This window comes from Arachis stenosperma, chromosome 5, assembly GCF_014773155.1.
Source record: "Arachis stenosperma cultivar V10309 chromosome 5, arast.V10309.gnm1.PFL2, whole genome shotgun sequence".
Lineage (NCBI taxonomy): Eukaryota > Viridiplantae > Streptophyta > Magnoliopsida > Fabales > Fabaceae > Arachis > Arachis stenosperma.
Window position 1 is genome coordinate 134,911,483 of NC_080381.1, and position 72,089 is coordinate 134,983,571.

The 72,089-nt window shown below is 36.4% G+C and overlaps 2 protein-coding genes and 1 non-coding gene across 3 annotated transcripts; 2 read left to right on the top strand and 1 right to left on the bottom strand.

Moving 5' to 3' along the window:
* Positions 1-14,110: 14,110 nt before the first annotated feature.
* On the top strand, positions 14,111-14,218 carry LOC130984904 (small nucleolar RNA R71). Its single transcript, XR_009088808.1, has one exon. It is a non-coding gene; the product is annotated as a small nucleolar RNA R71 (small nucleolar RNA).
* Positions 14,219-39,602: 25,384 nt separating this feature from the next.
* LOC130979498 (peroxiredoxin Q, chloroplastic-like) lies at positions 39,603-42,570 on the top strand. The gene is made up of 4 exons (XM_057902954.1): positions 39,603-39,858; positions 40,038-40,175; positions 41,876-41,965; positions 42,049-42,570. The coding sequence occupies exons 1-4, from the start codon at positions 39,652-39,654 to the stop codon at positions 42,265-42,267; spliced, it is 654 nt and encodes a 217-aa protein (XP_057758937.1). The 5' UTR covers positions 39,603-39,651; the 3' UTR covers positions 42,268-42,570.
* Positions 42,571-42,572: 2 nt separating this feature from the next.
* On the bottom strand, positions 42,573-51,589 carry LOC130979497 (probable flavin-containing monooxygenase 1). The gene is made up of 5 exons (XM_057902953.1): positions 51,081-51,589; positions 48,120-48,360; positions 44,217-44,395; positions 43,627-43,979; positions 42,573-43,320 (listed from the first exon to the last, which is right to left on the bottom strand). Exons 1-5 carry the CDS (start codon positions 51,531-51,533, stop codon positions 42,978-42,980), a joined length of 1,569 nt encoding a protein of 522 aa, XP_057758936.1. The 5' UTR covers positions 51,534-51,589; the 3' UTR covers positions 42,573-42,977.
* Positions 51,590-72,089: the final 20,500 nt, after the last annotated feature.

Here is a 72,089-nt window from a genome sequence, read left to right on the forward strand (position 1 = left end):
TATTATCAGAATATAAGAAAAATCAGTCAAAATTGTAAATTAACATTAAGTATACTGTAATAAAATTAAAGTAAAATATCAGTTAGATTATCAAAATCAAGGTCTAAGATCTGACAAGACAAATTGAAAAGGATGCAATTTTAATGTATTAGAAAGTATAGCAAATTTATTGGCAATAATTAAGTTACAATAGTAACTAGTGATCTGTGTGAGATAGTTAATTGAAAGGAGAACAAAATTATTAGCAAAAATGAAATACATATCATCTTATGATTGCCATAATATGTTGACCAATAAGATAATCATTTTAACTATAAATTTACAAGCATGAGAAGTAACAGTATATTTGACTATTCTTTTTATTATCCTAAACAAGAACAAAAACTTTGCAAACGTCAGATAAAAAAAAAGGAACACCAAAGGAGATATGAGCTTTTTAAAAATCATGTTGAGAATAGAGAAAATAATGGCTATTGTAAACTTTCTTCATATATGAGTTAGTAGTTATAATATACTAAAGATTATTTTATATAAAAAAGGAAGGAACATTCTCGTGCCAAAAACCAGTATTATTACTATAGGTTAATATAAATTAACACATCAACTTTTCTTATAGTTGGGTTCTCTATACCTTTGGCAGAACAAATTCCTTACTTTTAAAACACGAACCAACAATCTTTACAAGACAAATAACAAGGTTCATCAGGCGAAATAGTTTGCATCACAAAGTACTACAAATCAAGAAAACCAATCTCCCTAAAAACCCTAAGAATACGAACAATAGTTGAGAATAGGGGAATTTTCAGAAAAGCAAGGGTTAAAAAAACTCTCAGATCTTAGCGAAAAGCAAAATTCATCTTATAATCACCAACAAAAAAGAAATCATTCACAATCTTTCTCTCAACTTATCAAGCCAGAAATAGTTCCGTGACAAAAAGCCATGTTCAGCAACAAAAAAATCATAGCAAAATCGGATCATCAAATTAGAAAAACACAACCCAACTTGTATATCAGAAAAGACTTTCGATCCAGCTAACTGATCACCCAAATAATTTACTACACTTGAGCAACGAAAACCACCAATCGAACAAACAACAATAACACTCTATTTATATGTTTCATCACATAGTTCTTTTTCTTGAGTAACTAAATAACAATTTTTCAAAATTATTGATTTGAAAGAAAGAATCAAAATTATGTTATAATTTCAAAGATCATGAACATAAAAAGAAAAGTTCCAATATCGCTTATCAAATCCAGAACAAAGCATTTTGATCAGGAACTCAGCAAATCCATGCAATCCACAAATCCAAATACAATTCTATAAGGAAATTAGATAATAATTCCCGGCAAACACCAGTCAAATCTTCTAAGTAATGCATGAGATATTGACATGTAGAATCATAAAGAACAATACAAAGATGAAGAATATTGAAGCATACATTCACAAAAGCGAAAAAGATTAGAAGTAGCTACAAGGCAGAACTCGCAAATCGGAACTGAAACTGAAGTCATTGTAAAAACAAGTTCAAGAAAAGCTACCAAATAACGACTCAAGATTGGATACAAAGAAGAAGAAAGAGGTGGCAAGAAGCAGCAAAGAACACATGATAACAAGAACCAGAAGACAAGAACGACAAAAAGAGCCAAGAATGTCATAAAAGACAAGGGTGACATTCGTATAGGCCTTTAATAGTAACACAATTTGTACAAATAGGCACGTTTCTATTTATACAATTTTGATCCTATCATGAGCACTTGCTTCATATTGCACAGGTTAAACCTAAGCTCTGATACCATTTTGTCACGGCCCAAAATGAGCCATGATTAGCGCTCAGAAAATTGTCTCCTAGCAAGCCTAACAAATTCCAATATAAGATAAATAAGAAGGTTACAAATATTTTGAATAAATTTACAGTTTTTAGAATGAATACTTATATTTTTTTAACAAAAGATAAAATAAGTAAATATGGATGGATCCTGCTGCCTGTGACATATGGAGCAGATGACGTCTAAGAACTCAACAAAGAATAGATACCCATTGCAGATCATTACTCTTAAAAAAGAAAAGCTCGCATAATCAATCATTTATTCCTGAAAAAAAGTTTTAGAAAAACGGAGTGAGTTTTGCAACTCAATGACTAGACAATACATCTATAATTCACATAAGATCATATAAACATTATTAATAAAATAATTTTAATTGGAAAATAATAACTTATATGAATAAGTGAATCAATAAGGAAGTTCTCATACAGAAATCAAATCAAAAGTCCACATTTGGGTGGCTCTACCTCTATGGGTAGCCCTTTCCTCTTATGTGTCTCAACAGAATAACAGATCTAACGTGTAGCCTACATGTTAGGCTAACAATACCCTTCTGATGTGCGGATAATTTATACGCTTTTTGGCATTGTTTTTAGGTAGTTTTTAGTATGATCTAGTTATTTTTAGGGATGTTTTCATTAGTTTTTATGCTAAATTCACATTTCTGGATTTTACTATGAGTTTGTGTATTTTTCTGTGATTTCAGGTATTTTCTGGCTGAAATTGAGGGACCTGAGCAAAACTCTTATAAGAGGCTGACAAAGGACTGCTGATGCTGTTGGAATTTGACCTCCCTGCACTCAAAATGGATTTTCTGGAGCTATAGAACTTCAAATGGCGCGCTCTTAATGGTGTTGGAAAGTAGACATCCAGAACTTTCTAGCAATATATAATAGTTTATACTTTATTTGAGATTAGACGATGTAAACTGGCGCTCAACGCCAGTTCCATGCTGCATTCTGGAGTCAAACGCCAGAAACACGTCACAAACCAGAGTTGAACACCCAAAACACGTTACAACTTGGCGTTCAACTCCAAGATAAGCCTCAGCTCGTGTAAAGATCAAGCTCATCCCAAACATACACCAAGTGGGCCCCGAAAGTGGATTTATGCATCAATTACTTACTTCTGTAAACCCTAGTAGCTAGTTTAGTATAAATAGAACTTTTTACTAGTGTATTAGTCATCTTTTGACCACGTTACATCTTTGGTCTCAGTTTTATTTTATTATTCATCTTAGGAGACTATTGATCATGTTTTGGGGGCTGGCCATTCGGCTGATGATTAGATTTTTGATGGTTTAGAATTTCACAAATGAATTCTCGTTGCAAGTATAGTTCCAAAACCAAACAATAATCTTTTCATACAAAAAGTTGTTTGTCACTAAAACAAACCCCTAAATTTATAAACTGAAGTATTGAAACCTCGGGTCGTTCTCCCTAGGAATTACAATAAAGTGTCTTGTTATTGGTTGTGAGTTGCTTTGGGGTTTTGATATGAAGCATGAAAGATAAATGGCAAGAAAGTAAACTAAGGCCTAAAAAGGTCTTGACAAGGGTTGGTGGTCAAGGATCTCTATCCTAATCACTAACCACAATATGAGAATTAGCAAGGATTAATCTCATTAAATCATCCTCTAACTAGTAGTAAAGGAAAGTCAAATGAGCTATATCAATCCTAGTCCATAAGTCCTAACTCTCCACTAATTCAATTAGTGAGAACTAGAGTAAATGGCTCCCAATCATCAATTACTTGGACATTAGTAACTCAAGAGCTCCTAAGTTACCTTTCCAAGCCAAGAGTATAAAATTCTACTCTAAAATCCAACCAAGCATTTCATCAAACACTTGGAAGGCATAAAAGGAAAGCATAGTAAATCAACAACGAGAACAAAATCTAACAACAATTATTGCAAGAATTAACAACAACAATCAAAAGAAACACATTTATTATGAATTACCTTAATTGAATTGAAAGAGAGTAGAAGAAACAAAAGTAGATCTACAACAAAACACAAGAACAACATAAAGGAAATTACAACAAAAGAATGGAAGAAGAATGAATGTAACAACAAGGAATTGAGAAGATAGAAGTAGAAGAAGATGAATTAAAATCTAGATCTAAGAACTAAACCTAATCTTAATCCTAATCCTAGAGAGAAGTGAGAGCTTCTCTCTCTAGAAACTAACTCTAACTACTAAACTAAGCTAAACTAAACTAATGGTAACTAACTTCTAAAGTATGAAAAGTATCTCCATTCCCCCTTCAATCCTTGGCTTAAATAGCATCAGAAATGAGTTGGATTGGGCCGACAAGGCTTTAGAATTCGCTGGCAACGTATTGCTTTAAGTGGACCATATGGCAGCAACGACATGTGCACGTACAGTGCGCGTACGCGTTACCATACGTGTAGCAACTATGGCAAATCTTATATCATTTCGAAGCTCCGGATGTTAGCTTTCTAACCCAACTGGAACTGCATCATTTGGATCTTTGTAGCTCAAGTTATAGTCGATTAAGTACGAAGAGGTCGGCTTGACAGCTTTTGCGATTCCTTTATTTCTTCATGAGTTCTCCAACTTTACATGCTTTTCCTTCATTCCCTTGATCCAATCTTTGCCTCCTAAATCTGAAATCACTTAACAAACATATCAAGGCATCTAATGGAATCAAGGTGAATTAAATTAATCTATTTTAAGACCTAAAAAGCATGTTTTCACTCTTAAGCACAATTAAAGGAGAATATACAAAACCATGCTATTTCATTGAATAAATGTGGGTAAAAGGTATTAAAATCCCCTAAAATCAATACAAGATAAACCCTAAATATGGGGTTTATCATCGGCCATGCCTGGACCTTCATCACTTATGTATTTTCAACGGTGGAGTTTTTACACACCATAGATTAAGTGTGTGGAGCTCTGCTGTACCTCAAGTTTTAATACAAGTACTACTATTTTCTATTCAATTCGACTTATTCTTATTCTAAGATATTCATTGCACTTCAACATGATAAATGTGATGATCCGTGACACTCATCATCATTCTCACCTATGAACGCATGACTGACAACCACTTCCGTTCTACCTTAGACCGGGCGCATATCTCTTGGATTCCTTAATCAGAATCTTCGTGGTATAAGCTAGAATTGATGGCGGCATTCATGGGAATCCGGAAAGTCTAACCTTGTCTATGGTATTCCGAGTAGGATTCCGGGATTGAATGACTGTGATGAGCTTCAAACTCGCGATTGCTGGGCGTGATGACAAACGCAAAAGAATCAAGGGATTCTATTCCAACATGATCGAGAACCGACAGATGATTAGCCGTGCTGTGATAGAGCATTTGGACCATTTTCACTGAGAGGATGGGATGTAGCCATTGACAACGGTGATGCCCTACATACAGCTTGCCCTAGAAAGGAGTGACAAAGATTGGATAAAAGCAGTAGGAAAGCAGAGATTCAGAAGGAACACAACACCTCCATACACCTATCTAAAATTCCCACCATTGAATTACATGAGTAACTCTATCTTTATTTTCTGTTAAAATTTATTATTATTATTCGAAAATCCAATAATCTCTTAATATAGTTGAATCCGCCTGACTGGGATTTACAAGATGACCATAGCTTGCTTCATACCAACAATCTCTGTGGGATCGACCCTTACTCACGTAAGGTTTATTACTTGGACGACCCAGTACACTTGCTGGTTAGTTGTGCGGAGTTGTGACAAAGTGTGATTTATGTTTGAGAGCACCAAGTCTTTGGAGCCATTGTTGATGATCACAATTTCGTCCACCAGGTTTTTGGCGCCGTTGCCGGGGATTGTTCAAGTATGGACAACTGACGGTTCGTCTTGTTGCTCAGATTAGGTAATTTCTTTTTATTTTTCTTTTCAAAAAAGTTTTCAAAAATATTTTTCAAAATTTTTTTCTTTGTTTTCGAAAAATTATTCAAAATTTTTAAGAATGAATTCTAGTGTTTCATAAAGTATGTTGAAGCTTGGCTGGCTGTAAAGCCATGTCTAACTCAATTGGATTGAGGCTTCAAAACCATCTTCATAGAGGCAAGTTAATTGGAATATCAGTTGTTACATGCCAGATTTATATCTTCTAAAGCTGGCTGGCTATTAAGCCAAGCCCAACCCTTGGATTGGAGCTTTAGGCTAATATTGAAAGATTCCTGGAATTCTTATTAAAAATTTTGGATTTCTTATTTTCTTTTTTTGTTCTATACAAGTTTTCAAAAAAAAATTAAAAGAAAATCCAAAAAAATCATAAAATTATAAAAATTAAAAATATTTTTGTATTTCTTGTTTGAGTCTTGTATCATGTTTTAAGTTTGGTGTCAATTGCATATTCATATTGTTCTTGCATTTTTCGAAAAAATTCATGCATTCATAGTGTTCTTCATGATCTTCAAGTGGTTCTTGGTAAGTCTACTTGTTTGATCTTGATGCTTTCTTGTTTTGTGTTCTTTGTTGTTTTTCATATGCCTTCATGCATTCATATTGTCTAAGCATTAAAGATTTCTAAGTTTGGTGTCTTGCATGTTTTCTTTGCATCAAAAAATTTTTTCAAAAATATGTTCTTGATGTTCATCATGATCTTCAAAGTGTTCTTGGTGTTCATCTTGACATTCATAGTGTTCTTGCATGCATCATGTGTTTTGATTCATAATTTTCATGTTGTGAGTCATTTTTTATGTTTTTCTCTCTCATAGTTAAAAATTCAAAAATCAAAAAAATATCTTTTTCTTATTTCTCTCAAAAATTTGAAATTTTGGGTTGACTTGGTCAAAAATTTTTAAAATAAGTTGTTTTCTTGTTAGTCAAGTCAAAATTTCAATTTTAAAAATCTTATCTTTTCAAAACTTTTTCAAAAATTAAATCTTTTTCATTTTTTTTATTTATTTTCGAAAATTCTTTAGAATATTTTTCAAAAATCTTTTTCTTAATTTTATCTTTATTTTCGAAAATTATGCTAACAATTAATATGATTGATTCAAAAATTTGAAGTTTGTTACTTTCTTGTTAAGAAAGGTTCAATCTTTAAATTTTAAAATCTTATCTTTTAGTTTCTTGTTAGTTAAGTAATTAATTTTAATTTTAAAAATTAAATCTTTTCTAACAATATCTTTTTAATCATATCTTTTTATCTTATCTTTTATATCATATCTTTTTCAAAATTTTATCTTTTTTAAAAAAAAATTGATTTCAAAATATCTTATCTTATCTTCTTATCTTTTCAAATTTGATTTTCAAATCTTTTTCAACTAACTATTTGACTTTTTGTTTGTTTCTTATCTTTTTCAAAACAACTTAACTACTTCTCCCTCTCTAATTTTCGAAAATATCTCCCCCTTTTTCAAAATTATTCTTAAATTAATTAATTGTTTCAATTTTTAATTTTAATTTTATTTCTTATCTTAATTCTCGAAAATTATTAACTCCTTTTCAAAAATTATTTTCGAAATTCTTTCCCTCTCCTCTTCTTCTATTTATTTATTTATTTACTAACACTTCTCTTCACCTCTCTTCATCTCAAATCACTACCCCTATACTCACCCTTCTGTTTGGATTCTCCTTTTTTTATTCCCTTTCTTCTTCTACTAACAATAAGGAACCTCTTTACTGTGACATAGAGGATTCCTCTTCTCTTCTGTTCTTGTTCTCTTCTCTTTCATATGAGCAGGAACAAGGAAAAAGACATTCTTGTTGAAGCTGATCCAGAACCTAAAAGGACTCTGAAGAGGAAACTAAGAGAAGCTAAATTACAACAATCCAGAGACAACCTTGCTGAAATTTTCGAACAAGAGAAGGAGATGGCATCCGAACCTAACAACAATAATGCAAGGAGGATGCTTGGTGATTATACTACACCTACTTCCAAGTTTGATAGAAGAAGCATCTCAATCCCTGCCATTGGAGCAAACAATTTTGAGCTGAAACCTCAATTAGTTGCTCTAATGCAACAAAACTGCAAGTTTCATGGACTTCCATCAGAAGATCCCTACCAATTCTTAACTGAGTTCTTGCAGATATGTGAGACTGTTAAGACTAATGGAGTAGATCCTGAAGTCTACAGGCTCATGCTTTTCCCTTTTGCTGTAAGAGACAGAGCTAGAGCATGGTTGGACTCTCAACCTAAAGATAGCCTGGACTCCTAGGATAAGCTGGTCACGGCCTTCTTGGCTAAGTTCTTTCCTCCTCAAAAGCTGAGCAAGCTTAGAGTGGATGTTCAGACCTTCAAACAAAAAGATGGTGAATCCCTCTATGAAGCTTGAGAAAGATACAAACAGATGACCAAAAGATGTCCTTCTGACATGTTTTCAGAATGGACCATGATAGATATATTCTACTATGGTCTATCTGAGTTCTCTAAGATGTCATTGGACCATTCTGCAGGCGGATCCATTCACCTAAAGAAAACACCTGCAGAAGCCCAAGAACTTATTGACATAGTTGCAAATAACCAGTTTATGTACACTTCTGAGAGGAATTCCGTGAATAATGGGACACCTCAAAGGAAGGGAGTTCTTGAAATTGATGCTTTGAATGCCATATTGGCTCAGAACAAAATGTTGACTCATCAAGTTGGTGCGCGAAATTGTGATCACTACACAACTTTGCACAACTAACCAGCAAGTGCACTGGGTCGTCCAAGTAATAAACCTTACGCGAGTAAGGGTCGATCCCACGGAGATTGTTGGTATGAAGCAAGCTATGGTCACCTTGTAAATCTTAGTCAGGCAGACTCAAATGGGTATAGTGATATACGAATAAAGCATAAAGATAAAGATAGAGGTACTTATGTAATTCATTGGTAGGAACTTCAGATAAGCGTATGAAGATGCCTTCCCTTCCGTCTCTCTGCTTTCCTACTGTCTTCATCCAATCCTTCTTACTCCTTTCCATGGCAAGCTTATGCAAGGGTTTCACCGTTGTCAGTGGCTACCTCCCATCCTCTCAGTGAAAATGTTCCTATGCTCTGTCACAGCATATGGCTAATCAGCTGTCGGTTCTCGGTCAGGCCGGAATAGAATCCAGTGATTCTTTTGCGTCTGTCACTAACGCCCCGCCTGCTAGGAGTTTGAAGCACGTCACAGTCATTCAATCATTGAATCCTACTCAGAATACCACAGACAAGGTTAGACCTTCCGGATTCTCTTGAATGCCGCCATCAGTTCTTGCCTATACCACGAAGACTCTGATCTCACGGAATGGCTGGCTCGTTTGTCAGGCGATCAACCATGCATCGTGTATCAGGAATCCAAGAGATATTCACTGGAGCCTTGATTGCTTGTAGAACAAAAGTGGTTGTCAGTCACCTTGTTCATAGGTGAGAATGATGATGAGTGTCACGGATCATCACATTCATCAAGTTGAAGAACAAGTGATATCTTGGACAAAGAACAAGCGGAATTGAATAGAAGAACAATAGTAATTGCATTAATACTCGAGGTACAGCAGAGCTCCACACCTTAATCTATGGTGTGTAGAAACTCCACCATTGAAATACATAAGAACAAGGTCTAGGCATGGCCGAATGGCCAGCCTCCCAATGATCTAAGAACTAGATGTCCAAAGATGAAAATACAATAGTAATAAGAGGTCCTATTTATAAGAAACTAGTAGCCTAGGGTGTACGGAGATGAGTAAATGACATAAAAATCCACTTCCGGGCCCACTTGGTGTGTGCTTGGGCTGAGCAATGAAGCAATTTCGTGTAGAGACTCTTCTTGGAGTTAAACGCCAGCTTTTATGCCAGTTTGGGCGTTTAACTCCCATTTAGGTGCCAGTTCCGGCGTTTAACGCTGGGATTTCTGAGGGTGACTTTGAACACCGGTTTGGGCCATCAAATCTTGGGCAAAGTATGGACTACCATATATTGCTGGAAAGCCCAGGATGTCTACTTTCCAACGCCGTTGAGAGCGCGCCAATTGGGCTTCTGTAGCTCCAGAAAATCCACTTCGAGTGCAGGGAGGTCAGAATCCAACAGCATCTGCAGTCCTTTTCAGTCTCTGAATCAGATTTTTGCTCAGGTCCCTCAATTTCAGCCAGAAAATACCTGAAATCACAGAAAAATACACAAACTCATAGTAAAGTCCAGACAAGTGAATTTTAACTAAAAACTAATAAAAATATACTAAAAACTAACTAGATCATACTAAAAACATACTAAAAACAATGCCAAAAAGCGTACAAATTATCCGCTCATCACAACACCAAACTTAAATTGTTGCTTGTCCCCAAGCAACTAAAAATCAAATAAGATAAAAAGAAGAGAATATACTATAGACTCCAAATTATCAATGAAACTTAGCTCCAAATTAGATGAGCGGGACTAGTAGCTTTTTGCCTCCGAACAGTTTTGGCATCTCACTTTATCCTTTGAAATTCAGAATGATTGGCTTCTTTAGGAACTCAAAATTCAGATAGTGTTATTGATTCTCCTAGTTAAGTATGATGATTCTTGAACACAGCTACTTATTGAGTCTTGGCCGTGGCCCAAAGCACTCTGTCTTCCAGTATTACCACCGGATACATACATGCCACAGACACATAATTGGGTGAACCTTTTCAGATTGTGACTCAGCTTTGCTAGAGTCCCCAATTAGAGGTGTCCAGGGTTCTTAAGCACACTCTTTTTGCCTTGGATCACAACTTTATTTCTTTCTTTTTCTTTTTCTCCCCTTTTTTTTCGCTTTTTCTTCTTTTTTTTTTTGTATTCACTGCTTTTTCTTGCTTCAAGAATCATTTTTATGATTTTTTCAGATCCTCAGTAACATGTCTCCTTTTTCATCATTCTCTCAAGAGCCAACAATTTTAACATTCATGAACAACAAATTCAAAAGACATATGCACTGTTCAAGCATACATTCAGAAAACAAAAAGTATTGTCACCACATCAAACTAATTAAGCTAGTTTTAAAGATGAATTCGAAATCCTGTACTTCTTGTTCTTTTGTAATAAAAACCGTTTTCATTTAAGAAAGGTGATGGATTCATAGGTCATTCATAACTTTAAGGCATAGACACTAAGACACTAATGATCACAAGACACATACATGGACAAACATAAGCATTAATTTTCGAAAAACAGAAAAATAAAGAACAAGGAGATTAAAGAACGGGTCCACCTTAGTGATGGCGGCTTGTTCTTCCTCTTGAAGGTCTTATGGAGTGCTTGAGCTCCTCAATGTCTCTTCCTTGTCTTTGTTGCTCCTCTCTCATGATTCTTTGATCTTCTCTAATTTCATGGAGGAGGATGGAATGTTCTTGGTGCTCCACCCTTAGTTGTCCCATGTTGGAACTCAATTCTCCTAGGGAGGTGTTCAGTTTCTCCCAATAGTTTTGTGGAGGAAAGTGCATCCCTTGGGGTATCTCAGGGATCTCATGATGAGTGGGGTCTCTTGTTTGCTCCATCCTTTTCTTAGTGATGGGCTTGAGGTCATGCCTTCTCAGTTGAACCGGCTTTCCTCTTGAATCTCTCTTCCATTGAGCGCCCTCTTCACAAATGTATGTGAGGACTTGGTCCAACTTTTGATCAAAGTTGACCCTTTTTGAGTTTGAAAAGGACCTCATGGATCACCTTCTTCAAGGCCACAACTTCATAGAAGTGGTCTTGATGCACCCTTGAGATGAATCTCTCCATCTCCCATGACTCGGAGGTGGAAGCTTTTGCCTTCCCTTTCCTCTTTCTAGAGGTTTCTCCGGCCTTGGATACCATAAATGGTTATGGAAAAACGAAAAAGCAATGCTTTTACCACACCAAACTTAAAAGGTTTGCTCGTCCTCGAGCAAAAGAAGAAAGAAGAGAGTAGAAGAAGAAGAAATGAGGAAGAAGGGAATGGCTTTGTGTTCGGCCAAAGAGGGGGAGAAGTGGTGTTTAGGTTGTGTGAAAATGAAGGGGTGAAGAAGGGTATATATAGGAGAGGGGGGGTCATGGTTCGGTCAAGTGAGGGTGGGTTTGGGTGGGAAAGTGATTTGAATTTGAATGGTGAGGTAGGTGGGGTTTTATGAAGGATGGATGTGAGTGGTGAAGAGGAAGAAGGGATTGATAGGTGAAGGGTTTTTGGGGAAGAGGAGTTGAGGTGATTGGTGAATGGGTGAAGAAGAGAGAGAGAGTGGTGGGGTTGGTGGGGATCCTGTGGGGTCCACAGATCCTGTGGTGTCAAGGAAAAGTCATCCCTTCACCAAATGGCATTCAAAATCATGTTTTGAGCCATTTCTGGCGTTAAACGCCGGGCTGGTGCCCATTCCTGGCGTTTAACGCCAGGTTCTTGCCCTTTTCTGGCGTTTAACGCCAGTCTGGTGCCCCTTTCTGGCGTTAAACGCCCAGAATGGTGCCAGACTGGGCGTTAAACGCCCACCTGCTAGCCTTACTAGCGTTTAAACGCCAGTAAGTTCTTCCTCCAGGGTGTGCTATTTTTCTTCCTGTTTTTCATTCTGTTTTTGCTTTTTCAATTGATTTTGTGACTTCTCATGATCATCAACCTACAAAAAACATAAAATAACAAAAGAAAATAAATAAAATATAACATTGGGTTGCCTCCCAACAAGCGCTTCTTTAATGTCAGTAGCTTGACAGATGGCTCTCATGGAGCCTCACATTTTCTCAGAGCAATGTTGGAACCTCCCAACACCAAACTTAGAGTTTGAATGTGGGGGTTCAACACCAAACTTAGAGTTTGGTTGTGGCCTCCCAACACCAAACTTAGAGTTTGACTGTGGGGGCTCTGTTTGACTCTGATTTGAGAGAAGCTCTTCATGCTTCCTCTCCATGATGACAGAGGGATATCCTTGAGCCTTAAACACCAAGGATTCTTCATTCACTTGAATAATCAACTCTCCTCTATCAACATCAATCACAGCCTTTGCTGTGGCCAGGAAGGGTCTGCCAAGGATGATGGTTTCATCCATGCACTTCCCAGTCTCTAGGATTATGAAATCCGCAGGGATGTAATGGTTTTCAATCTTCACCAAAACATCCCCTACAAGTCCATGAGCTTGTTTTCTTGAGTTGTCTGCCATCTCTAATGAGATTCTTGCAGCTTGCACCTCAAAGATCCCTAGCTTCTCCATTACAGAGAGAGGCATGAGGTTTACACTTGACCTTAAGTCACACAGAGCCTTCTTGAAGGTCATGTTGCCTATGGTACAAGGTATTGAAAACTTCCCAGGATCTTGTCTCTTTTGAGGTAATTTCTGCCTAGACAAGTCATCCAGTTCTTTGGTGAGCAAAGGAGGTTCATTCTCCCAAGTCTCATTTCCAAATAACTTGTCATTTAGCTTCATGATTGCTCCAAGGTATTTAGCAACTTGCTCTTCAGTGACATACTCATCCTCTTCAGAGGAAGAATACTCATCAGAGCTCATGAAAGGCAGAAGTAAGTCCAATGGAATCTCTATGGTCTCATTTTGAGCCTCAGATTCCCATGGTTCCTCATTGGGGAACTCAATGGAGGTCAGTGCACGCCCACTGAGGTCTTCCTCAGTGGCGTTCACTTCCTCTCCTTCCTCTCCAAATTCGGCCATGTTGATGGCCTTGCACTCTCCTTTTGGATTTTCTTCTGTGTTGCTTGGGAGAGTAACTTTCTTGCTCAGCTGTCCCACTTGTGCCTCCAAATTCCTAATGGAGGACCTTGTTTCAGTCATGAAACTTTGAGTGGTTTTGATTAGATCAGAGACCATAGTTGCTAAGTCAGAGGGGTTCTGCTTAGAATTCTCTGTCTGTTGCTGAGAAGATGATGGAAAAGGCTTGCCATTGCTAAACCTGTTTCTTCCACCATTATTGTTGTTAAAACCTTGTTGAGGTCTTTCTTGATTCTTCCATGAGAAATTTGGGTGATTTTTCCATGAAGAATTATAGGTGTTTCCATAGGGTTCTCCTAGGTAATTCACCTCTTCCATTGAAGGGTTCTCAGGATCATAGGCTTCTTCTTTAGATGAAGCATCCTTAGTACTGCTTGGTGCACTTTGCATTCCAGACAGACTTTGAGAATCAAATTGACTTGTTGAGTCAATATCTTGTTCTGAGCCAAAATGGCATTCAGAGTATCAATCTCAAGAACTCCTTTCTTCTGATTGGTCCCATTGTTCACAGGATTCCTTTCAGAAGTGTACATGAATTGGTTATTTGCAACCATTTCGATTAGCTCTTGAGCTTCTGTAGGCGTCTTCTTCAAATGAAGAGATCCTCCAGCAGAGCTATCCAAAGACATCTTGGATAGTTCAGAGAGACCATCATAGAAAATACCTATGATGCTCCATTCAGAAAGCATGTCAGAAGGACATTTTCTGATCAATTGTTTGTATCTTTCCCAAGCTTCATAGAGGGATTCTCCATCCTTCTGTCTGAAGGTTTGGACTTCCACTCTAAGCTTACTCAATTTTTGAGGTGGAAAGAACTTTGCCAAAAAGGCATTGACTAGCTTTTCCCATGAGTCCAGGCTTTCTTTAGGTTGTGAGTCCAACCATGTCCTAGCTCTGTCTCTTACAGCAAAAGGGAATAGCATAAGTCTGTAGACCTCAGGGTCTACCCCATTAGTCTTGACAGTGTCACAGATTTGCAAGAATTCAGCTAAAAACTGATGAAGATCTTCCAATGGAAGTCCATGAAACTTGCAATTCTGTTGCATTAGAGAAACTAATTGAGGCTTAAGCTCAAAGTTGTTTGCTCCAATGGCAGGGATAGAGATGCTTCTCCCATAGAAGTCGGGAGTAGGTGCAGTAAAGTCACCCAGCACCTTCCTTGCATTGTTTGCATTGTTGTTGTTTTTGGCTGCCATGGGTTCTTCTTCTTTGAAGATTTCTGTTAGGTCCTCTATAGAGAATTGTGCCTTAGCTTCTCTTAGCTTTCGCTTCAAGGTCCTTTCAGGTTCAGGGTCAGCTTCAACAAGAATGCCTTTGTCTCTGCTCCTGCTCATATGAAAGAGAAGAAAACAAGAAAATGTGGAATCCTCTATGTCACAGTATAGAGATTCCTTGAGGTGTCAGAGGAAAAGAAAAATAGAAGACAGAGGTAGAAAATTCGAACTTATCAAAGAAGATGGAGTTCAAATTTTGCATTAAGGAATAGTGTTAGTCCATAAATAGAAGGATGTGAGAAGAAGGGAAGTAATATTCGAAAATCAAGTGAAATATTTTGAAAAACACTAATTAGTTTTCGAAAATAAGAGTGGGAAAGAAATCAAGTGATTTTTGAAAAAGATTTTAAAATTAGAAGTCAAAAAGATTTGATTAAAAACTATTTTGAAAAAGATGAGGTTAAGAAGATATGATTGGTTTTAAAAAGATGTGATTGAGAAAATATGATTTGAAAACAATTTTAAAAAAAATTTAAAAAAAAATTAATGACTTGCCTAACAAGAAAAGATATGATTCAAACATTAAACCTTTCTCAACAGAAAAGGCAACATACTTGAAATGTTCAATCAAATCATTAATTGTTAGCAAGTATCTTTGAAAAAGGAAAGAAATTGATTTTGAAAACATTTGATTGAAAAGATATGATTTGAAAAAGATTTGATTTTGAAAAACTTTGAAAACTTGAAAAAAAATTGATTTGAAAACAAAATCCTCCCCCTTGTGCCATCCTGGCGTTAAACGCCCAGAATGGTGCACATTCTGGCGTTTAACGCCCAAAACTATACCCTTTTGGGCGTTAAATGCCCAACCAGGTACCCTGGCTGGCGTTTAAACGCCAGTCTGTCCTTCTTCACTGGGCGTTTTGAACGCCCAGCTTTTTCTGTGTAATTCCTCTGCTGCATGTTCTGAATCTTCAATTCTCTGTATTATTGACTTGAAAAGACACAAATTAAAAATATTTTTGGATTTTTTTATAATCAAAATGCAACTAAAATCAAATAACAATGCATGCAAGACACCAAACTTAGCAGTTTGTATACTACTGACACTAATGAGAATGCATATGAGACACACAAAACACTCAAGTCCAGAGAATTCAAAGATCAGAGTAAGAAATAATCAAGAATTACTTGAAGATCCTTAAGACACATGAATGAATGCATGCAATTGACACCAAACTTAAGATGAGACACTAGACTCAAACAAGAAACATAAAATATTTTTGGTTTTTATGATTTTGTAAATTTTTTTGTGCTTTTTTTTTCGAAAATTATATGGAAAAGAAAATAAAGGTATCAAAATTCTTAATGAGAATTCCAGGAATCATGCAATGTTAGTCTAAAGCTTTAGTCTAAAGGAATTAGACATGGCTAGCCAAGCTTCAGCAGGACATTGCATTCAAGAGCTAAATTGATGAAGATCAATCAGCTTTGGTGATGATAAGAACATCACCTTGAAACACTAGAATTCATTCTTAAGAACTCTGAAGAAAAATACCTAATCTAAGCAACAAGATGAACCGTCAGTTGTCCATACATAAAACAATCCCCGGCAACGGCGCCAAAAACTTGGTGCGCGAAATTGTGATCACTACACAACTTTGCACAACTAACCAGCAAGTGCACTGGGTCGTCCAAGTAATAAACCTTACGCGAGTAAGGGTCGATCCCACGGAGATTGTTGGTATGAAGCAAGCTATGGTCACCTTGTAAATCTTAGTCAGGCAGACTCAAATGGGTATAGTGATATACGAATAAAGCATAAAGATAAAGATAGAGGTACTTATGTAATTCATTGGTAGGAACTTCAGATAAGCGTATGAAGATGCCTTCCCTTCCGTCTCTCTGCTTTCCTACTGTCTTCATCCAATCCTTCTTACTCCTTTCCATGGCAAGCTTATGCAAGGGTTTCACCGTTGTCAGTGGCTACCTCCCATCCTCTCAGTGAAAATGTTCCTATGCTCTGTCACAGCATATGGCTAATCAGCTGTCGGTTCTCGGTCAGGCCGGAATAGAATCCAGTGATTCTTTTGCGTCTGTCACTAACGCCCCGCCTGCTAGGAGTTTGAAGCACGTCACAGTCATTCAATCATTGAATCCTACTCAGAATACCACAGACAAGGTTAGACCTTCCGGATTCTCTTGAATGCCGCCATCAGTTCTTGCCTATACCACGAAGACTCTGATCTCACGGAATGGCTGGCTCGTTTGTCAGGCGATCAACCATGCATCGTGTATCAGGAATCCAAGAGATATTCACTGGAGCCTTGATTGCTTGTAGAACAAAAGTGGTTGTCAGTCACCTTGTTCATAGGTGAGAATGATGATGAGTGTCACGGATCATCACATTCATCAAGTTGAAGAACAAGTGATATCTTGGACAAAGAACAAGCGGAATTGAATAGAAGAACAATAGTAATTGCATTAATACTCGAGGTACAGCAGAGCTCCACACCTTAATCTATGGTGTGTAGAAACTCCACCATTGAAAATACATAAGAACAAGGTCTAGGCATGGCCGAATGGCCAGCCTCCCAATGATCTAAGAACTAGATGTCCAAAGATGAAAATACAATAGTAATAAGAGGTCCTATTTATAAGAAACTAGTAGCCTAGGGTGTACGGAGATGAGTAAATGACATAAAAATCCACTTCCGGGCCCACTTGGTGTGTGCTTGGGCTGAGCAATGAAGCAATTTCGTGTAGAGACTCTTCTTGGAGTTAAACGCCAGCTTTTATGCCAGTTTGGGCGTTTAACTCCCATTTAGGTGCCAGTTCCGGCGTTTAACGCTGGGATTTCTGAGGGTGACTTTGAACACCGGTTTGGGCCATCAAATCTTGGGAAAAGTATGGACTACCATATATTGCTGGAAAGCCCAGGATGTCTACTTTCCAACGCCGTTGAGAGCGCGCCAATTGGGCTTCTGTAGCTCCAGAAAATCCACTTCGAGTGCAGGGAGGTCAGAATCCAACAGCATCTGCAATCCTTTTCAGTCTCTGAATCAGATTTTTGCTCAGGTCCCTCAATTTCAGCCAGAAAATACCTGAAATCACAGAAAAATACACAAACTCATAGTAAAGTCCAGACAAGTGAATTTTAACTAAAAACTAATAAAAATATACTAAAAACTAACTAGATCATACTAAAAACATACTAAAAACAATGCCAAAAAGCGTACAAATTATCCGCTCATCACAAGTCAACATGATTTCTCAAAGTCTGAATGGATGGCAAAATGCATCCAACAGCACTAAAGAGGCATCTTCTGAAGAAGAAGCTTATGATCCTGAGAACCCTGTAATAGCAGAGGTAAATTATATGGGTGAACCTTATGGAAACACCTATAATTCATCATGGAGAAATTATCCAAATTTCTCATGGAAGCATCAACAAAAGCCTCAACAAGGCTTTAATAATGGTGGAAGAAATAGGCTCAGCAATATTAAGCCTTATCCATCATTTTCTCAGCAACAGACAGAGAATTATGAACAGAGTACCTCTAACTTAGCAAATTTAGTCTCTGATCTGTCTAAGGCCACTTTAAGTTTCATGAGTGAAACAAGGTCCTCCATCAGAAATCTAGAGGCATAAGTGGGCCAGCTGAGTAAGAAAGTCACTGAAACTCCTTCTAGTACTCTCCCAAGAAATACAGAAGAGAATCCAAAAAGAGAGTGCAAGGCCATTGACATAGTCAACATGGCCGAACCTAGAGAGGAAGGAGAGGACATAAATCCCAAGGAGGAAGACCTCATGGGACGTCTCTCAAGCAAAAAGGAGTTCCCTATTGAGGACCTAAAGGAATCTAAGGCTCATATAAAGACCATAGAGATTCCATTGAACCTCCTTTTACCATTCATGAGCTCTGAGAACTATTCTTCCTCTGAAGAGGATGAAGACGTAACTGAAGAGCAAGTTTCTCAATATCTAGGAGCCATCATGAAGCTAAATGCCAAGTTATTTGGTAATGAGAGGAAGCATGAAAAGCTTCTCTCAGTACAGAGTCAAACAAAGCCCCCACAATCAACCTCTAAGTTTGGTGTTGGGAGGCCACAGCCAAACTCTAAGTTTGGTGTTGAATCCCCATATCTAAACTCTAAGTTTGGTGTTGGGAGTCTACAACATTGACCTGATCACCTGTGTGGCTCCATGAGAGCCCACTGTCAAGCTATTGACATTAAAGAAGCGCTTATTGGGAGGCAACCCAATTTTTATTTATCTAATTTTATTTTTCTTTTTATTGTTTTTTATGTTTTATTAGGTTCATGATCATGTGGAGTCACAAAAAATACTAAAATTAAAAACAGAATCAAAAACAGCAGAAGAAAAATCACACCTTGGAGGAAGGACTTACTGGCGTTTAAACGCCAGTAAGGAGCATCTGGCTGGCGTTCAACGCCAGAACAGAGCATGGATCTGGCGTTGAACGCTAGAAACATGCAGCAATCTGGCGTTTAAATGCCAGGATTGCACACTGAGGAAAGCTGGCGTTCAACGCCAGAAACATGCTGCAGATGGGCGTTGAACGCCCATAACAAGCTTAGAGCTGGCGTTTAACACCAGAAACAAGCATCAATCTGGCGTTAAACGCCAGGATTGCACTCAGATGGCGTTTTACATGCCTCATTGGTGCAGGGATGTTAAATCCTTGACACCTCAGGATCTGTGGACCCCATAGGATACCCACCTACCTCAACTTACCTTCTCTCTTCTCCACCAATCACCTCAATCTTCTTCCCCATTACCTCTTCACCACTCACATCCATCATCTCTTTCCCATCCAAACCCACTCTACATAGTCAAATACACACCTCTCCCCCTCTCCTCCATATCTTCTTCTTCTCCTTCTTTTTCTTCTTCTATTCTTTCTTCTTTTGCTCGAGGGCGAGCAACATTCTAAGTTTGGTGTGGTAAAAGCATAGTTTTTTTGCTTTTCCATAACTATTGATGGCACCTAAGGCCAGAGAAACCTCAAAAAAAAAAAGAGAATAGAAAAGGGAAGACAATTGCTTCCACCTCTGAGTCATGGGAAATGGAGAGATTCATCTCAAGGGTCCATAGCTCAGTAATAGAGCATTTGACTGCACATCAAGAGAGCATGAGGAATTCCCTCATCAAGAAATCCCTGAGATACCTCAGGGGATACATTTTCCTCCACACAACTATTAGGAGCAACTAAGGATAAGAGCACCAAAATCACTAAGGATCAAGCAACAGAGGCAAGGAAGAGACATAAAGGAGCTCAAAAAGCACCATTAGTCCTTCAAAAAGGCACCACCCTCACTAAGGTGGACTCATTCCTTAACTTCCTTGTTCTTATCTCTGTTTTTTATTTTTATGCTATATGTGTGTTTATGTTTTGTGTCTCTACCTCATGATCATTAGTATTGAGTAACTATGTCTTAAGGCTATAAATAATTCTATAAATCCTCCACCTCTCTTAAATGAAAAATGCTTCTAATTCAAAAGAACAAGAAGTACATGAATTTTGAAAATTATCCTTGAATTTAGTTTAATTATATTGATGTGGTGACAATACTCTTTGTTTTCTGAATGAATGCTTGAACAGTGCATATTTTTTATCTTGTTGTTTATGAATGTTAAAATTGTTGGCTCTTGAAAGAATGATGAAAAAGAGAAATGTTATTGATTATCTGAAAAACCATGAAATTGATTCTTGAAGCAAGAAAAAGCACTGAAAAACAAAAGCTTGGGAAAAAAGTGGCGAAAAAAAAAAGAAATTTAGAAAGAAAAAGAAAAAGCAAGCAGAAAAAGCCAATAGCCCTTAAAACCAAAAGGCAAGGGTAAAAAGGATCCAAGGCTTTGAGCATCAATGGATAGGAGGGCCTAAGGAAATAAAATCCAGACCTAAGCGGCTAAATCAAGTTGTCCCTAACCATGTGCTTGTGGCTAGGGGTGTTCAAAACCGATCCAATCCGAACAAAACCGACCAACCGAACCAAAAAAATCGATAACCGAACAAACCGAAAACCGAATAAATCGAAAATTTTGAATTTTTGCAGTTTTTTACGGTTCGGTTTGGTTTTCGATTTTGATAAAGAAAACCCTAACCAAACCGAACCGAACCGGTTTTATAAAAAAAAACCTAATATAAAAACAACCTCCCTTCACAATTCTCCCAAGCTAGCTGCAGCCACCCCTACCAGGAACCCTAACTCCCTCAAGCCCTCTCTGAGCCTCTAGCGCCGAATCTCAGAACCCGAACCTCCTCCTTCATCTCCGCCATCCACGCCGCCGAACAACACCATCACTGCGGCGTGGCCCTTTCCTCTCCCTCTCCCTTCCTCGTAGGCTCGCATCGCTTCTCTCTCTCCCTCATCCTCGACGGCTCCGCGCACCACGTCTCCAACAGCCATCTCCTCCACGAACCAGCAGACGTCGTCGTCCTCGACAAATCGCAACAGCACGCACCAGACACACCGCCGTCTCACCATCCTGCACCTCTATTGTCCTCTGTAATGGAGCCTAAGTCTCAGGTTGATTTTTTTGTTCTGTTTTAATTTTCTAATTGATTCTAATTTATAATGAACAAGGCTTGTTTTTGCTTCTATGGTTGAGTTGTTGATTCTGATTTTGTTTCTTAATTCTGAACTTTTTGTTCTGTTTGATTTAAGGTAATTCTGGTTTACAGTTGATTCTGAACTTTTTGTTTATTCAATGTTAATGCAGGAAAGGGAAAGGTGAAAGAGGAAGAATCTGTGAAATTGGTGCACAACATGAAAATTTTTGGAATTAATTTGGTTGTATTACTGATTCCATATGGTTCTATTTTTTGATTCAGTTTGCAATTGGTGAACCATTTTTGCAAAAATTTTTGAATTAGTTTGGTTGTATTTCTTGATTCCTCTTGATTCAATTCAGGTTGATTATTGTTCCCTCTGTTTCTGCTATTTTTGCTACAAAATTCAATTCAGATTGATTATTGTTCCATCTATTTTATTTGATTATTTTTCAATATACTTGATTATTATTTAATCTGTTATGACTGTGAAATAGTTATTGGCTTATTGATTATTGAATATATTGGTTGAATGGATTTGTTGAATATATTTGTTGAATGTATTTTCCCTCCTAAAATGTATTTTGCTCTTATAATTTAGATGATGGAAAACACTGCAACTTGGAAGACTATGAGATATATGAATAGTAAGTTAGTAACTACTCATAAATCATAAGGTGTCGTTTTCTAGAGAATTGATGGGGTTATAGACATATGTACAATAGTAGTACAATGATTTGGTGCTTGAAATTTTCTAGGCTTTGCAATTGCAAGCATTATTAGTATTTAGTAATTTGGTATGAGGTATATGACTGATGTTTGTTAGTGAAGGCCGCAAGGCTAACAGTTACTGCCCTGTTAGGCATCACATGTGCTTATGTTAGAGTATGGATATATTATCTGGAGTTGATTAAGTGCTTCTCAGTGTCGTTTTTCATCTTTAAATGAATTGCTGTGGTTTTCTTTGAATATGAATATCTTGATAAGATTGGGATAGCTGGGATACAAACACTTTTGTTGACGAGTAACACAGTCAGGGTTAGCAAGTTGTGTTGTACAGTAGCAATCAAAGATGGAAACACTTTTATTATTACTATTGTTCTTATTATGTAACTGCATTTTGATTTCAGGTTGGTTTACGTAGAGAAGTTTAGCTATTTTATTGGAGAAGACACCATAACTTGGCTATCTTTTGATGAAAATTTATATTTATTTTCAATTGTGTTGACTATTGAACTTTTAAACTTCTTTAATTGTCATATTTAAATTTCTTTTGTCGTTAAATTTCATTTGATCAAGACTTTGTTAGCTATTGTGTATTTGTGTTAGTCGATTTCAATGTTATGACTTTGTGAAATAGTATGTTAGTATTTTTTTTCTAATTGATTGAAAAAACCGAACAAACCGAACCAAACCAAACCGATTTTAATTGGTTTGGTTTGGTTTGGTTCGGATGATTTCGATAAAAAACCGAACCAAACCGAACCGCAGTTCAATTAAAAGATTGGATCGGATGACTTTTCTCTCAAAAACCGAACCAAACCCCACCGCGAACACCCCTACTTGTGGCATGCAGGTCCAAGTAAAAAACTTGAGACTGAGTGGTTAAAGTCGTGATCCAAAGCAAAAAAAGTGTGCTTAACAACTGATAAACCACTATTTTATAGTTTATATTGTGTTTAATTGTGTGGTTTTGTCATGATCCGTACCCACTTATTCATCAATTTAGCATGCATTTAGATTTCCTTCCAAAATTTATTACATGTTTGAAAATTGCTTCCTAGAGACTTTAATTATTTAATTTTAATTCTCCTTTATTCCATTCGATGCCGTAATCTGTGTGTCAAGTGTTTGAGGCTTTATAAGGCATGAATGAGACGGAGATTGGAGAGGAAGCTAGCAAAAATGGAAGGAACACAAGAATTTGAGGAGATAACCAGCGAAAAGTGACGCGGTCGCATGGCTCACACGACCGCGCGAAGGAACGCAAATCGCAAGTGACGCGACCGCATGGCTTGCACGGCCGCGCGGATTGGAAAGCACAAGCAACGCGGTAGCGTGGACGACGCGAACGCGTGAAGAGGAAAAGCGCAAGCGACGCGTCCGCATGGACGACGCGATCGCGTGACATGCGCGATCTGCATAATCTGCAGAATCCGAAACCAGCGATTTTGGACCCTATTTCGGCCCAGTTTTCGGCTCGGAACAGCAGACTAGAGTCAGAGAATATGCAGAAACAACAGAGACACATTCATTGAGTAGTTAGATCTAGTTTTTTCACTCTCTGAGGTTTTTCTCTTTAGTTTTTAGAATTTTAATTTTCAATTGGTCTTAGCATTGGAACATTGAGAAAAGTTATTTCCTCATCAAGACTTCATCATTCTAGTTTGTTCTCTTAACTTGGTTTTATTCTTCCATGTTCTTTGTTATGTTCAATTTTGTCATTCAGATACTTTTATGATTAATTAATGCAAGGATTATTTCTTTTTAATTTAATTTCAATTCCAATAATCATGTCTTCTTTTAATTCCCTTTTATGTGCCATAGATTCTTTATTTACAATGCGTGAGTAGTTTCATTACTTGATGGGGAGTTGATTAAAAGGAACTCTTGAGTTGGAAGGATTGAAGGAAAAATTTGTAATTGGGTTAAATGTTGGATTGCTATCCTGTCACCGACGCCAATCCCTTTGAACTAAGTGGGTTGCAACTTGTGAACAGATCTGGCATTCCCACTTGTTTGACTTTCCCTTACCTAGTAAGGGATAACCAAACAGAACAACTATTAATTATAAATTAATCTTACAATCACACCATCAATGATAGAGATTCTAACCAATCAATTCCCACTCAAGGCTTTTATTTATATTATTTAAGATTCCTCAATTTAAATTCCATTTATTTAGCTCAACTTTTTGGAATATCTGATTAATAAAACAGAACACTTTTCTGCAACTCGTTGGGAGACGACTTGGGACTTAAAACTCCCAGTAATTTTAATTCAAACTTTCTGTGACATATTTCTAAATTGATAGGCAGATTTTCGGTGAGTTAAGAACTATACTTGCAACGTAACCATTTTAATAAATTTTTAATTCACCAGCTTCTGCACACCATCAATTTTTGGCGCCGTTGCCGGGGAGTTGCAATAGAGTGCTAATTTTATTAATTAGAATTTATTTACTTGCATTTTATTTAATTTTGCTACTATGAGCTGCATGTTTCTTCCATCAAATGACACGTTCACTTCCTGATCCGCGCTTGCTAATATTCGATTCTGAAATTGAAAGAACAATTTCACGAATAAGGCGAGAATAGCGTAGGTTAGTCCGCTCTAAGGGTGGATCTGAAAGTGAATCTGAGGAAGAAACCATCCCCCGTTCTACTGATTCGGTTGTTTTACGTGCAGAAAATATGGCAGCTAGAAGAGTTACCATTCAGGAGGAAGGAGCTCCTGATTTTACAATGCAACCGTTTCAAGCGCATCATCCAGCGGTAGCTACGGATTTTGAAATAAAGACCGCACTGCTAAATTTGATGCCCAAGTTTCATGGCCTACCTGCTCAAGAGCCTATCAAGCACTTGAGAGATTTCCAGGCAGCCTGTTCTACTGTCAGGCGTGATGGCACTGATGAAACTTCAATTCTGCTTAAAGCTTTTCCGTTCTCTCTTGAGGGAAAAGCAAGAGAGTGGTACTACACTCAACCTCTAGCAAATGTATCCAACTGGGATACACTCAGAAAGGAGTTTCTGGAGAAATTCTTTCCATCTGAAGTTACCGATAAACTGAGGAAGGATATCTCTACAATTGTTCAGGATGACAATAAGACTCTCTTTGAATACTGGGAGCGCTTCAATAATCTTCTGGAAGCATGCCCCCACCACATGATTGACAAGATCGTGCTACTCAGCTATGTCACACAAGGTATGAGGCCCCAAGATAAGACCACATTGGAAAGTGCCAGCAATGGGTCTATGAAAAAGTACAAGACCACCGATGAAGCTTGGCAATTGATCAGTGATTTAGCTGAATCTACTCGGAACCACAGACAGAAGCAAGGCCGTTCAAGGGCCGTTGCAGAAGTATCTTCTGGCATAGAGACTGCTGCTCTAAATCGAAGCATCTGTGAAATGACCAACCTGCTGAAGCAAATGCAGTTAAATCAACAAGCTCAGCAAACTCAACCGCAGCAAAACCAACAACTAGTTCCACAAAGAATTTGCGGAATTTGTGCTGATTACAGCCATTACACTGATGAATGCCCGCAGCTCCAACAAGAAGACAACATGGTAGCATCCACTCACAATTTCTATGACCGCCCCAACCAAGGGTACAATCAAAGTGGAAATAATAACCATGGATGGCAGGACAATTCAAACCAGAATTGGAGGGACAACAATAATAGGGGAGGCAGAGATAATCAGGGAAATCAGAGGTGGAATAATTACAACAACAAGCAGCAAAATCAACCTTACCGAGCACCTCACCTGAGGCAAAACCAAGGACCACCGAACAATCAGCAGCAAACCTCTCAAATTACTCATTCTTCTGTATCTTCTAATGAATATTTATTACAAGCTTTTGAGAAAAGACAACTAGCCATGGAAAATACCATCGTGAACAGTATTAACGCCAGTCTGAATGGTTTCACCTCTACTCTGCAAGCTTTATTGACACAACTTGGTTCAGCACAAAATTCCAGTAACCAACCTTCAAGCACCACTGGAATCCCCTCTCAACCATTACCCAATCCAAAGGGAGGCATTAATGCCATCACCCTGAGGTCCGGAACCACACTGCAGGAGAGGAATCAGGAGGAACCAAGCTCACCAGAATACGCCTCAGCTGAAGAGGTGGTAGAAATCGAAGATGTTGAAGAGGAAGAGGATATACAGGACATAGCTGAAGAAGAGATAGCTCAACCACAGGAAGAAGCACAAAAAGGTGCAGGCAGCACAGAAAACACTACTCTCATTCCATTCCCACAACTTGCAAGGAAGCCTAGGAAGCAGCTAGAACCTGATCCTAAAATGGTAGAAATATTCAAAAAGGTTGAGGTAACTATTCCCCTTTTTGATGTTATTCAGCAGGTACCTAAATATGCAAAGTTTCTAAAAGACTTATGTATCCATAAAGACAAAATTAATGAATTAGAAACTATTCCTTTAGGTAGTTCTATATCTGCTTTAATGGGAGGATTACCTGAAAAATGTAGTGATCCAGGTCCTTGCATAGTTAGTTGTACTATTGGTGGTGTAGTAATTTATGATTGCATGTGTGATTTAGGAGCATATGTCAGTATAATGCATTTGTCTATATATGATGTTTTAAGGCTCCCTCCCTTAAAAAGGTCGGCAACTCGTTTTATGTTAGCAGATAAAAGCATTATTACAGTGGCTGGAGTTGCTAAAGATGTTTTGGTGAACATTAAAGGGCTCACATTTCCCACTGATTTTTATATCTTGGAGATGCCCCATAATGATTCAGATAAGCCATCATCAATCCTACTTGGAAGACCATTCCTGAAGACATCAAAATTCAAATTGGATGCTTTTTCAGGGACATACTCCTTTGAAATACATGGCCGCATAGTAATCTTCAATCTGAATGGAGTCATTGACAACCCCCCAGAAGATCGTTCTATCTTCCAGTGTGATGTCATAGACGAAAGTGTGGCTGCAGTTCAAAAGGAAGAGTTTGAAGAGAGGCACACTGGACAAGGTCCAAGTGTGGGGACCCTCTTAACTGACAATGAGGACACTTCGCCATTTTCACAAGCCCCATATAACCCAGAGCCTGCCCATGATCAAAAGCTAGAATTGAAACCTCTCCCTCCACATCTCAAATATGCTTACCTTGAGGATGAGCAGAAGCTTCCAGTTATTATTGCAAGAGAACTGACTTCTCAACAAGAAGAACAGCTACTTGATGTGCTGAGGAAGCATAAGAAGGCAATTGGGTGGAGTTTGGCAGACATAGTGGGAATCAACCCTCAAATATGCGAGCACAGAATATTTTTAGAAGAGGGAGCAAGACCTGTCCGTCAACCACAAAGAAGATTGAATCCTACCATCTTGGAAGTTGTCAAAAAAGAAGTGACCAGACTATTGGAGGCCGGTATCATATATCCCATTTCAGACAGTGAATGGGTAAGCCCAGTACAAGTGGTGCCCAAGAAGTCCGGAGTCACTACCGTGAAGAATGAGCATGGAGAGCTCATAGTAACTAGAGTTCAGAATGCTTGGAGAGTCTGCATTGATTACAGGCGTCTCAACCAAGCTACTCGTAAGGATCACTACCCACTTCCATTCATTGATCAAATGCTGGATCACTTGTCAGGTAAATCACATTATTGCTTTTTAGATGGTTACACAGGTTATTTCCAGATTCATATAGCTTCTGAGGATCAGAAAAAGACTACTTTTACATGTCCTTTTAGGACCTACGCTTATAAGAGAATGTCCTTTGGCTTGTGCAATGCACCAGCTACTTTCCAAAGGTGCATGATGAGTCTTTTCTCTGATCTTATTGAGGACGGTATGGAAGTTTTTATGGACGATTTTAGCGTTTATGGTGATTCTTTTAATCTTTGCTTAGATGGATTATCTAGAGTATTAGATAGATGTATTAATACCAACCTTGTATTGAATTTCGAAAAATGCCACTTTATGGTAAAGCAAGGGATTGTATTGGGACATGTGGTATCTAATAATGGCATTTCTGTAGACCCAGCAAAGATGAATGTTATTTCTAGTTTACCTTACCCCTCTTCTGTGAGGGAAGTCCATTCGTTCCTTGGCCATGCAGGTTTCTACAGGAGATTTATTAAGGACTTTAGTAAGGTGGCACTTCCCTTATCCAGATTACTACAAAAGGATATTGAGTTCGAGTTCAGTGAGGATTGCAAACAAGCATTTGATAAGCTAAAGACTGCTCTAACTCAAGCTCCAATTGTGAGAGGACCCGACTGGAGCCAGCCATTTGAAATCATGTGCGATGCTTCCAACCATGCAGTAGGAGCAGCGCTGGCTCAGCGTGAAGGTAAGAATCCTTTTGTTATTGCCTATGCGTCTAAGACTTTAGACACTGCCCAGTCCAATTATACTACTATTGAGAAAGAGCTACTTGCTATTGTTTTTGCTCTGGATAAATTCCGGGCTTATTTACTTGGTACTAGAGTAGTAGTGTATTCGGACCATGCAGCTCTAAAGTATCTATTGGCTAAAAAGGAATCCAAATCAAGACTTATACGTTGGATACTGTTGTTACAAGAATTTGATTTAGAAATCAAGGATAGGAGTGGTAATCAAAATTTAGTAGCAGACCACTTGAGTCGCCTTGAACATATTAAGGATGATTCTACTCCTATAGATGATAATTTTCCTTTTGACAACCTGCAAGCAGTATCTGAGGTAGTCCCTTGGTATGCACCTGTTGCTAATTATTTAGTTAGCCACACATTTCCTCCACATTTTTCTAAACATCAAAGAGACAAGCTGAAAAGCGAGTCTAAATATTATATATGGGATGACCCATATTTATGGAGATGTGGCGCTGACCAGATAATTAGACATTGTGTACCTCAATTAGAATTCCAGTCCATTTTAGAGGCCTGTCACTCATCTGAGAGTGGAGAACATTTTGGCCCCCAACGAACAGCTAGAAAGATCTTAGACTATGGATTCTGGCAGCCTACTCTTTTTAGAGATGCTGCTGAGTTTTGTAAATCTTGTCACCCATGCCAGAAATTTGGTAACATATCCAAGAGGGATGAGATGCCTCAACAATATATGATTTTCTGTGAAATTTTTTATGTTTGGGGCATTGACTTCATGGGTCCATTTCCAAATTCTAGTGGATATTTTTATATATTGTTAGCTGTAGATTATGTTTCCAAATGGGTGGAAGCAATTCCTACCCACACTGATGATGCTAACACTATTGTTTCCTTTGTGAGAAACCATATTATATGCCGCTTTGGATCACCACGAGCGATCGTGAGCGATCAAGGCACCCACTTTTGTAACAGGAGACTAACAGGATTGATGAAGAAGCATGGGATAATCCATAAAGTTGCAACAGCTTACCATCCCCAAACTAATGGGCAAGCCGAGGTGTCAAACAGAGAAATTAAACGTATCTTGCAAAAGATAGTAAAGCCTCACAGAAAAGACTGGAGCACCAGACTACAAGATGCACTGTGGGCATATAGAACAGCATACAAGACACCCATTGGGATGAGTCCCTACCGCTTAGTTTATGGAAAAGCTTGTCATCTCCCAGTTGAAATCGAACACAGAGCCCTTTGGGCTGTTAAAGAGTGCAACATGGGGATTGAGAATGCTGGAGCTGAAAGAAAGTTGCAACTGCAGGAACTGGAGAACCTTCACCTAGAAGCTTATGAGAACTCCAGAATATACAAGGAAAAGATGAAAGCTGTGCATGATCAAAACATCAAGAGAGAGTTCCAACCTGGAGATTTTGTTCTCCTTTACAAATCTCGACTGAGGCTCATGCCCGGTAAGTTGAGATCAAAATGGGAAGGTCCATACAGAATAGAGAAGGCTGAACCGTACGGAGTTTATCACCTAAGCCATCCTTCAAGTTCTGAACTTATTAAGGTTAATGCACACCGCCTGAAGTTATACCATGGTGAGAAGGTGCAGAAAAGCAAGGAGCTTGAGATCTTCCGCCTGGAAGATCCTCACATCGTAGCGGATTGAGCCATTGGAGCGTCCAACTTACGAACGTTAAAGCAAAGTGCTTGGTGGGAGACAACCCACCGCGGTATGATCGTTCTTTTCTTCACTTTTAGTTTTTCTTCTTTAAATAACTCTTCTCTTTATTAGTGCTTTCGTGCTCTTTCAATTACATGTCTTTATCTTTCCTTAAAAAAAAAATTTCGCCGCGCGACGCGATCGCACTAGCGACGCGTCCGCGTGGCAGGGGGTAAAGAAAAATAAAAATGAACAGAAAGTTACGCAGGAGCAGCACTGGAGTCGTGCCAAAGGCACAAATTATTCCACGCGACCGCGTCGCATGGAAATCATGGCCTCCCACGCGCCCACGTGCTCCACGCGGCCGCGTGCCCTGCATTTTCGACGTCAAAGGGTGCAGAATGCTATATTGTGCGAGAGTAGTGCTGAATTGGTGCTGGAAGCACAATCCTTGTCACGCGACCGCGTCGCCAACGCGGCCGTGTCAATTAATTTCTGATGCACACTCACGCGATCGCATGACCCACGCAATCGCGTCACCTTAATTTGGCAATTGACTTATATTGAACAGGGAGTTGTGCTGGAGCGAGGCTGCACTCGCGCCAGCAGCACAACGTAGGTCAAGCAATCGCGTGACAGACGCGATCGCGTCCCCTTTCCTGATGCGCACTCACGCGAACGCGTGCCTTCCGCGGCCGCGTCGCATGCGCCGCACAGCTCAACTTCAATTGCCAAATTATCTTATCTTTCTTTCCTCCAAATCCTAATTTTTCTTTTCCCTCCTTCCTTCTTCTTTCCCCCTTCCCCTTCTACCTCACCTTTTACTCTCTATCTCTCTCACCACCATTAACAAGGTTTTACCTTCTTCTTCCTTCTTCTCTTTTCTATCATTCTTATTATATTATGTATATATATTATTATTTTCTCTTTCTTTTCTTTTTCTTTTCAAATCTTTATTTTTCCTTCTTCTTTTTTCCTTTTACATGGTGTTAGAAACCTTTTGAGTCATCATTCCTCATTATATGCTTGTGGATTATTGCAAATTGTTTGACAATTATTTTTCTCCTATTTAAGGGATTGCTTGCATGTTCAATTTCATACTTTTTATATCTTGTTTAACATGCATACCATGTGTTTGTGAAAAAGCCCATATAGCACTATGCACTTTTCTACATTACTTTACTCTACTCTGTAATGCTTGCTTTTCACAAATTCCCTTTCATATTTTATTAATTAAATTTAATTGTCAATACAAACGTGATAGTTAGTTTGTTACAAATGGTCACCTAAATTGGACATTGAATGTTTGAGATATGCTACTCATGCCTTTGCCTGCATGCCATTAAACCTCTTGCATTCCATTGTCCTACATGCACTTGCTATATTTCCATTGATGAGCTTTTCACATGTAATCCGGACCATGTGTTAATGCCATTTATCTTTATTGTGCATTGACTATCACTTACAATACCCTCTTCCTTGCTCTATCTCTTTGAATTTAATTCCCTTTCTCTTCCCTTCTTTCAGGATGGCCACCAAGAAAGGAAAAGAGAAAGCTACTTCCAAACCACCAGCAAGAAGAGGAACTAAAAGAGCATTAGTGGCAGAGCCTTCTTCAACCGCAGTCAAGCCCTCAACAAAAAGAGTTAAGAGGATAATAAAGGTTGACGACAAGGAGAAAGCCTTTCCAACAAAGGACACTGCGCGATTTCCCAATCGCTACTGTGAGCAGATGCTCCCTATCCTAGCAGAAAAGAACTATAACAATGAATACCTTCTTATCCTCCCGTCCAATATTGCCACCTTTGTTGAGCTGCAAATTGAGCGAAGACAATGGGGTTTCCTACGGAGACAGCCAAGGCAGGTTAATCTTTCTTGGGTAGTTGAGTTCTACTCCAACTTCTACATACCGACCCTGCAGTCTGTTTATGTCCGGCAGAAATAAGTGCCCATCACAAAAGAGGCCATTCAGCAAGTTCTGAGTCTTCCCCCTATTCCAGCAAGAATGGACGCTTTTCAAGAAGCCACCCTTCAACGCCAGAAATACCAATTTGACTGGGACTCCGTTCTCAGAGTCATCGCTTTACTTGGCAGTCGTTGGATCTACGGATACCACCGCAACCGCCCTAAGGGAATCTTGGCTTCCGCACTTACCTTGGAGGCTCGCGTATGGGCACAAATCATGTCCCATTACGTCTTTTCGAGCACTCATGAGTCCTCCTTCACTGCGGACATGGCTATTCTACTATGGTGCATCCTTACAGACCAACCTCTGGATCTCTCAAGACACATCCGGCATGCTATGGAGCATGTACAAATCGCGGGCAACTTACCTTTCCCCGCCTTGGTCTCAAATCTTGTCTCAGCAGCTGGAGTCTCCTGCAGAGCTGGGGACACCAAAGCCATGCTTCCATGGGATGATCAATATGTCCCTAACGGGAAATACCTCAGACTTTCAGCAGCCACTACAAGCCAGCCTACTGAGCCGGTTGAAGATATTCCTTCTTTAACACCATAAGCATCTACCACTGAGAAATTGCTCCAGCAGATACTTGAAAAGTTGGATCGGCATGAACAGAAAGCAAAGATGAGAGAGCGTCGTAACGAGCGCCGATTCAAACACCTCAAGGAGCTACTCCAGGGACGCTTCAGAGACTCAGACACCCCGGACTCCACTTCTTTTACCAGCACCAGGAGCCACGATGATCCCGACTGTGGAGATACTGCCACCAGCCCACCCCTGTTCCTGACAGATGGCACCGAGGACGGTGCAAAGCCTTAAGTGTGGGGAGGTCGGTCAGTACCTGACTTCCGGAGGTAAATTCTCTTCTCTGACACCAATAATTAGGATATTTTAGTTAGAATTTTCTTTCTTTTATAGAATAGAATAAATTGCATAGGTTAGGATAGTTGCATGCATGTTCTACTTGATTGAAAAGACAATAAGTTTCTTTTAAAAATCTATCTTTGGAACAAAATTTCACTAATTTTTCAAAATTTTTATGATAAATCTGCTTGAGTTGTATTTGGAACATGATGTTTGAGCTAAAGAACACACAACCTGTGAAAGATTTGAGCCTTTATGTATGGTTACATTATTTAACCATAATTATTTTATTCTTGTGTGTTTACTTCTCTATGATTGTAATCTATATTTTGTTTTATCTTATATGTCCAACATTTATTATATTTACATGCTTGCACATGATTGAGGCCATTATTTGTTTAAACTCACTTATCCAAATCAAGCCTACCCTTTTCAATTACCCTTGTTAACCACTTTGAGCCTTTAAAACCCCATTTGTTCTATATTTTACCACATTACTAACCTTAAGCTGAAAAATAATTGCATATCCCAAATTGAATCTTTGGTTAGCTTAAGATAGAATTGTGTGTGCTAGTTAAGTATGGGAAATTGTGGGAACAAAAGTTGTTAAGGGAATGTGTCATGAAAATTTAAAGGAAATTTGGATACTCACTCATGTGAAAATATAAGAATGAAAAATCTATGTGCATTGATAAGCTTTATTTATTCAAAAAAAAATCAATAAATAAGGGGACAAAATTACCCCAATGTTAAATTCAGAATTCAAAGATCAATGCACATATGATAGAATTAAAATACAAGGTTGAAACATGAGTATGGGTTGAAAAAGGGAATTATGGGTAGCTAGGCATGAATTTAAAAGTATATAGAATATATGTATATTAGGTGAGAGCTTAGGTTAATTAAAGATTCAATTTATAAAGCTCACTTAGCCATATGTATATCCTTACCTGCACCTTGGCCCCATTACAACCCTGAAAAGGCCTCATGATGTTTGCATTGGTATATTAACTGTTGTTGATTGGTTAGGAGAAAAACAAAAGTTAGAAAGCATGACTAGAGAAGAATAGAGTGATTACCCTATACACTAGAGATTAGAGCATACATACATTATCACTGAGGGTTCAATGCTTGAATTTTCATGTTTTCGGCCTTCATAAGCTATCTTCTTGCACTTTTATCGGTTTTATTATATGATGATAGAATTAGTGGAATTTGATTTGTAATTGTTTTGAAGAGCTTATTTACTTTTGATCAAGTGGATAATAATCATATAGTTGCATTTATTTATATATGTAGGATTGCATTGCATTTCATAAGTTTCTGCATGTTCATACTTATTTCCTTGTCTCCTTCAATTTAGCATGAGGACATGCCAATGTTTAAGTGTGGGGAGGTTGATAAACCACTATTTTATAGTTTATATTGTGTTTAATTGTGTGGTTTTGTCGTGATCCGTACCCACTTATTCATCAATTTAGCATGCATTTAGATTTCCTTCATGAATTTATTACACGTTTGAAAATTGCTTCCTAGAGACTTTAATTATTTAATTTTAATTCTCCTTTATTCCATTCGATGCCGTAATCTGTGTGTCAAGTGTTTGAGGCTTTATAGGGCATGAATGAGACGGAGATTGGAGAGGAAGCTAGCAAAAATGGAAGGAACACAAGAATTTGAGGAGATAACCAGCGAAAAGTGACGCGGTCGCATGGCTCACGCGACCGCGCGAAGGAACGCAAATCGCAAGTGAGGCAGCCGCATGGCTTGCGCGGCCGCGCGGATTGGAAAGCACAAGCAACGCGGTAGCGTGGACGACGCGAACGCGTGAAGAGGAAAAGCGCAAGCGACGCGTCCGCATGGACGACGCGATCGCGTGACATGCGCAATCTGCATAATCTGCAGAATCCGAAACCAGCGATTTTGGACCCTATTTCGGCCCAGTTTTCGGCCCGGAACAGCAGACTAGAGTCAGAGAATATGCAGAAACAACAGAGACACATTCATTGAGTAGTTAGATCTAGTTTTTTCACTCTCTGAGGTTTTTCTCTCTAGTTTTTAGAATTTTAATTTTCAATTGGTCTTAGCATTGGAACATTGAGAAGAGTTATTTCCTCATCAAGACTTCATCATTATAGTTTGTTCTCTTAACTTGGTTTTATTCTTCCATGTTCTTTGTTATGTTCAATTTTGTCATTTAGATACTTTTATGATTAATTAATGCAAGGATTATTTCTTTTTAATTTAATTTCAATTCCAATAATCATGTCTTCTTTTAATTCCCTTTTATGTGCCATGGATTCTTTATTTACAATGCGTGAGTAGTTTCATTACTTGATGGGGAGTTGATTAAAAGGAACTCTTGAGTTGGAAGGATTGAAGGAAAAATTTGTAATTGGGTTAAATGTTGGATTGCTATCCTGTCACCGACGCCAATCCCTTTGAACTAAGTGGGTTGCAACTTGTGAACAGATCTGGCATTCCCACTTGTTTGACTTTCCCTTACCTAGTAAGGGATAACCAAACAGAACAACTATTAATTATAAATTAATCTTACAATCACACCATCAATGATAGAGATTCTAACCAATCAATTCCCACTCAAGGCTTTTATTTATATTATTTAAGATTCCTCAATTTAAATTCCAATTTACTTAGCTCAACTATTTGGAATATCTGATTAATAAAACAGAACACTTTTCTGCAACTCGTTGGGAGACGACCTGGGACTTAAAACTCCCAGTAATTTTAATTCAAACTTTCTGTGACATATTTCTAAATTGATAGGCAGATTTTCGGTGAGTTAAGAACTATACTTGCAACGTAACCATTTTAATAAATTTTTAATTCACCAGCTTCTGCACACCATCAACAACCCTGGACACCTCTAACTGGGGACTTTAGCAAAGCTGAGTCACAATCTGAAAAGGTTCACCCAGTCATGTGTCTGTGGCATTTATGTATTCGGTGGTAATACTGGAAAACAAAATGCTTAGGGCCACGGCCAAGACTCATAAAAGTAGCTGTGTTCAAGAATCAACAAACTTAACTAGGAGAATCAATAACACTATCTGAAATTCTAAGTTCCTATAGAATCCAATCATTCTAAACTTCAAAAGAAAAAGTGAGATGCCAAAACTGTTCAGAAGCAAAAAGCTACAAGTCCCGCTCATCTAATTATAATTAATATTCATTGATATTTTAGGATTTATAGTATATTCTCTTCTTTTTATCCTAATTGATCTTCAGTTTCTTGGGGACAAGCAACAATTTAAGTTTAGTGTTGTGATGATAGGATAATTTATACGCTTTTTGGCATTGTTTTTAGGTAGTTTTTAGTATGATCTAGTTACTTTTAGGGATGTTTTCATTAGTTTTTATGCTAAATTCACATTTATTGACTTTACTATGAGTTTGTGTATTTTTCTGTAATTTCAGATATTTTCTGGCTGAAATTGAGGGACCTGAGCAAAACTCTGATAAGAGGCTGACAAAGGACTGTTGATGCTGCTGGAATCTGACCTCCCTGCACTCAAAATGGATTTTCTGGAGCTATAGAACTTCAAATGGCACGCTCTCAATGGCTTTGGAAAGTATACATCCATAGCTTTTCAGCAATATACAATAGTCCATACTTTATTCGAGATTAGACGACGTAAACTAGCGATCAACGCCAGTTCCATGCTGTATTCTGGAGTCAAACGCCAGAAACACGTCACGAACCAGAGTTGAACGCCCAAAACACGTTACAACTTGGCGTTCAACTCCAAGATAAGCCTCAGCTCGTGTAAATATCAAGCTCATCCCAAACATACACCAAGTGGGCCCCGGAAGTGGATTTATGCATCAATTACTTACTTCTGTAAACCCTAGTAGCTAGTTTAGTATAAATAGAACTTTTTACTAGTGTATTAGTCGTGTTTTGACCACGTTACATCTTTGGTCTCAGTTTTATTTTATTATTCATCTTAGGAGACTATTGATCATGTTTTGGGGGCTGGCCATTCGGCCATGCCTGGACCTTCATCACTTATGTATTTTCAACGGTGGAGTTTCTGCACACCATAGATTAAGGGTGTGGAGCTCTGCTGTACCTCAAGTTTTAATACAAGTACTACTATTTTCTATTCAATTCGACTTATTCTTATTCTAAGATATTCGTTGTACTTCAACATGATGAATGTGATGATCCGTGACACTCATCATCATTCTCACCTATGAACGCGTGACTGACAACCACTTCCGTTCTACCTTAGACCGGGCGCATATCTCTTGGATTCCTTAATCAGAATCTTCGTGGTATAAGCTAGAATTGATGGCGGCATTCATGGGAATCCAGAAAGTCTAACCTTGTCTATGGTATTCCGAGTAGGATTCCGGGATTGAATGACTGTGACGAGCTTCAAACTCGCAATTGCTGGGCGTGATGACAAACGGAAAAGAATCAAGGGATCTACATGCATCTGTTCTTGACGAAAGCTAACCTGGCACGTTAAGTTACACCCAAGCACATAAAACAATGTTGATTTAAGTTATAGAGAGATGAGTGCATCAGAACGGTGTGTATTACTTGGTTTCTAATTCCTCACACTCTCATTTAAAAAATAAATCTCTGTTTCACCTAGTGGAAAGCATCGAGTACAAGAGCTTGGGAAGCAAGGTGGTGGTGGAGGAGATGCAGAGGTAAGTCGGTGGTGGAGGCAAAATAGAACACGACGACAATTGTAACATCCTACCACACAGAATAATAGAGTAATTAAACCTAAAAATCATTTTATAAATTTTGTATAAAAAAAATATTTTATTAAATAAATTTAGTTATGTTATATCCTAAAGATATATTTAAAAAGTATAATAATAAATTTTTTTAAGTTTTTGATAAATTTAATGTATTAGAAATATAAAAAGTTTATCTTTTTAATTATTTTTAATAAAATATTTTTTATGATATTTTTAAAATATACTTTTAGGATACATGTTAATAAAATTCTACATGTTAAATCAACTTAATAAAAAGCAGAACATTGTGATACTATTCCATTAATGATTTATTTAGTTAAAGTTTATATTTTTTATTTTTTTATTCAAATTTAATCTTTACTAATAAATTATAAATATATTTTGATGATTAATTTTCAAACATAAATTGAATAAAAAATATCTAAAAATTAGCTGAAATAATAAAACAATTTGTAATTCTATTTATCTATCTAACTTCTTTATTATTATTATTATTATTATTATTATTATTATTATTATTATTATTATTATATTTTTTTGGTGACTTATTATTATTATTATTTAAAATTAAAATTGGACTTTCTTTTATTAAATATTTAAATAATTATTAGATAATTTATAAAATATCAAACAGAAATATGAGAGATTTGGCGTATTTTTTATGTGAAATATCATTCATCACATATAATTCATATGCATGAAATGTATTTTGCTCAAATAAAAAATTTATTGGTTAGAAAATAATTAAATTAACATTTTAATTGATTTTGCATTTACTATTATTAATATATTGAATATTAATGAATATTTAATATTTTTATGTTAATTAATTATATATACTTTCATATATTTATATAAAAATTTGAGAAAATTTTACTCTCCTTTTTTGAGATGCTAAAATGACACTTCTCTCTCCTCTATTTGTAAAATATACATTTTTCTTTTTTATAACTTTTAAAAAAATCTCCTCTTTAATCCATTTTAAATTTTATGTGTTAACTAATGTTAACTTTATCCATTTTTTAAGAAAAAATAAATTATTTTTTACAAAAATACATTTTAGTAAAAATTTTATTTTTTTGTCATTAAATTTTACTTACCAAAATACCTTTTAATAAATTTTTTTCTTATTGATTAAATTATATTTTTACCAAAATATTTTTAAGAAAAATTAATAACTAAATTATTTTTTTTCTAAGATATCCTTCAATAATTTTTTAATTATTAAATTGTGATGTTACCAAAATTTTTGTTAACAATTTTTTTTTTATATTTTACTATTAATTTTCTAATATCAATATATATTATTTTAATATTAAATAAAAAAATCTTACCACTGTTAATATGTATAATAATTAATATATATTGATATCGAAAAAATAATCTTACCAAGATTTTTTATTTAATATTAAAATAATATATAGTTGATATCAAAAAATTAATAGTAAAATATAAAAAAATTGTTAACAAAAATTTTAGTAAAATTATAATTTAATAATTAAAAAATTATTAAAGAGTATCTTAAAAAAGTAATTTATTAAAGAATATTTTGGTAAGTAAAATTTAATGACAAAAAAGTAAAATTTTTTTGCTAAAAGATATTTTTATAAAAAATAATTTATTTTTTTGTTGAAAAATGAATAAAGTTAATATTAGTTAACTCAAAAAATTTAAAATAGATTAAATAGGAGGCTTTTTAAAAATTATAAGAGAAAAAAAATATATATTTTATAAATAGAAATGAAGAGAGTATTATTTTAATATCTCTCAAGATAGAAGAATAAAATTTTTTTCTAAAAATTTTTATTATTTTTATATATTATATGTTTATTCTACAACAAAAAGACTAATATGACTAATTTCAAAAACTTTTAAAATAAAATTTGATTAATAATTTTTGCAAATAACATAATCTTTTAAGATTAATTTAATTTTTTTAGTTATTCACAATATCTCTTAATTAAAAAGACAAAATTCAGACCTCTAATATTTTTTTAATCCTCCGAATAGATTGATGACTTCACCAACCTAAATTCTTGCATAATTTGACCATTTACTCAACTTTTGTAACTAAAAATTGCAGGTACAAAAAGGCCTCTTGAAAAATGTGTTCCATACTGCAACTACCAACGTTTCTGAAATCCGACGATGGCTTCACTCACTGTCCTAATCCACTCTCCTCCCACCTTGCTCCACACTGCAACTACCAAGTCCCCATATGATCGAACCCTCTCAATCCTTCAGTATGCTCCATCGAATTCTCAATTCTGTGGCCTAAAATTATCTCACTCTTCCTCTTCATCACTGCGTTCTGCTAATTATTGCTATTCGGTTAAAGGTTCCATTTTCGCCAAGGTACATGCATTTATCCAAACCTAGTTCAAGATGCATAATAATGCAACCCGATTAATAGAGTAGCTTCAACAATTAGTTGAAAATAGTATCAATGATAGTGTGCAGAGTTTTGCAAATTAGTGATTCTGTTCCTCAATTTCAATATTGGTTACTAGTTAGTGGTTTTTCTACCCTGACAGGTGAATAAAGGTTCAAAGGCACCATCATTCACGCTGAAAGATCAAGATGGGAATAGTGTAAGCCTTGACAAATTCAAAGGAAAGCCGGTGGTTGTTTATTTCTATCCTGCTGATGAGTCCCCTTCATGCACCAAAGAGGTAAACACATAACATAAGGTTGGCCCTTCAATTAGACAATTAGTATAGCTTTTCAAGTAATACCCTAAAAATTTAGTTCCACAAATTTTTATTGTCAAATCAACCCCACATATTCATCTAACGAGGGACTGATATGGTGTGTTAAGGTTCTAGGGTTTAGGATTTTCTCCCAAAGTATTATTTCTGTGTATGATGTCAATCCAAGCTAACGGTAGGAAATAATTGTTATCATAATTTATTTTAGACTTTAAATTAATGAGACAAGTAGGTCTTTGAAACATTTTGTGGCGGACTTATTCTCCTATAAGGGGAAAAAAAATACCAAATAAGTCATTGGCAAAATTTTGGATGGATTTATAGGTCTCGAGTTTGGTTTGTTTGATTGCTATCCGTGTCCATAAGATATATGGATACTGTGACACATGTGTACTATTTGTTTAGTAAAACACTAATTTTAGAAGGACATGTTGACACCCAACGATACATAAAATACATGTATTTGTTATCTCGTCAGAAAGTTAGGAAACAGATATTAGACATAAGCAGAGTTTTTTATTTCATTTTTGTACCTTCAAATTTCTTGAAACTTCACTTCTTACCTTCATCACCTTAATCACCAGCAACTTCCTCCTTATTGGAGGTAAAATTGGTTTTTAATGACAAATGTGTTTATATCTCTTTATTAGTGTCTTAACAACCTATTAGATGTATTCATGCGCATTTGTGTCTGTGTGCATGTTTGTCTTTCTGTCTATGTCTTCATAACACATATAAGTTGCAAATCTTCAAGGTAGTTATTTGAATTATTTTTTCCTCAAGGACTTGGTATTTTTTGCCCCATTTAGGGACCTATAGTTCCATCACAAAATTTTTAAAGAACCCATTTGTTCTTTCTTTACCATTAAATCGCTGATATCTAAATATCCAAAAGCAGTGATATCAAACCATTAGATTGTGTATAATTTGTATGAGTGGAGCATATGATCTGAAGGCAATGGAAGTTTCAATATTCATGGTTGATTTCAGATGCTAACATATGCTGGTGTTTTTAAGGCCTGGTTGTTTTTATTGATAGAGTTTCTGCGAGATAACATTTGGTTGGTTTAAATGTTTTTGCATTAGCATTTTAACACAATCTACAAGTAGTTAGTGGTCTGTCATGAAACCATCTTCCCCTATAAATTAAACCATTAGATAGAGGCACACAAATAATTTTATATCTAACACACCGTTTAATATAAAAGCCTCTTTTGGACTTAAAGCATGGACCATGGAAAGACCCATCTAACGTTTTCATTCTACTATTATTTAGAACAATAGTGAGAACAAGAATTTTAAGTTTTAACTCTAAAGCTCTTGGTCATAGAAGTTTTGATGTCATGTCATGAACCATCTCTTCCAAAAGCTTAAACTTTCTGGTAAATTCATACAAATGATTTTACTTTAAAATGATGGACTTGAGATAGAAAAGCTAGTGGCAACGAAAAGCTAGTAGTAATGAAAAGGGGTGCATAAATGTGTTTATTGGGGAAATGAAGAATTTTGATATACATATTAAGTATTAATTACCAGTAAAAAATCAATTTAAAATTATATCGCATTTTTGTCAAATAGAAACATCATCATATATCCATTGTTGTCTTGATATGCAAATTTTTATTTTATTTTATTTTATATTTTTATTGTTTCAATTTTTGCAGGCTTGTGCTTTTCGGGATTCATATGAGAAGTTCAAGAAAGCAGGGGCCGAGGTTGTTGGGATCAGTAGTGATGACCCTTCTTCTCACAAGGTAAGAAACTGAAAGTAAACTTTTATGGCGATTGGTTTTGCGTTTAATGTTGTTTTACATTGAATGTAATGTGTTGAATGTAGGCGTTTGCTAAGAAATACAGGCTTCCATTTACTTTGTTGAGTGATGAAGGCAACAAGGTGAGGAAAGACTGGGGAATCCCCAATGATTTGTTTGGAACATTGCCCGGTAGACAGACTTATGTTATTGACAAAAATGGTGTGGTTCAGCTCATTTACAACAACCAGTTCCAACCAGAAAAGCATATTGATGAGACTTTGAAACTACTTCAAACTCTTTGAGGTTTCAGGTTTTTCATTATCCCATTCCCCATGAAGTGTGTAAAATATTGGTAACTGCTGTTTATTGTACAACTATGATAGTTGCAGCTGATTCTAAAGCCTTATAGAGATACAACGTTTCCGGATCAAAATCATGCATTTCAATGCAGCAGCACATAGACTGATATCTCTGTATTTTCTTCAATATTGTTGTAATTTTAGCTTAAGTTGACTCAGTTGTACCTATTAATTTGCATTTTTAATAATTTTAAAATTAAAATGTATGAATATGATATGTTAGTTGAAAGGAAATAACCTTGGGCATATTATATTTGTGGCTTTTAATTTCATGCCCATTTTATCCTTGTTTAATTTCTGTTAATATGATATATGATATATGCTAGAATTTGTTATTGAAATGACAAGGTTCAACAACCTTTATGATACATGATCTGAAATAACATTGACATAAACTTAAGGGTTTATAATAGCTACTTTTCTGGAGGCTGGAACAAGCCTTAGCTAACTGAACTGCACTTATCCAACTTTCCAAAACCTAATTTTGACAACCCCCCTCCCCAAAAAAAGTTATTTATTCCGAAAGCTGCATGCAACATGATACCTCTATATTCAATCCCAGGAATGCCAGCACCAGAAAACTGGCAGTTATTTTTTCATATGATCATAGTACTGTTAATGCAATCTTAAATAGGAAGATTATAATAATGTCCTCAATCCTTTTTGGCATAGTCTTCGCTGGTATAAGCACTGAATGCCTCAGATATCCAGTTCTTCTTCCTCCAAGAACCCCAACCCATATCCTTGCATAATTCATCATCATGGTTGATGCTGTAAGTTGAAATGCAGTGCCTTTTGTAGAATCTTGTTGACCTTTTCATTACTTCAATCTCCTTGAGTGTTTCTGAGAGCATCTTCTCAACACTTGGAAGCTTAAATTTTTCATCTAGGAGTCCAGAAAGCCATATGGAGCGCATCTCCGAAGTGTGGAGATTTGAAATGCTCTCAACATAACCCATAAATGCCATGTTTGGAACCAATGGATGGATAGTTCCCCTGCCACAAACAGAATGAATAAATCAGATAATGGTCCTCACTCCTCAACTATGTTTTGAGATATGGGGACTTAACTGAAACTTAGATATAGCTGTCATTTTTATTTGTGTGAATCCTTTGGTTATTGTATTTGTACATAAATAAATTGATCTAAAGATAGACTGAATAATGATAGTGATAGTTAAAAGAAAATGGAGATAGTACATAAGCTCTTCTCTTTTTTTGCTAAAAGAAAAAGTGAATATGACTAGTCTAAAATAATGATGTAGAAGAAACCATCTTCCATAAATAAAAGTGTTTCCTTACCTGTACAAGGGCATAAGACCGGAAGGGTACTCCAACAAGCTTCTAAAAGTTTCTGGCAAAATGCTTTTGAGCTTTTTCTTGCCATCATAACCAGTTGCCATAATCACTACATCAGCCTCAACTTTAGTATTATCCTCAAATTCAATTCCTCCACTCCAGAACCACCACTTCTTTGATGATTTTTTGAAGACAATTTTGCCCTTTTCAACCTCAGAGAAGAAATTTTCCGGCATAATAGCCATTTGACATGAGGCATAATCTTCCTCAAAAGGATGTTCGGGTTTTAGCCCATATTTCTCTAAAGGAAGTTTCCATAGAATGTAGGACTCGATGAACTTTGAAATTCCACGCCTCTACCAAAATGTCATTTTTATTTACTTCTTTTAATCTCTTTTATCTGTCACTGTCATTTTTTACATATTATTGGATTGTACTGAATTATACAATCTAATAATACCGGGAATTGACAAAGACAAATAATAGAGAATAGAAGAAGTAACATAAAGAAAAGTATTAACGTCATATATATTTTGGCAATGGCAACAAGAACATCAACTCGAGGTTATATTATTTAAGAAAAGGTAAAATACCATTGGAGATAGCAAGAGGCAGAGAAGGGATCTGAGTAAAGACTGGTTTGGCCTTTGGTGGAGAAACTGAGAAGCTCTTGTTGAATAGAACAAGAAAAATGGCAATCCCCAAATCCAGTAATGGGGAACTGGCCAATGCAATGTTCTCACTACCATAGTGCATGGTTGAACTTCAGGTCCTTTACAACAAGGTAACACCAAAACTGTTAAGTACTTGATAAGTAGAATCTTTGCCAGAATTAGTTGTCAAAATAAACGAGGAAGAATGCTTTAGTCTTTTGGTATTAAAAAAAGAGAAAGCATGTCACGCCACTTCTTATCATGCAATCAGTACCATGATTTTTGACATAAATTCTAATTATATTTTGTTCAACCATATTAAGAGTGTATCAAAATCGGTTACTAAAATCACCACTAGTATAAAATATATGTTGAAATATAAAATACATATTAAAAATGAATTAAACAACATATACATTTATACACAAATACATGATAGATTATTTAAACATTTTGGTAATTTGTTAGCTATGTAGCACTCCTCCATGTTGAAATTAAAGGCATATATGAAAGAGCACTAAGATAGGTTTATTTGTAATTTTACAAGTTCCCTTGCAACTTTTGAGGAGTAACGATCCTCTACGAGAGTTTTATTTTAGAAGATCAGGGATACGATAATAAGATGTCACCCTTGGATCAATAATGAGATTAATTCTTTTTTATATTAAAAAAGCTTAATTGATCTAATGGTAAAATCACTTTACTTTACCCTCTAGCTAAAATAAAATCTTCAGTTCGGAAAATTCAAAATTTTCTTTGATGTCATGTAGTTTTTGTTCTCTTTCCACTCTTTTTAGCCTTACCTTTGATGGTTTTAGAGTTAATGCAAGCATTTAAAAAACGAAATATTAGGTGCTAATACTATGGAATATGATCACGACATAAAATCATAATCTATCGTTACCATATCATTTGACAACAATAGTTGCACATAAAATAATTTTAGGAATACTATGAGTGAGCCTTAATTATTTTTCTCTTGAAACCCTTATTTAATGGAACTCCATTTGATCTTTCAATATATTACGGGCCCTACTTACATAACAACATTATTTTTGTCGCTATCATCATTAATTTTTTTTTTTGTTAGTTTTCATCTAGTATAAAAGTATAAAAGGAAATTGTAATCTATCGTAGATCATCTAAACCTAAAACTTCCACGATAACTCACTCTATAATGGATGGATTTGAATTCTCTAAATTTTGAATTTTATTTTAGAACATAAAGTATAATTTTTTACCATTTATTTTATAAGTGGGACAAAAAAAATATGAAAGAGAAACTATTCAAAAGTAAAAGATCACATTTTATAAAATGAAAATTTAAAATTTAGAGAATTTAAATTCATAATGTATAATGCTAGGAAGTCAGTTTGTTTAGACTAATTTTTTTAAATTATTTTATTTATTTTAAGTTTTAGATTTTAAATTATAAACTTTTAACTTTAATTCTAATTATAAACGATAAATCCTAAATGCTTCAAAAAGTAAAAATTTTTAAAATGAACTAATATTAACTAACTAAAAATTAATTTTTTATATTTTTCTTTAATAATATATACGTATTGTTCGAAAAAGAAAATATGTATATTTTTCCTTGAAATGAGTCATTAATTAAGTCTATTTAATCTAATATATTTATTAAAAAATTCTAATTGTTCATGCGCAGTCCACTAAAAAAATGTGTTCAATCCCACACTTTGGACCAAAGCATTACCAAATGCAAAGTACTTTTATAAAAAGAAAATGTATTATGGTGCCCCACGACCAAGATTATGGTTGCCAACGTTCATTGTTGATACTGTACAAGACAACTAAATCGACATCATCAGCAGTGGGAAACTACAACTAATATTAGTAAGTAAACATGCATAACTTTTACCATTGACTTTTAATTGCTTTGATTTTTGTCAACGTGTGCTTTTTTGGAAGAGAATTTTAAAGAAAGACAAATAAAGGGATTTAACAGTCTCCCGTAGCCGCCACAAACTGAGGAAAATCCCAACGGATGTTAGAATTTAGAACTTATATATGTTTCCCTAATATTCCAAAAAGACAAGCTCAGACATATATCATAGATTATTTATTCTAAAAATTTAAACAATTAAATGTAGGCATTTAAATGGAGAATAAAAATTATAAAGAATTAACTTTTAATAAATTAACATTAGCTAATTTCTTTTTTTTAATTTTTAAAACTTTCATTTTTCTTTAAAAAAAATTAGAATTTATGATTTAGAATTTAAAATTTAAAATAAATAAAACAATTTTTAATAATTAATATTATTTAAAAAACATTGACTCCCTAACCTTACTCATATAGAAGCTAGACAATATCATCTTTATTTACTTCATAATAATTGTGGGATCAATAAGGTTCTTAATAACTAACATTCTTCTGGCAATATAATGGTAATTGTCTGATTGATGAGCCTGTAAAATGTCATAATGTCATAATTTTTCGCCCCCTAGCTATCATCTTTACACGAACATTGTCTAGAAATTAAATCTAAACAAATGAGTTAACTTAAACTATCATCAATAAAATTTTTATTTAATGTTGGATGACCACTCAAACTAACAATCAATATAAAAATAATCATTTTTTAATGTAACAATATATAAATAAAATATTTATGTGAAAGAGTTTTGCATCACATAGATATTTAATCCAAACTATATATATATATATATATATATATATATATATATATATATATATATATATATATATATATATATGTATAAGAGTAATATTTTAAATAAATTCCAAAAACAAGTTTAGTCTGATAATTTAATCCTTAATAAATTTTAATTACGAATGAATCCCTAATTTTTATTTTATTAAACATATCAATTTTGATATCAAATATCGATAAAAAATAATTATTTTCTAATATTATTTAATAAAAGACACGATAACTCTTAAAATTTTTAAAGACTTTTAGATTAGTGGTTTTATATAGACAAATAATTTGATGTGAAGGCTAATTTATCTAACAAAATAAAAATTTATAGACTAATTTGATAATTAAAATTTGTTGATAACTAAAGTGTTCGAATAATAATTTTTTAGGACTAATTTGAGATATTTTTCTATAGAAAAATATTAGGGTATGTATCAAAATTTATTATTTTTTGTCATTATTTAGTCATCAATTTAATTTCTTTAGTCTAGTAATCCAATAACATACTTTATCCCATATTTTAAATATTGACAACTAACTGATGATAAAAAATAATAAATTCTTATATATGGCTTTTAATTTCTCTCTCTCTATATATATATATATATATATTAAAAAACTAATTGGATAAATTTGGTTATATTTATTTTTTTTTGAAGAAATGAATTTGATTGGATACGGTTATATCCTTACTGTGTCAAACTGAACTTTATCATAAAATTGTTAAAAGAAGTTTCTCTTAAATGAAAAGAGGAATTTTGTGATCAAACTAGAAAAAAAAAAGTCAAAATTTTAATACTTTAAATAAATATAAAATTTAAAATTTTCGTCACGGGGTAAATTTAACCAATAATGCACCTAGTGACCCAGAACACTGGTTATTACTTATTAGCAAAATCCTAAGACGTTTGATTCATGATTTTTTTTATTTTGAAAATTTTAGTGTAAAACCCTAAAAAATGTACAAATATTTTTTGAACCACACGATCCCTAAAATAAGAAAAAAATAAGTCATTCTAATATATTATAGTAGCTACAGTAATTATGATATTTTAAAAAGTATCGTTTAAATTAAAATAATATTTATTATTATTAAACAACATTTTATATTAAAAAGTGTTACTTAAAAAAAAAAGTGTTACTTAAAAAGTGGTACCTTGGTTTGCCTCGGCACATTCCATGGCTAAATCAATGGCTGACTTTTTGAAACCGACGACCGTAACCTTCTTTCCCTTGAGAATTTGATTAGCAGAGTCGTGATCAAGTTTACAGTAATCAATGGTGTGCAACACCTTACCTTTGAACACTTCAGGTCCTTTATTTGCATCAAATACTGGAATATAGGGTACATCCCCATATTTTCCAATGCAAATCACCACAAACTCGAAGGAGTACCACTGAAATTAATCATGTAGCTAGGTAAACCATCATAACATAACTAGGGTTTAATACTTTAATAGATATTGAATGGATGAGAAAGTTAAAGGATATTTTTTTATTTTTTATTTTTTTTCTATGATATTTTTCGATCAAACCGATTAAGGACTAATTTATTGTGAATTGAATTGCAGCTTCGTTTAAAGGTCTGTTGCTAATCAATAGGTGATTGTATGTATAAGGAGGGTTTACGACATGCTTAAACGAACTAATAATTAGAGCAATTTAAGTTGGTTAAGTTTTTTCATGTTTAATGGGATAATCAAAGTCTCTAACATTTGATTAAGAGAAGATAAATTCCCTCGTACAACCATATTTTCTAAATTATGTATTTATTACCTAGCTAAGCTAACAAACTGTAATTAATAAGTTTTCTATCTTTAAGTCACTTTAACTAGCTAGTACTAGATATGTTTATTAAATTAGCAGGGTCCACACTCCACAGATATAATTATCTTCTTATATTTGGTCTGAAATAATTAATTGTTTACATAAATTAAGAAAATGATAAAAGTATCTTCTCTTTTCCTAAAATTATAATTTGAACAAAAGTAGTAATAATTAATATTTTCAACAAACAATTATCTGTGATAGAGATAAAGAACTGTTAGATGGGTAGTTTAATTAGCTTGCTACTTAGAGATGTTAATTAGTTATTAGAAAGTAGTTAATTAGTTATTAAAATATAATTAATTAATGAATATAACAGTTAGTGATCCAAAGCTTTAATGAATGAATATATAGTGTAGTAATGTCACTACCATGCTACATGCATGACATTAATTAATTCTCTATAGTAATTGACTAATTGTTCTCTTGCCTCGTCTCTCTTACCTAGAGTCTGATACCTCCTTTAACTTTTGAAAAAGAAAACTTGCCAATTCCATTATTTTTTTTCCATTGTAATAACCATTTTTGGGTCTGAAATGTTACATATATTACACCTGCAACGGAAGAATATAAATGACAAGGGATGGCTAGGACCCTTAATTAAGATTCTTTAGTATCATTTTATTCTATGAAACATTTATATCAAATTATCAATTAATTAGACACCAAAAAAATAAGTTAAGACAACAAAAAAAATTATCAATTAATTAAACGACATACGTATCTTTGTGTCTGACATCTGTTAGTACTTAGTACTACTCTGACACTCAAATATTTAGAGAGCACATGTGATACGAATATTCTTAGTTTATTAACTATTTCTTTTTTTTTTCTTCCTTTGAGAAAAGTGCAAGGAGCAACAATTTTTATTTATATTTATCAATAACTCTGGTTAGTATACACTCTATTAATGTATTAGACATTTAGTGTTGATAACTAATTAGTACTAACTTTAAAAAACTGAATTTTATAATATTTTTTTCTTTCGAAGTTTTTTATGACACTATTTAGATGTAATGTTAATAAAATTCAAAGATACTAATATTAATTGTTTGAATTTGGTACGAGTGAACATTAGTAATTTGGCATTCTTAATTGGTTGATCAGCCTATAAATTTTGAAAATACATATACCTATATCTTATATCTGTATCTTATCATTTCAAAAATTTAATGTATTCATGTATCTATCTTATGTTATATCGTATTATATATTCGTGTCAATATCTCTACTTTGATTTATAGATTTTACTGCACAAAAAATTACATGGCATTTAATTATATATGGACATATGATTATTTGATGTGATATGCTTATACATCTATGTTACAAAAATGAACAAGATGGTACATATTTTTTTTTGGAACTATATTGATATCACAAACTATTTACAGGACTAAGTAAATGTCAGGTATATATCTGAGAGAGGCCAAATTGCTAGTTCGTTAGATCAAATATTTTTGGCCCCTCAAGGTTTTTGTCCATCTCACTAGATTAAATAAAAGAGAAAGCACAAGGAAATAATTTTTAGTTAATTAACATTAGTTAATTTTTTATTTTAAAAATTCTTAATTTTTAGAAGATTCAAAGTTTAGAATTTATAATTTAAAATTTAAAATTAAAAATAAAAAATTTATTATCTAAGATTTAAAATTTTAGATAAATAATATATTTAAAAAAAATTGATTGATATATATTGATAAAAAAAGTTAACTCATTAACATTATTCTAAATGAAAAGATACCGATAATGCAAGTGGTCTAAGACTGAGTAGTGATACTCACTTCAAATAGCGAAACAAGCATTCATAGTGATTCAGGTAAAGGAACTGTTAGGGAAGATAGACCGAGATACTCAAGAAATTAAAGAATGACCTTTTATCATCATTTTAATTTAATTTTTAGCCATATATATATCTTATCGTAGATGTAAAATTTTGACAATACTTAAAATATTGCCAAATAATAAATAAACTGTTATATTAATTTTAGCTAAATTTTTAGTATTATCAAAATTTTAAAATAATGTATATATGTGCGTGTAAAGGCTACTTTTATTTGTGAAACCCTAATTAATTAACTAGTTAATCCCCCCTCCCCCGAAAAAAGAGTTTGTGATTAAATAAGCTAAGCTAACATTAGAATTAATATTTGTTAGGATCTGAATTTAGTTAAAGTGTTAGAATTTAATTAAATCTTTTCTAACAAATAAAACTATCTGTAGTGTCCTTAGCTTGTTGAGTGAGTGTAATGAATAGGAATAATAATAATAGTAATAATTAATTGAAGACCTGAATGGTGTTTGATGAATTGGTGTGCACAGCAAGTTGCCAAACGGGATAACCAGGAAGAAGTGGTGTTCCATGGTCATGATGACCATTCAGTAGTTGTTCTCCAACGAACCGAATTTCAACGACCTTGGAATTGAACCTTATGTTGTTGAGCACACAAAAGTGCTCAGCATAAGACTCCAAGTAATCCAAGATCTCAAAGTGGGAAGGGAAATCCGAGTTGTCCCTATTGGAAGGCCAAGGGAAATCGGAGAACTCGTAATCGCGGCGCTGCGATTGAAGCTTGGTGGAGGCGTAGGAGCAATGCCTCCAGACGCCGCCGATTGCGTCGGAGGCCTCAAAGATTACAGGCTTGTGGTGGGAAAGCTCTTTGGCTGCGGCTAGGCCGCTCACTCCGGCGCCTATGATGGCCACTTTTAAGGCCGAAATCGCCTGCTCGTTCGCCACAGACATGTTTGGTGAAAAGCTAAGCTTATCAAGGTATGGTAATGATAATGGTTTTTGAAGGAATTGTGTATTTGCTTTTGTGGGGAATCAAGGGCTCAGCCTCTCGCTTTATATACACAAGTCATGAAGTTGCATGGAATAATGTCAAAGTGAAACCACGTGGTTTTGACTTTTTGGTCGTTCTTTTTTTTTCCCTATGCTCATGAATAATACTAGCTAGTGTATTTACAAGTACTAAGATGATTATTAATTCAGTCTTTTATAAATTAAATATGAATAATAATAAATTTGCGATTAGGCGAGAAGATAAATATATTACACTAAAATTAAAATATGATGAGTTTAACTCTTGCATTTTGTTAAGTAATTTTTTTACAAAACTATAATATATAATTATTTATACCTTTAACTCATTTAGGTCGAAAATAATAAAACTCAACTTACAGATATCGTTCTGATTTACAACTAGTCAATCTCATAGAAGTTAGACACAGTGACATGAGTTTGGTCTTATACTTATTTAGATAAGTAACTAATTCCTGTTATCTTTTCTACTTTTCTAAAAAAAAAAATCTTATTAACAATTCTCCTAATAAAAGGGAAACAACTACCCACCAGCAAAAGTAGAATCACTCTAAAAAAATAGTTATATATTGACTCCATTTACATTTATAAATATCTTGACACTTTCGGGTATACTTCGAATCCAATCTATTAAAATTCTGCCTAAAATTCTTGCTAACTTAAGTATCAAAGTCCTTTGTAGGTACCACCCCTACCTCCTCACGAAAAACTCGGATGGCAGTACCTCGATACCAATAGACTTTAGATGCTGTCCTACAAGGAGTTTGGATTTCACGTTCAGGTCCAAAGCAACTCAGTTTCAGGTAATATAACCCTCGGAACATTGGCACTGTTGTCGGGGACATGGAAGTCTACACCCAACTATGACGGACTATCGTCCAGAAGATGGACATATATAGCATCCAAATTCGAGCTAGAATATCACAACGATGATCGTGCGCTCGTAGTACCTGAACCACAAGATAGAATGGATGGCCACAATGGGAGGGGACGTTGCAAAACCCTCAACCCAAAAGGATAAACTCAGAAATACACCCCCTGAGGACGTGGTGAACCAAAATTTAGTAGCACTCATGGGTTTGGTGCACGGCCATCAGGGACAGTTGGAGCAGCTCGAGATTGAATTAGAGCGACAGCGAGAGTTCGAACGATCTCTAAGAAGGGAGGTATGACAAAGAAGAGATTTGGAAGAAAAGATTGAGAAACTAGAATTCGACCTACAAGGTCGGAAAGTTCATGTTGATCAAGAAGAGATTCCTTTGTGGGAGAATACCATTCATGGATGAGATCATGCAGGCTAAAGTCCCTCGAAACTTTAAAAGTCCAGACATAGACCTCTACAATGGAACAACCAACCCGAAACACCATCTAAAAAGTAACTTAAAAATTCGAATGTACTTGGGTGATGCGTCGGACGCAATTCTTTGCATAGCTTTTCCGGCGACGTTAACCAAGGTAGCGATGAAGTGGTTTTACAGTCTACTGATGCGTGAGCATCTTTTCTATCTTTTTCTAGTGAATTTACATCTAATTTGTTGAGTTTAATAAACTTTGAGTCTTTTGCAATTTTGTTTATTTTAGGTAGCATTCGGTGGAATTTGATGGAGTTTCTGCAGCACAAGAATAAAAGGAGATGGCAGCGAGGAGCGACGCGTACGCGTGACTGACGCGTACGCGTGATTTGGAGCTTTCCACGGCGACGGGTATGCATGACTAACGCGTACGCATGATTTGAAGAAATTTACAGCGACGCGTTCGCGTGACCGACGTGTCTGCGTGACTCACGAAAAGACCATCGATGCGTACGCGTGACTGACACATATGCGTGACATGCGCCACGTGCAGAAAATGCAGAAAACGCTGGGGGTGATTTCTGGGCTGCTTTTGACCCAATTTTCAGCCCAGAAAGTACAGATCAGAGGCTGCAGAGTGAAGGAATCAAGCGGTCCCCATCCATCAACTGAAGACTTGATGATTGTTATAATTAATTCTGATTTAATTTCAAATTTGAATTTGAAAATAGAAAAAGATATTATTTTAATTTTAGAAATTATATTTTAAATTAATTAGGATTAGTTATAAAAAGGAGAGACTTCTCTTCTATAGAGATTCCACCAGAGGGAATTCCATTAGGGAATTCTATACAAATTTACATTCCACATTCCATGAGCAACTAATCCTCCATTGTTAAGGTTAGGAGCTCTGTCTATTTGTATGAATTGATTTTATTGATTTTTCTATTTTAATTTATGTATGGATTTATAATTTAAGAATTGTTTTTACTCTTTATTTTATGAATTTGGGTGGAACGGAAGTATGACCCTCTTTCTATTTGAGTTCCTGTAAAACTTGAAAAAACTCTTTACTTGAACAACAGCTTGGAAACATATTCTCCTAAAATTTAATTATCTAGATTTAACGGGATACGTGATATATAATCCTTTTATTTTTGGGTAATTAGAGTTTTTGTGGCATATAAACTGAAATTTGATCATGTAACTTCTAATTGGAATTAATTGACCAAGAAATTGGCAGTTAATGAATTTTAGAGGAAACTAGAAAGGTCTAAGGAATTAGGGTCTAGTCACATATAGTTTGCCATAAATTAAATCCTACATAATTAAAATAGTTAGTAAGAAAAGTAAATTCGGAAAAATAGATAACTCTGAAGCCTTAACTGTTTTCTCCATATTTTATCCCCAACGCATTGCTGCTTGCTTTCTGAAATTCTTAATTTACTATTTAATGCTCTTTGAATACCAAAACACTCTTTTCTACTTGCCTAACTAAGCCTATCAAACAATCATTGTTGCTTGATCCATCAATCCTCGTGGGATCGACCCTTACTCACGTAAGGTATTACTTGGTACGACCCGATGCACTTGCTGGTTAGTTTGTGGGTTGTAAAAACACCGCATCAAGTTTTTGGCGCCGTTGCCGGGGATTGATAGTGATTAACAACTATTAGTTGTTTGATTGCTTAGATTAGGCATTTTAGTTTTAATTTTATTTAATTTTTGTTTTAGTATTATTTTCAAAAAAATTTTATTTTGATTTGTTTTATTTAAATTTTTTTTCTCTTAATTTTTGAAATTAAGTTTGGCGTCCCTGTAATAATTTTTCTTAAAAAAAAAATAAATATTTTTCTAAAAAAATCCTAGTATCTTTATTTGTTTAATTTTTGAATTTATAGTTCACTTCTTTTCATTTATTTTCAAATTTTTATTTATTATTTTATTCTTTATTTTATTCCACTTCCAAAAAAAAAATTCTGTTCTGTCTTCTTTGCTTTCCTGTTTACCACATGGTGCATTTAATTCTGTTTGGTGTTTTGTGTTAAGGAAAAATAATGGAGAGAGATCACATGGGTTACTACTCACACCCGAGTAGTGATTCATATTATGGTGGATGGAGGAGCTATCCAAATTTTGGTTGGCAAGGTCAAAACCAAAGAGACTTTAATACTCCATGTTCCAACTATCAAGAGCCACCACCTCCATATTCATATCAAGAACCACCATCTCATTATTCATATCAAGAACCATCATCTTTCTATTCATATCAAGAACCATCATCATTCTACCCATACCAAGAGCTACCATCTCCCTATTCATATCAAGAACCATCATCTCCTTCTTATTCATATCAAGAGCCACAATCTCCTTATTCATCTCAAATACCATCAGATCTTGAGCTCCTCATGAAAGAATTCCTACATGATATAAAGACAGGTGTTAAAAATATAGAGAATTATGTGCAGACGATGATCAAGAACTAGGAAGGAGAACAAGAAAATTCCTTCTCAAGAGATATAATACAAGATCCTATGGAAGAAAGTGAGGAAATCAATCAAAGGAGTTTATACTCCAGTGAATTAGAGAACTTTCCACCCTCACATATGGAAGAAGAGGAAGATGCACAACCTCCCATGCCCTTGGTAAGCAATGAAGAAGAGATTGAATTAGAAGAAAGCTACCAAGAGGAAGAGGTTGAAATTAAGAAAACTTGTAAAGAGGTAGAAGAATTCAAAGAAGAACACAAGGGAGTGGAGCTTGCAAGACCTCTGCCAAAGCCGTCACCATCCAATACAACATTCAAGTGGGTAAAATTCCTATCCTTAACCTTACTTTCCCACTTGAATATGGGCTACTGGAGACGGATGGTCAACTTAGAGCTCTTTGTGGCATTAAGAGTAAAAGGAAGATGGTTAGTGGTAAGAATTATCAAGCAAGGTTCAATATGGTTGCATGCTCCAAATTGAAGTGCAATGATTGGTGTAGAGCTCAATTGAATGGGACTAGAAGGTTGTTTGGATGTCTCTGTGAGAATTCAGATTGCTTGCCACCCGGTGGGAAAAATAGTGATCCACAAGAAGACGGATGTAAAAGTAAGGTTTGGACCCTGGAATTCATTCCCATAATCAACACTCTTTGGGCCTTGTCACTTGCTTCAACTTGCTCGAAGGCATTAGGCGCCTAGTTTGGGATCTCGGTAGCAATTGGAATTACAAACAATGGTAGAAATTCCTGAATCAGTACAAGCACAAGCCACCATGACAAGAAGGTCACCACATGTCCAACTTAAGGACTTTAACTAAAAGTGCTTGGTGGGAGACAACCCACCATGGTATGATCGTTCCTTTTTATTCTTAGTTATTTTTCGTAGTAGTAGTTTTCTTACTTATTTGATTTTTATTGAGTTCTTACTAATTTTCTGATCATGCAACTATTTTAGAACAGGAACAAAAAAAAAACAGAGAAGAGGAGCACAGGACGCGCAAGTGTCGCTGACACGTACGCGTCATATGCATGTGTGTGAAAAATAAATTTGAATAGAGAGTTGCGCGGGAGTGGTGCAAGAATGATGCCTTTTGCACAAATAAGCCCACGCGTACGCGTACCCCACACGTGCGCGTCATTCGTGATTTTGGCACTCCCTGCGAACGCGTCAATGACGCGTACGCGTGACCTGGAAAAACGGCGTAAATATATGTTTCGGCAGAGAGTTGTGCGTGCACGCGGCTGGCTTCACACAAATCGCGCAAAACCCAGGGCACGCGGACGCGTGCCTGACGCTTATGCGTCATTAAGAAAATCTCGCGCCCCACGCGTACGCATTGCTTGCGCCGCACAATTACACTAGTTCGCCGCCCAGTTTTAATTTTCTTTCTCTCTCTTCCAATCCTAATTCTCTCTTGTTCCTTTACCCTTTTATTCTTCTTTTATCTTATTATTTATTTTTGTTTTCAGATTTTCTTTGCTTGAGGACAAGCAAACAATTAAGTTTGGTGTTGACGCTTCGCTTAAAGCTTTTCTGTTTATTCCTATGGCACCAAAAGGGAGGCGAATCATCTTCACGGAGGAGCACAACCTGAAGAATAAAGCGATCGCTAGGATAACTAAGGTGGTTGAGTTCCTTTAATATTTTTTATTCCTCCCCTATTTTTCTATGTTATGTTCCGGTTTTCTGCTATTTTGCTTTGTTTGTTGCATGATCCTTTATTAGTTAGAATCCTAGGACTAGTTTAGCTTTTTTCTTAATTTCTTTAATTCTGAAAAGATGTCTCATGTATTACTCACTAAGCTTGAAATCAAATAAAAAATACAGAAGTGATGTATTGCGTGAGAAATTGAGTTAATTTTTAAAGTAGTCTTATTTACTTAAATGTGGTGGTATTTTCTATAATTCTGAATGCATGTCATGAACAATTCATATTTTTGATACTGAAGTTTATGAATGTTAAAATTGTTGGCTCTTGAAAGAATGATGAAAAAAAGAGAAATGTTATTGATAATCTGAAAAATCATAAAATTATTCTTGAAGCAAGAAAAAGCAGTTAAAAACACAAAGCTTGCGAAAAAAATAAAATAAAAAATAAAGAGAAAGAAAGAAAAAAAAAGAAGAAAAAGCAAGCAGAAAAAGCCAATAACCCTTTAAACTAAAAGGCAAAGGGTAAAAAGGATCCAAGGCTTTGAGCATTAATGGATAAGAGGGTCCAAAGGAAGAAAACCCTGGCCTAAGCGGCTAGATTAAGCTGTCCTTAACCATGTGCTTGTGGCGTGAAGGTGTCAAGTGAAAAGCTTGAGACTGAGCGGTTAAAGTCGTGATCCAAAGCAAAAAGAGTGTGCTTAAGAACTCTGGGCACCTCTAACTGGGGACTCAAGCAAACCTGAGTCACAATCTGCAAAGGTTCACCTAGTTATGTGCTTGTAACATTTATGTATCCGGTGGTAATACTGGAAAACAAGATGCTTAGTGTCACGGTCAAGACTCAAAAGTAGTTATTTTCAAGAATCAACATACTAAACTAGGATAATCAATAACACTATCTGAATTCTGAGTTTCTATGGATGCCAATCATTCTGAACTTCAAAGGATAAAGTGAAATGCTAAAACTATTCAGGATTGCAGTTGTAAACCCCACTATAAGAAGAGACATGAGCTTAATCAAACTCTCATTCTCATGCAAATTCACATCCTAAGCTTATATTAGTTTTGGTTGCTTGAGGACAAGCAACAGTTTAAGTTTGGTGTTGTGATGCGTGAGCATCTTTTCTATCTTTTTCTAGTGAATTTGCATCTAATTTGTTGAGTTTAATAAAGAATTAATTATCTTTTAGCTAATATGGATGCTACTTTGTGTCTTTTGCAATTTTGTTTATTTTAGGTAGCATTCAATGGAATTTGATGGAGTTTCTACAGCAAAAGAACAAAAGGAGATGGCAGCGAGGAGCGACGCGTACGCGTGACTGACGCGTATGCGTGATTTGGAGCTTTGCACGGCGATGCGTATGTGTGAATGACGCGTACGCGTGATTTGAAGAAATTTACAACGACGCGTTCGCATGACCGACGTGTCCACATGACTCGCGAAAAGACCATCGACGCGTACGCGTGACATGCACCACGTGTAGAAAATGCAGAAAATGCTGGGGGCGATTTCTGGGCTGCTTTTGACCCAATTTTCAGCCCAGAAAGTATAGATCAGAGGCTGCAGAGTGAAGGAATCAAGAGGTCCCCACCCATCAACTGAAGACTTGATGATTGTTATAATTAATTCTGATTTAATTTCAAATTTGAATTTGAAAATAGGAAAAGATATTATTTTAATTTTAGAAATTATATTTTAAATTTATTAGGATTAGTTATAAAAAGGAGAGACTTCTCTTCTATAGAGATTCCACCAGAGGGGATTCCATTAGGGAATTCTATACAAATTTACATTCCACATTCCATGAGCAACTAATCCTCCATTGTTAAGGTTAGGAGCTCTGTCTATTTGTATGGATTGATTTTATTGCTTTTTCTATTTTAATTTATGTATGGATTTATAATTTAAGAATTGTTTTCGCTCTTTATTTTATAAATTTGGGTGGAACGGAAGTATGATCCTCTTTCTATTTGAGTTCCTGTAAAACTTGAAAAATCTCTTTACTTGAACAACAGCTTGGAAATATATTCTCCTAAATTTTAATTATCTGGATTTAACGGGATACGTGACATATAATCCTTTTATTTTTGGGTAATTAGAGTTTTTGTGGCATATAAACTGGAATTTGATCATGTAGCTTCTAATTGGAATTAATTGACCAAGGAATTGGCAGTTAATGAATTTTAGAGGAGCTTGAAAGGTCTAAGGAATTAAGGTCTAGTCCCATATAGTTTGCGATAAATTAAATCCTACATAATTAAAATAGTTAGTAAGAAAAGTAAATCCGAAAAAATAGATAACTCTGAAACCTTAACTGTTTTCTCCATATTTTATCCCCAACTCATTGCTGCTTGCTTTCTGAAATTCTTAATTTACTGTTTAATGCTCTTTGCATACCAAAAGGCTCTTTTCTGCTTGCCTAACTAAGCCTATCAAACAATCATTGTTACTTGATCCATCAATCCTCGTGGGATCGACCCTTACTCACGTAAGGTATTACTTGGTACGACCCGGTGCACTTGCAGGTTAGTTTGTGGGTTGTAAAAACACCGCATCATCTACCTCCTAGGTCCGTAGCCTGTTTCGACGACCTTGTAAAAGGTTTTCTTAATCGATTTTTCATTCAAAAGGATTAGGTCAAACATGCTCCAAGCCTTCTAAGGGTCAAAAAAGAGATCGGAGAAACCCTCCGAGCTTATATAGAAATATTCAATAAAGCCTGCATAAAAATCCAAAATTTGTTTACAGAAGCGATCATAATGGGATTAGTTAATGGCCTCAAAGAAGGCCCATTCTCCCAATCCATATAAAAAAGGTGATGAGCGGATAATTTATACGCTTTTTGGCATTGTTTTTAGTATGTTTTTAGTATCTTTTAGTTAGTTTTTTATTATATTTTTATTAGTTTTTATTTAAAATTCACTTTTCTGGACTTTACTATGAGTTTGTGTGTTTTTCTGTGATTTCAGGTATTTTCTGGCTGAAATTGAAGGTTCTGAGCAAAAATCTGATCCAGAGACTGAAAAGGACTGCAGATGCTGTTGGATTCTGACCTCCCTGCACTCAAAGTGGATTTTCTGGAGCTACAAAAGCCCAAATGGCGCGCTCTCAACGGCATTGGAAAGTAGACATCCTGGGCTTTCCAGCAATATATGATAGTTCATACTTTGCCCAAGATTTGATGGCCCAAACCGGCGTAGCAAATCAGCATCAGAAATTCCAGCGTTAAACGCCGGAACTGGCATAAAACTTGGAGTTAAACGCCCAAACTGGCATGGAAGCTGGCGTTTAACTCCAGAAAACGTCTCTACACATAAAAGTTTCAATGCTCAGCCCAAGCACACACCAAGTGGGCCCGGAAGTGGATTTTTCTGTCATTTACTCATTTCTGTAAACCTTAGGATACTAGTTTACTATTTATAGGATCTTTTGACATTGTAATCGGTACCTTATGACCTCCTAACACTTTTTACACGTTTCTTGTACCTTCCACAGCATGAGTCTCTAAACCCCATGGTTGGGGGTGAGGAGCTCTGCTGTGTCTTGATGAATTAATGCAATTACTACTGTTTCTTATTCAATCATGCTTGTTTCCATTCTAAGATATCACTTGCTCTTAACCCGGATGAATGTGATGATCTGTGACACTCATCATCATTCTCAACTATGAACATGTGCTTGACAACCACCTCTATTCTACCTTAGATTAAGTAGATGTCTCTTGGATTCTTTAATCGGAATCTTCGTGGTATAAGCTAGAACTGATGGCGGCATTCAAGAGAGTCCGGAAGGTCTAAACCTTGTCTGTGGTATTCTGAGTAGGACTCAATGATTGAATGACTGTGACGTGCTTCAAACTCCGAAAGGCGGGGCGTTAGTGACAGACGCAAAAGAATCACTGGATTCTATTCCGGCCGGACCGAGAACCGACAGATGATTAGCCTATGCTGTGACAGAGCATCAGGGACGTATTTTCACTGAGAGGATGGGAGGTAGCCACTGACAACGGTGAAACCCTACATACAGCTTGCCATGGAAGGAGCCTTGCGTGTTTGATGAAGATGACAGTAGGAAAGTAGAGATTCGGAAGATGGAGCATCTCCAAAGCCTCAGCCTATTCACCACTACTGCAGAACAAGTACCTTTTTCATGTTCTTTTGCTTTTTACAATCAATCCTGATAATTTCTGATATCCTGACTAAGATTTACAAGGTAACCATAGCTTGCTTCAAGCCGACAATCTCCGTGGGATCGACCCTTGCTCACGCAAGGTATTACTTGGACAACCCAGTGCACTTGCTGGTTAGTTGTGCGGGATTGCAAAAGTGTTATTGCGATTTCGTGCACCAAGTTTTTGGCGCCGTTGCCGGGGATTGTTCGAGTTTGGACAACTGACGGCTTATCTTGTTGCTTAGATTAGGACTGTTTTATTTTTGTTGGTTTAGAGTCTTTTAGTTAAGTCTAGTTTCATATTTTAAGTTTGGTGTCCATTGCATGCCTTTGTTTTCCTTCTAGTTTTTTTCTCGAAATTGCATGTTCTTAGTCCCTTTTTGATTCATAAAAATTCTAAGTTTGGTGTCCTCTTTGTGTTTTTCCTTTAAAATTTTCGAAAATTTAGTGTTTGATTTTCTAAAAATTTTAAGTTTGGTGTCTTTTTGTTGTTTTTCTCTTTCCTCTTTTCAAAAATCAAATCTTTTTCAAAAAAAATTTTCAATCATATCTTTTTAATTGCTATTTTCAAAATCTTTTTAATTAACTGATTGATTTAGTTCTCAATTTGCTTTGATCTTATTTTCTTTTTGATTTTCGAATTTATTTTTTATTTCCTTTTGTTTTATTATAATTTTTCGTTTAAAAATTCAAAAAAAAAAAAACAAAACAAAATTTATCTCTTTGCAATCATTCTCATTTCCCTTTTGTCCATTATGGACTCAAGTGGAATTAATCAGTCCAAGAGGACTCTGGGGTCATATGCTAACCCCATTACAGCTGCATATGGGAGTAGCATCTGTATACCTCCCATCAAAGCAAGCAGCTTTGAGCTAAACCCTCAACTCATTATCATAGTGCAGCAAAATTGCCAGTATTCCGGTCTTCCACAGGAAGAACCTACTTAGTTTCTGGCACAGTTCTTACAAATTGCTGACACAGTACATGATAAAGAGGTAGATCAGGATGTCTACAGACTATTACTGTTTCCATTTGCTGTAAAAGATCAAGCTAAAAGGTGGTTGAATAACCAACCTACAGCAAGCATAAAGACATGGAAACAGTTATCAGACAAATTCCTGAATCATTTCTACCCTCCAAAAAGGATGACACAGCTAAGGCTGGACATCCAAGGCTTTAAACAAGAGGATAATGAATCCCTTTATAATGCCTGGGAGAGGTATAGAGGTATGCTTAGAAAATGCCCCTCTGAAATGTTTTCAGAGTGGGTGCAGTTAGACATCTTCTACTATGGGCTCACAGAAAAAGCTCAGATGTCTTTAGACCACTCAGCTGGTGGATCTATACACATGAGGAAGACAATTGAAGAAGCTCAAGAGCTTATAGACACTGTTGCTAGAAACCAATACTTATATTCTAGCAGTGAGTTCGTTCCAAAAGAGGAGGTCATGGCATTAGTCACTGATCCTAATCCTCAAGAACAGATGAATGAGCTTAATCAACAATTGCTCCTGATGACAGAACAGTTAGCAGAATTTAAAGAAATGCTCCATGATACTAAAGTTGCTAACAAGAACATAGAACTGCAGTTGAATCAAGAAAAACAGCAAATATCTAAACAGATAACAGAAGGATATCAAGCAGTTCAACTAAGGAGTGGGAAGACACTGAACAACACTGCTCAAAGGAGCAAAATGCCAAACAAGGAACAATTGACAGAGGACAACCAAACCACTGTTCAAAATCCCTCTGAGGACAACAAGAGCCCAGAGAGGAATATTGGCGTTCAAACGCCAGAAAGGGAAGGAAAGCTGGCGTTAAACGCCCATTCCTTGCCCAGTTCTGGCGTTCAAACGCCAGAAAAGGGAGAGAAGTTGGCGTTTAACGCCCAAACTTCACCCATTCCTGGCGTTCAAACGCCCAAGGAGGATCAGGCACCTGAGAGTGCTGATAATTATCCCTCTAACAAGGCTTCTTCAACCACTTCTGTAAGGAATAAACCTGCAGCATCTAAGGTTGAGGAATATCAAGCCAAGATGCCTTATCCTCAGAAACTCCGCAAAGCGGAACAGGATAAGCAATTTGCCCGCTTTGCAGACTATCTAAGGACTCTTGAAATAAAGATTCCGTTTGCAGAGGCACTTGAGCAAATACCATCTTATGCTAAGTTCATGAAAGAGATCTTAAGTCATAAGAAGGATTAGAGAGAAACTGAAAAAGTGTTTCTCACTGAAGAATGCAGTGCAGTCATACTAAAAAGCTTACCAGAAAAGCTTCAAGATCCTGGAAGCTTTATAATACCATGCACATTAGAAGGCGCTTGCACCAAGACAGCCTTATGTGATCTTGGAGCAAGCATCAATCTAATACCTGCATCCACTATCAGAAAGCTTGGGTTGGCTGGAGAAGTCAAACCAACCAGGATATGCCTCCAACTTGCTGATGGCTCCATTAAACACCCATCAGGCATAATAGAGGACATGATTGTCAAAGTTGGGCCATTTGCCTTTCCCACTGACTTTGTGGTGCTGGAAATGGAAGAGCACAAAAGTGCAACTCTCATTCTAGGAAGACCATTCCTAGCAACTGGACGAACTCTCATTGATGTACAAAAAGGGGAAGTGACCCTGAGAGTCAATGAGGATGAGTTCAAGTTGAATGCTATGAAAGCAATGCAGCATCCAGACACACCAGATGACTGCATGGGCGCTGACATTATTGACTCTCTGGTAGAAGAGATCAATATGACTGAAAGCCTAGAATCAGAGCTTGAGGACATCTTCAAAGATGCTCAACCTGATCAAGAAGAACTAGAGGAAGTAAAGGAATTTTCGAAAATCCTTCAGGAGGAGGATAAACCTCCCAAACCTGAACTCAAACCTCTACCACCATCTCTGAAATATGCATTTCTGGGAGAGGGTGACACTTTTCCAGTGATTATAAGCTCTGCTTTAAATCCACAGGAAGAGGAGGCACTGATTCAAGTGCTTAGGACACACAAGACAGCTCTTGGGTGGTCCATAAGTGATCTTAAGGGCATTAGCCCAGCTAGATGCATGCACAAGATCCTGTTGGAGGATAATGCCAAACCAGTGGTTCAACCACAGAGGAGGCTAAACCCAGCCATGAAGGAGGTGGTGCAGAAAGAGGTCACTAAATTACTGGAGGCTGGGATTATTTATCCTATTTCTGATAGCCCCTGGGTGAGCCCTGTCCAAGTTGTTCCCAAAAAGGGAGGCATGACAGTGGTTCATAATGAAAAAAATGAACTGGTTCCTACAAGGACAGTCACAGGGTGGCGTATGTGTATTGACTACAGAAGGCTCAATACAGCCACCAGAAAGGATCATTTTCCTTTACCATTCATAGACCAAATGCTAGAAAGACTAGCTGGTCATGACTATTACTGCTTTTTGAATGGTTATTCAGGCTACAACCAGATTGCAGTAGATCCCCAAGACCAAGAGAAAACAACATTTACTTGCCCTTCTGGCGTGTTTGCCTATAGGAGAATGCCTTTTGGTCTGTGCAATGCACCTGCAACCTTTCAGAGGTGCATGCTCTCTATCTTCTCAGATATGGTAGAGAAATTTCTGGAAGTCTTCATGGATGACTTTTCAATATATGGAGACTCATTCAGCTCCTGTCTTAACCACCTAGCACTTGTACTGAAAAGATGCCAAGAGACTAACCTGGTTTTAAACTGGGAGAAGTGTCACTTTATGGTGACTGAAGGAATTGTCCTTGGGCACAAAATTTCAAGCAGGGGAATAGAGGTGGATAAGGCAAAGGTAGAGGTAATTGAAAAATTACCACCACCTGCCAATGTTAAGGCAATCAGAAGCTTTCTGGGGCATGCAGGATTTTACAGAAGGTTTATCAAGGATTTTTCGAAAATTGCAAAGCCTTTAAGTAACCTGTTAGCTGCTGACACACCATTTGTGTTTGACACACAGTGTCTGCAGGCATTTGAGACCCTGAAGGCCAAACTGGTCACAGCACCAGTCATCTCTGCACCAGATTGGGCATTACCATTTGAATTGATGTGTGATGCCAGTGATCATGCCATTGGTGCAGTGTTGGGACAGAGGCATAACAAACTTCTGCATGTCATTTACTATGCTAGCCGTGTTCTAAATGATGCACAGAAGAATTACACAATCACAGAAAAAGAATTACTTGCAGTGGTTTATGCCATTGACAAGTTTAGATCCTATCTAGTAGGATCCAAAGTGATTGTGTACACTGACCATGCTGCTCTTAAATACTTACTCACAAAGCAGGATTCAAAACCCAGGCTTATCAGATGGGTGTTGCTTCTGCAAGAGTTTGATATAGAAATAAGAGACAGAAAAGGGACAGAAAACCAAGTGGCTGATCATCTGTCCCGAATAGAACCAGTAGCTGGGGCGTCCCTCCCTTCTACTGAGATCTCTGAGACTTTCCCAGATGAGCAACTCTTTGCCATTCAGGAAGCTCCATGGTTTGCAGATATTGCAAATTATAAAGCTGTGAGATTCATACCCAAGGAGTACAGCAATGTGCAAAGAAAGAAATTAATTTCAGATGCAAAGTACTACCTTTGGGATGAACCATATCTCTTTAAGAGATGTGCTGACGGAGTGATCCGCAGATGTGTACCCAGAGAAGAAGCACAAAAGATCTTATGGCATTGCCATGGATCACATTATGGAGGACATTTTGGAAGTGAGCGAACAGCCACTAAAGTCCTCCAGTGTGGCTTCTACTGGCCTACTCTCTATAAAGATTCCCGAGAGTTTGTGCGTAACTGTAACAGTTGCCAAAGAGCTGGTAACCTGCCTCACGGATATGCCATGCCTCAACAAGGGATATTAGAGATAGAATTGTTTGATGTATGGGGAATTGACTTCATGGGACCATTCCCACCATCATACTCAAACACTTACATTCTGGTGGCAGTGGACTATGTATCTAAGTGGGTAGAAGCAATTGCTACACCCACTAATGATACCAAGACCGTGCTGAAATTCCTCCAGAAACACATCTTCAGCAGGTTTGGTGTTCCCAGAGTACTAATCAGTGATGGGGGCACTCATTTCTGCAATAGACTGCTACACTCTGCTATGGTTAGACATGGAATTAGCCATAAAGTGGCAACTCCGTATCATCCACAGACAAACGGGCAAGCAGAAGTCTCTAACAGAGAACTAAAAAGAATCCTAGAACGGACTGTAATGGCCCGAAGAAAGGATTGGGCAAAGAGCTTGGATGATGCTCTGTGGGCATACAGAACAGCATTCAAGACTCCTATAGGAACCTCTCCATACCAACTGGTGTATGGGAAGGCCTGTCATTTGCCTGTGGAACTGGAACATAAAGCCTATTGGGCAACCAGATTCCTAAACATGGATGCTCAGTTAGCTGGTGAGAAAAGACTGCTCCAGCTAAATGAGCTAGAGGAGTTCAGACTCAATGCCTTTGAAAATGCAAAAATTTATAAGGAAAAGGCAAAGAAGTGGCATGACAAGAGATTGTCAACCAGAGTCTTTGAGCCAGGACAAAAAGTTCTGCTCTTCAACTCCAGGCTCAAATTGTTTCCAGGAAAACTCAAATCCCGGTGGAGGGGTCCGTATGTGATTACAGGAGTGTCACCATATGGATATGTTGAGCTTCAGGATATTGATTCTAACAAGAAGTTCATTGTTAACGGACAGAGAATCAAGCACTATCTTGAAGGAAATTTTGAGCAGGAATGCTCAAAACTGAGACTTGAGTGATTCTTAGCAGAAGTCCAGCTAAAGACAGTAAAGAAGCGCTTGCTGGGAGGCAACCCAGTCATTAGGAGGGTATATGATTAGTTCTTACAGAGGCAAGTATCAAAAATGAAGGAATTCACAGAGTTACAGAAGGATTCAGCTCAAAAAGCAGAGAAAATGAGTTTACTGGCGAAAAAACGCCAGTAAGGGGCATTTTGGGCGTTAAACGCCAGAATGGGTACCATTCTGGGCGTTTAACGCCAGGAATGGTGCCATTTTGGGCGTTAAACGCCAGAATGGGCACCATTCTGGGCGTTTAACGCCAGGTGTGCAGCGTCCTGGGCGTTCTGAAAAACGCCCAGTGACAAAGGATTTCTGGCGTTTAACGCCAGCCAGGGCACCTGGCTGGGCGTTAAACGCCCAAAAGGGGTAGCAATTGGGCGTTAAACGCCAGAATGGGTGCCATTCTGGGCGTTTAACGCCAGCTTGGTGGGGGGACCACAATTTTGTTCTCAATTCAATTTTTTTCAAACTTTCCTTTTCTCACCCATACTTTTCTACAAAATCACACTTCAATCATTCATCATTCACTTTCAAATCTTCAAAAATCAAAACCACTCTTCAAATTTATTTCAAATCAATTACAAACATTGTTCAAAAATTTCACCATTTTCTCAATTTCTTTCCATATCTTCTCAAATCTCCTTTCAAATTTCTCTCTGCTTTTTCGAAAACTCCCCTCCCCACCTTATAAATACACGTTTGGCTCCCTCATTCCATCACACCATTCGAATTTCCTCTTCCTCCCCCTCTCTCTTCTCTCTTTTCTTTTGCTTGAGGACAAGCAAACTTCTAAGTTTGGTGTGCTTTTCCGTGATCACTAAGCCAAGATTCATCAAGATCATGGCTCCTAAGGGAAAACAAACCAATTTAAGAGGAAAGAAAGAGACTAATCCAAAGAATCTTTGGAATCAAGAGAAGTTCTTAACCAAAGAACATGAAGACCATTATCACAAAATAATGGGTCTGAGGTCAGTGATCCCGGAAGTGAAATTTGATCTGAAAGAAGATGAATATCCGGGGATCCAAGAGCAAATTCGAAACAGAGGTTGGGAAGTTCTAACCAATCCTGAGACAAAGGTTGGAAGGAACATGGTTCAGGAATTCTACTCAAATCTGTAGCTGACAGATAAGCAGAGAATGACTGGAACCGCTTACCATACCTATAGAACCATGGTCAGAGGGAAAGTTATATACTTCCATCTGGACAAAATAAGAGAAATCTTCAAGTTGCCTCAACTGCAAGATGATCCTGACTCCTTTAATAGGAGGATGGTGAGAGTAGATAAAGGGTTGGATCAAGTTCCAGAGGACATATGCCTCCCTGGAACTAAGTGGATAACCAATTCTAAAGGTTTCCCAAACCAACTCAAGAGAGGAGACCTCAAACCAATTGCAAGAGGGTGGCTAGACTTCATTGGGCGTTCCATATTGCCCACTAGCAACCGTTCTGAGGTTACCATCAAGAGAGCAGTGATGATTCACTGCATTATGCTTGGAAAAGCAGTGGAGGTGCATCATGTGATTGCTTGTGAGATCTACACAATTGCAAATAAGAATTCCACTGAAGCCAAATTGGCCTACCCAAGCTTGATCTCCTTGCTCTGTAAAGAGGCTGGGGTAAAGATGGGAGTAGATGAGTTCATACCCATTGAACATTCAATCACCAAGAAGTCAATGGAAGGACAAGTGCAAGACAACTCTATCAAGAGGAGGGCGCATGAGTTCCTCCCTGAATTCCCTGAAATTGGCTACTGGGCCAGCCTAGAAGCATCCATTAACAAGTTGCAAGAGACTATGGAGCAACTAAAGGAAGAACAGCAGAATCAGAACTGCATGATCTGCAAATTGCTGAAGGAGCAAGAGAAGCAGGGGCGTGAAATCCAAGAATTGAAACGCCAAAAGCTCTCTTCTCAAGCTGAGGGAGCATCCACTTCTCAAACACAAGGTTGTTGAGTCCTAACTCTGTGAAAACCTCTATCATTAGTAGCCTATGTTTTTGCGTTTTTTTTATTTTGTTCTCTATTTTTATTTTTTTTTCTAGTTTAATCTTATATTTAGTTTTGAGTCTTGTTCTTAGTTCATAATTAATAAAATTTAAAGTATTCTGCCTTAAAGTTATGAATGTCCTATGAATCCATCACCTCTCTTAAAAGAAAAATGCTTTAATCACAAAAGAACAAGAAGTACAGGATTTCAAAATTTATCTCTGAAACTAGTTGAATTAGTTTGATGTGGTGACAATACTTTTTGTTTTCTGAATGAATGCTTGAACAGTGCATATGTCTCTTGAATTTGCTGTTTTAAGAATGTTAAAAATTGTTGGCTCTTGAAAGAATGAGGAGAAAGAGAACTGTTGTTGAGGATCTGAAAGATCATCAAAATTGATTCTTGAAGCAAGAAAAAGCAGTGAAAAAAAAAATTTTTCGAAAAAAAAGGGAGAAGAAAGAAAAAGAAAAAAAAAGAAATAAAGATGTGATCCAAAGCAATAAGAGTGTGCTTAAGAACCCTGGACACCTCTAATTGGGGACTTTAGCAAAGCTGAGTCACAATCTAAAAAGGTTCACCCAATTATGTGTCTGTGGCATGTATGTATCCGGTGGTAATACTGGAAGACAGAGTGCTTTGGGTCACAGCCAAGACTCATACACTAGCTATGTTCAAGAATCATCATACTTAACTAGGAGAATCAATAACACTATCTGAGTTCTGAGTTCTCATAGATGCCAATCATTCTGAACTTCAAAGGATAGAGTGAGATGCCAAAACTGTTCGGAGGCAAAAAGCTACTAGTCCCGCTCATCTGATTGGAACTATGTTTCTTTGATATTTTGGAGTCTATAGTATATTCTCTTCTTTTTATCCTATTTTGATTTTCAGTTGCTTGGGGACAAGCAACAATTTAAGTTTGGTGTTGTGATGAGCGGATAATTTATACGCTTTTTGGCATTGTTTTTAGTATGTTTTTAGTATCTTTTAGTTAGTTTTTATTATATTTTTATTAGTTTTTATTTAAAATTCACTTTTCTGGACTTTACTATGAGTTTGTGTGTTTTTCTGTGATTTCAGGTATTTTCTGGCTGAAATTGAAGGTTCTGAGCAAAAATCTGATCCAGAGACTGAAAAGGACTGCAGATGCTGTTGGATTCTGACCTCCCTGCACTCGAAGTGGATTTTCTGGAGCTACAGAAGCCCAAATGGCGCGCTCTCAACGGCATTGGAAAGTAGACATCCTGGGCTTTCCAGCAATATATGATAGTCCATACTTTGCCCAAGATTTGATGGCTTAAACCGGCGTAGCAAATCAGCATCAGAAATTCCAGCGTTAAACGCCGGAACTGGCATAAAACTTGGAGTTAAACGCCCAAACTGGCATGGAAGCTGGCGTTTAACTCCAGAAAACATCTCTACACATAAAAGTTTCAATGCTCAGCCCAAGCACACACCAAGTGGGCCCGGAAGTGGATTTTTCTGTCATTTACTCATTTCCGTAAACCTTAGGATACTAGTTTACTATTTATAGGATCTTTTGACATTGTAATCGGTACCTTATGACCTCCTAACACTTTTTACACGTTTCTTGTACCTTCCACAGCATGAGTCTCTAAACCCCATGGTTGGGGGTGAGGAGCTCTGCTGTGTCTTGATGAATTAATGCAATTACTACTGTTTCTTATTCAATCATGCTTGTTTCCATTCTAAGATATCACTTGCTCTTAACCCGGATGAATGTGATGATCTGTGACACTCATCATCATTCTCAACTATGAACATGTGCTTGACAACCACCTCTATTCTACCTTAGATTAAGTAGATGTCTCTTGGATTCTTTAATCGGAATCTTCGTGGTATAAGCTAGAACTGATGGCGGCATTCAAGAGAGTCCGGAAGGTCTAAACCTTGTCTGTGGTATTCTGAGTAGGACTCAATGATTGAATGACTGTGACGTGCTTCAAACTCCGAAAGGCGGGGCGTTAGTGACAGACGCAAAAGAATCACTGGATTCTATTCCGGCCGGACCGAGAACCGACAGATGATTAGCCTATGCTGTGACAGAGCATCAGGGACGTATTTTCACTGAGAGGATGGGAGGTAGCCACTGACAACGGTGAAACCCTACATACAGCTTGCCATGGAAGGAGCCTTGCGTGTTTGATGAAGATGACAGTAGGAAAGCAGAGATTCGGAAGATGGAGCATCTCCAAAGCCTCAGCCTATTCACCACTACTGCAGAACAAGTACCTTTTTCATGTTCTTTTGCTTTTTACAATCAATCCTGATAATTTCTGATATCCTGACTAAGATTTACAAGGTAACCATAGCTTGCTTCAAGCCGACAATCTCCGTGGGATCGACCCTTGCTCACGCAAGGTATTACTTGGACGACCCAGTGCACTTGCTGGTTAGTTGTGCGGGATTGCAAAAGTTTTATTGCGATTTCGTGCACCAAAAGGCACCCAACTTCCTTGTACGAGGTGCAAGAGCGAGCAAAAAAGTACACCAACATGGAAGAAAATGTCCGACTAAGAGAATCCATCCCAAGGCAAAACCCTCATACCAGGCTCGAGATAAAGAGAAAGAAATGAAAAAAAAAAGATGAATACAACTCAAATAGGCCTCAAAGGTATCACAACTACACCCTACTACGAGTTTTTCTTGTTGACATCTACTGGAAGATCTGCCATACTGAGAAGCTTTCACCTCCTCGACCCATAAAAAAAATGGGAGCTTGATAAAATATTGTCAGTACTATCGCAAGATATATGGACATTCCACCAATAATTGTTACGACTTAAAAATGTGATAGAAAAATTGCCAAGGGAAGATCGATTGGAGAGATACTTGGCGGAAAGATAAGATGATCAAGGGAAAAACAAAAGAGTGTAAGAAAATAGGAGTCGATAAGATCGATCACCCAGAACTCCTGATAGAAATATTCACATGATAGCCAGAGGAATTTCAGGAGGTGGCATAACCAAATCCTCCCGCAAAAGGCATTTGAAAGAAGTTTGGAAGAGGCTGAAGCCCCTAACTTGCCTACTATGTCATTCACAAAAGAAGACGCTAAAGGGATAACAC

Bases quoted from the DNA above. Each gene is read 5' to 3' on its own strand.
- LOC130979498 (XM_057902954.1), top strand. From the start codon at position 39,652: ATGGCTTCACTCACTGTCCTAATCCACTCTCCTCCCACCTTGCTCCAC. The intron at 39,859-40,037 runs GTACATGCATTT...CTACCCTGACAG, and splicing joins AAGGTTCCATTTTCGCCAAG to GTGAATAAAGGTTCAAAGGC. The intron at 41,966-42,048 runs GTAAGAAACTGA...TGTTGAATGTAG, and splicing joins ATGACCCTTCTTCTCACAAG to GCGTTTGCTAAGAAATACAG.
- LOC130979497 (XM_057902953.1), bottom strand. From the start codon at position 51,533: ATGTCTGTGGCGAACGAGCAGGCGATTTCGGCCTTAAAAGTGGCCATC. The intron at 48,361-51,080 runs GTCTTCAATTAA...GATTAATTTCAG, and splicing joins ATTCATCAAACACCATTCAG to TGGTACTCCTTCGAGTTTGT. The intron at 43,980-44,216 runs GTATTTTACCTT...ACATTTTGGTAG, and splicing joins GCCTCTTGCTATCTCCAATG to AGGCGTGGAATTTCAAAGTT.